The sequence below is a fragment of the Zingiber officinale genome, chromosome 1A (assembly GCF_018446385.1).
Source record: "Zingiber officinale cultivar Zhangliang chromosome 1A, Zo_v1.1, whole genome shotgun sequence".
NCBI lineage: Eukaryota > Viridiplantae > Streptophyta > Magnoliopsida > Zingiberales > Zingiberaceae > Zingiber > Zingiber officinale.
In genome coordinates this window covers 56550603-56622691 of record NC_055987.1, presented here as the reverse complement: position 1 = coordinate 56622691, position 72089 = coordinate 56550603, and the positions used below count along the sequence as shown (strand labels likewise).

The window sequence follows — 72089 nt, the reverse complement described above, 5'->3', positions numbered from 1 at the left end:
TAAATTTATAAAATTATGAAAAATATTTCTCTTCTTTTCTACTAAATATTTGGTAAAATTATTATTTTAGTGTCAACCGAAATGATTTGAATAGATTAAAATCAAAAAGAAGCAATCGTATCCATAGTTTGAAGTTTAGTTTATTGGTATAAATAGGGGTTCACTGGAAACAATATATATATTGCATGCTTGGCACATTTATTGGAGACAAAATGCTATTAGGATACCTCTAATGGAATAATATATTATGTAAATTCGAATAAGAATTTTATGGATCTATTGACTACAGATTTGTTGGAAAAAGGAAATGGAAAATTAGCTCTAATATGATAGTCCCACATTGAAAGAGAATAATGAATGAAATTAACTCCATGATTGGAAGAATAATCCCATATTGAAAGGAAAATTGATAAATTTGGTTTCAATATTAATGAGAGAATAGTCTCACATTGGGAGTCTTATGACAACATAACGAATTTATATTGAATCACAAATTGTAAAGGGGTTATAAATCTATGGTTTGGATTGTATGAAACTTAATTGACTCGTGTGCGAATACAATTTATTCTTATTATATGTTAGACCAATTGAGACTGCTTGTAACAAACGCACAAGTTAAGATTAATGGCTGCCATGACTTTGAGTCCATAAATAGAGGCTCTTCCCGAGCAAACAATAATCCATAAGCAAGCAACTTCTCATCCATGATCTTTCTCTGTCCACCTCTGTTCTTTCTATGCTTTCTGATGATAATATTTGAATATAATGTTTGATTCAACATGGAGAATTAGTGCTTGGTTGCTCACATAATCAAACGTCCACTTAACCTCAAAGCACTATCGGAAATAGGATGTTTTAAAGAAACTGTGTATCACAAGCCTCGATTGTCCTTAGTAGTCCACTTAACCTCAAAGCACTATCAGAAATAGGATGTTTTAAAGAAACTGTGTATCACAAGCCTCGATTGTCCTTAGTAGAGCGCCTGTGTAACATAATCCCTATGTTAAAGTCATGTTCTTAGAGATAAATATAATTACTACTGATCGCACTAGTAGTAACCACAGGAGGATTGTCATCACATTCCTCAAAAGATATTTCTCTAATTTTATCACTCCCACTGTCTGTCACGCCCCCAAAGGAGCACCTACCGAAAAATTTCGACAACGCCTCCCCTGTACCGGTGACAATCTGAAGCATAAATACATACAAAATACATCAGCCACATGCGGCTGGAATATATACACAACCACGCAGTTATAAAATCAGCCCACTCGGCTGAAACAAGAATAAAACACAACCACACAGTTATATATATACAATAGAAAGCCCACTCGGCTGTATAAACCAACACAGCGAAAAAACGATAACGAAAGCCCAATACAATACAAATCAACATACTGCTAGCCAGCTAGGCTTTATACAACAACAAATACAACAACAACACCAAATACACCAAATACACCGAATGCACCAAATAACGAATACAAGTAAAACATAAGTGGAAACCCGAAACGCTCTTCGGATGTGACGTAGGGCCCGGCAGACAGGATACTCCGAGCGACACTCTAACCATCTACCTGAAAATATAAAGATATACATGCGGTGGTGAGTATAGGTAACTCAGCGGGTAATAGAAAAGATAGTGCATGGACTATAAATAAACGTGGAGATCAAAAGTATACAGTCTCAGTAGGGAAATAAAGAACATAATCATACTAACATATCCAATAAACACAACTACCAGTATCAGTCTATCTCACATGGTATAATGCTCAAAACTGACATACAAAACTGCACAAACCACAACTGATAAGATGATAAACACATACCCAATCTGGAGACGACACATGGTACAATGATCAGTAAACTCACCGGATCTGCAACAAACCTACTCGTGACACCTGTGCAATATAAATACGATTGCAAATACATGTAAAATAAATGACATGTATGCAGCATGACAACCATATGCAACAATCATATCGCAAACAAATGCAATATACCACAAACACATGCAACTAGTATCTACTAGGCATGTATGCAAATATATCTCCAACGATGCACCGCGCATCAAATGCAAATGTGCATGCATGCTCCATGGTCACCCCCGCCACCTCTCTAGACACCACGACCCCTGTATGGCCGAGAGGCTTGGGTCCGTGACAAACCGTACTAGCCTCCAGTACAAGCACTGCTATAGGCGGTCGAGGCAGATGGTCAGCTAAGTAATTATATAACTACATAGCTAAGGGTCCCTGACCACTCACATCTCTAACCCTCTGACTACTGTACCCTCAAGACTCACTACTTCAGAGTAGTCGAGGCTGACAGAACACTGAGCAGCTGAGTAAGCGTGACAGGACTAGCTCCACTCCTAGCTACCACTCTCCATCAGTGGTCGAAAGGATAGCTATAAACGACTAACGACTCTCTCCACCACAAGGAAGACAATAGTCGTCAGCAATGCAATGAATGATGAACATGATATATATATATAATCATGATACGAACACCGTCATCATCCATGCAACTCTAAATCCACCTAAGTACACCACAACATGAGTATGATCATCAAGATACCTCCACATATCACACCAAACACATATACACAACTACATATGTATAATCAACTAAGAATCTCCGATAATCCCCCTAACACATGTACACCGAACATAGGTACAATCAACATATATCCTCCAGTAAAAACACATCAAACACATGTATATACAACAAATATACAATCAACACAACTCCTCCAATCATCACACCGGACAAATGTATACACGACATACAAATGGGCAATCATCATATGAACACTGCCAACGAACCATACACTACCATACACACTCTACATGTGCACAAATACCACAGAGTATAGATAATCCAAAGTGTAGACTGTATCAGAATTAAATAGATCATCACAAGAGTCAAGCATCAGTATCAAGCAGGAAAGCAACATACGAACACGATATAAGGTAAAACAACCTAATCCATCAAATAAAACCATGCACTAAGCTTAATAAAAATCTACATAGAGCCAAGGAAGAAGTACCCGCCTTAAAGTGTAGATCGTGCCAAGTAATCCCGTGTCGAGACGCTCGTCCCGAATCCAAGTCCTGCAATCAATATATATATATTTTATTTAGCTAAATTCACAAGAATTAAAATAGCTAAATAAAATCCCTGTCTAATTAGGATAACTCCACTCAAATATGATCTCTGGTTATTCCTCCAAATAATTCTTAATTCATCTCCTTTTAGATCCAACATAATCTACAATCTATTAATCAATCCAATGCACCTTAAATCCTTCAATCTTCTAAACATAATTTCCCCATTAACGATCAAACCAAATCCATAATCAATTCAACCTACATTACCCTAATCATCATATCACAACCGAATTCCATCATATATTCTAATCCATCCCTACACAACACAATATCAATCCAATGAACTCAATTAACGATCATGAAATCATCTCTAAAGCTCCCCAAATCAATAATCCAATTCTATCCAACATCATCACAATACTTTCTAATTCGATAATCATCCAATCATTTAATCTATTAAACCAACTACTAAACATCATGAATCCAACTTATATAATTCTTCCACATAATAAATCTCTAACCACTACATCTGATAATCTAACCAAACAATAAATCCAATGATCCTAAGAATGATCACATAACCATCTATATCAACCAACCAACATCAATAACTAATTAACCAAAATGATACAGGAGATAATTTCCAATTCCATAGAAACACATTCCAACTCCTAACACATCTTTTCTTCAACATTTAAAACAACCTACTACAGAAATAACATCCACATAATTCAATTAATCTTAACTATAACTCCTCATACTACTCACCAAGATATGTAGTGGTCACTAGTGGCTCACAGCTAGATACGGTGCACAATCGAAGAAGATGGTCGGAGCCCTGGATCCCCGGCGAACAGTACCATTGAAGTTGCAGTGACAATTCAAAGAACAACTTACCATCTAGCACTAAAAATAAAGCCCAAGGGAGACACAACAAACCCTCAACTCATCTCTAGCACTCACCCAAATCCAAGGTGGCAGCTGGGGAAACACGACCAGAGAGGTTCACTGCTGCTATTGGATCATCGGAACCGTGGATCGCTGGAAATCAGTACTGCCCGAAGCAACAATGTCTATCCAAGAATCAAATCTCTACATTCCAATCCAAAAATAGAAATTAGATTGCTATAAACTAACAAGAACCATACCTTACTCTATTTCTATGTCGGAAATCCGTCACACTCTAGGGATCAACAGGTGATCTATGCCGCCAAAGAAGAGGAATCGGAATCCAGTGGAGTTGGACCTCCCTGATCCAAGCTCCGATGACGAGAAGGCACTGGACACCCACAATAGGAAACTAGGGCTCGAATCTCCCCTCCCTCACCGAGCCCTAGCCTAGCCGTGCCCTAGCCTCGCCGTGCCCTAGTCGCTAAGGAACAACCGATCGCGAGCAAGAAACCGCTGAGGACGTAATCGCTCCGCCGGAGATGACGGGTACCGTCGAGTTCCGGCGACACCTTCCCTCCGACGACGCGTGATGACTAGATCACGGTGGAAGAAGCCTCTCTGTCGTCGTCGAGTTGTCTGCTCGCGAGGAAGAAAGAGGAAAATGAGGGGAAGAAGAATCGGTAGCCGGTAGCCTGCCTCCTCAATGCTCCGGTGGCTGCCCTATGCCGGCGACGCCGAGAGGGGAGGAGAGGAGAATCGTTAGTGGTGAGGCTCGGGACGAAGAAGCTTCGCGCGAAGAGGGGAGAAGTCAGAAATTTAGGGCTAGAGTTATATACTTAGGGTTAACTTTAATCAAACTATAAGTTAATTTCTCTATCAACTCTCATCAAAGGGTGTTCCAAACAGACCTTCACTGTAACCCGAATCCATCCCCTCAAAACAGGACATACGGACTCCGTTTAAATGCCAAAAAAAATTTAAAAATTCCTGAAAAATCCAATAAGATTTTTCGTCCAATAATATTTATTTTAAATTTTTCGATATCTTACACTGTCCTTAATGAACTTGGCATTTTCTGTTTCGAAGAAGGATCTATTAGAGGGATCATAAAATTTATATTCTCTTGACTTTTCAGAGTATCCTACAAAATTACAGTTAACCATTCTTGAGTCCAGTTTCCTTTCATTAGGCTTGTAAGGTCTAGCTTCAGCTGGACAACCCCAGACGTGTAAGTGCCTAATGCTAGGCTTCTTACCCGTCCACATCTCGAATGGGGTTTTAGTTACTGCTTTACTAGGTACTCTATTGAGTAGGTAAACTCCAGTCTTGAGTGCTTCACCCCACAAGGACTCTAGTAGAGAAGTGAAAGTCATCATACTTCTTACCATATCTTTTAGGGTTCGATTGCGATGCTCAGCTACAACATTCTGACTGGGTGTACCAAACATGGTATACTGAGGTACAATTCCACACTCAGTAAGGTAGTTTGCAAAAGGTCCTGGACGTTGTTCACTTGATCCATCATATCGACCGTAATATTCACCTCCATGGTCGGATCAGACAGCTTTAATTTTCTTACCTAGTTGAAGTTTAACTTCGACTTTGAAAATTTTGAACATGTCCAAAGATTGCGATTTCTCATGAATAAGTTACAGATATCCCAATCTAGAATAGTCATCTATGAAGCTAATAAAATATGTGTGTCCATTCCAAGATGCCTTAGGGAATGACCCACAAATATCCGTATGTATTAGCTCCAAAACATCACTACAATGGCTAGCTCCCTTATTCCTTTTGTTAGTGAGCTTCCCCTTGATATGTAGACATCAAAGTCTGACATATCAAGGGAATCAAGAATTCCATGTGGCATTAACCTTCCTAGGCGTTGTTTGGATATATGTCCTAAACGCCTATACTATAATATGGAAGAATTCTCGTTAGTCAATTTACATTTTGTACCTATACTATGTATTATCACGTTGTCAACTGTAGGACTAAAAGTGTTCAATTTATAAAGCTTATCAACCAAGGAACCATTGCCAACCAACACTGAGTTAAAGAAAATACTAAAAATTCCATTTCTAAATGAACAAGAATAACCTGATTTTTCCAAACAAGAAATTAAATTCCGTCGAAAAGACGGTACAATAAATATATTTTCTAAATTCAGAAAGACATTGGTTCCTAAACAAAGTCTAAAAACACCAATCGACTCGACTTTAACCTTCTTTCCATTTCCTGTATAGATGTATCTTTCACAATCAAGCGGAAGTCGGCTCCTGAGACAACCCTACATAGTGACACTTATGTGAGTAGTAGCATCAGTATCTATCCACCAAGTGTTAGTGGGTACAATAGCTAGATTGACTTCCGAACTAACAAAGTTGAGAAGTTTACCTTTCTTTACATGCCAGTTAGCGTACTTGAGGCAGTCTTTCTTCATATGACCTTTCTTCTTGCAAAAGAAACAAGTGGATTCCTTATTCTGCTTCTTGTGCTCCTTATGACTATTGCCTCCAAAATCTGCAGTTTGTTTTCCTTTTCCTTTCTTATTGATTGTTCGCTCTCCGCAAGTGTATGGAAATGTCGCAAGTAATATAAAAGATTATCGTATCCACAGGGACTGGAATAAGCACTAGAAATGTCTCAATGCGAATTAGCTAAACAACTACCCAATCGTTTCAAAAGCAAAGTAAAGGTAAACAAATCTAATCTTAAAGATCAACAAACAAGAGTTTAGTGTTTTGGGTTATGATAAAGGGAGATTCTAGGAGTTTCGGTTTCTTTGTAAGATTTCTTGAATGTAAATGGTTCACCCAATTCTTATCCCTTCAATTGCCAAACATGTAGAAAGTTGCCGGTTCTCTCTTGCAATAGACAACCGGCTAGGGACTGAGAAATGTATCTAAATAGGATTAATTAGACATGAACCTACGTTGTCCTTACACAGAAGCGCACCTATTACTATGCCTTCCTCGGATATCAACATAAAAGCCCACAACTTATTAATCTATCAAGATACAAGAAACTAATCACAAGATCCATCCTACTCTCTTGAATATTCCCATTTCCTCTTCAAGATTATCTCTCAAACGTCCTTACACGGGCTTGCACCTGTCACGTGGATCCCTCGGATGATCGAGTGAGAGTTTATCTTTACAAAGTCCACAAGAAATTCAAACAATCAATCAAGAATGAGAATTAAGCACAAATCACCATTAATCATTCAAGATCTAATTGATACAAGCAAGACAATGTCATTGAAACAAGAAAATGGCAAATCCATAAGAGATTACATCAATCCACCATACAAATACTCCCTTAATCCTAGAATACAAGATCTACTCCATGAATCGAGGAAGAAAACCCGAAGAAATAGAAATTACAAGCATTTCTTAAGTCCCCAATCCAAGAAATCAAGAAGAGGGGGAAAGAGAAAACTTATCTACGAAGAAGCCTCGTCTTCGGATCCAATCCTTGCTCCGGAGTCGAAATCGTCGAGATCTCCCCTTGGATCGCCCAGAAATCCTCCCAAGATTGGGAGGAAACCACCAAATCTTGCTTTCTCCCAAAGGGGGAGAGATCCCCTTTCAATTCATGAAGAAGGGTTTAAATAGAGGAGGGAATCGGGCGCCACACGGTCCCGTGACACGGCCATGTGAGATTCACACGGCCATGTCCAGTTCCCTCTCTGCCAAAGCTGCACGGCCGTGTGACTCCATACGGCCATAACCCTTCTGCTCTCTGGAAATGCTACACGGCTGTGTGGTGCACACGGCCACAGCCTGCTTGGTCTCTGGAAACCTCACACGGCCGTGTAGATCCACACGGCCATGTAAGGCTTCTGCTCTGGTTGGCTTCAAATCTTGACACGGCCGTGCGAGGTTCACACGGCCATGTCATCTTCCTCTTCTGTTGGTGCCAAACTCCACACGGCCCGAGCTCCATACCAGTGCAGGGCCGTGTGAGGTACACGGCCCGGTGCTTTCTCCCTTTGTTTCCTCCAATGCATGCCCAAAGATGTAGATTCTTCACCAAATCGACTCCTGTGTACAGAAAATGCACAAAAAGCAGATCTCCGAACCAAAAGAGTAAATATGCTAAAAGGAAAGCTGGAAGTATAAAAATGCATAGATCAAGCATGCTTAAAATATGTAAATGTGCGTAAAAACATGCATAAAAGAGTATATAATCTACGCACATCATTGATCCTCTTTCATTTCTTGTTCGTACTTTGAGAACCAGATGCTAAGTGAGCACTCTCAGATGTCTCAATCTTTAGTCTCTCCTCCTCTTGCACACATTGAGCAATAAGCTCATTCAATGTCCTCTTTTTCTTTTGAGTATTGTATGATATCTTAAAAGGAGTAAACCGTGCGGGCAGAGACATCAAGACGAAATGCACTAACATACCCTCAGACATATCGAGTTTTAGTGCTTTCAGACTTGTTGCTATATTGGACATCTTCATACTGTACTCCCTTATGTTTCCTTTACCATTATACCGCATGGTTACCAACTTCGTAAGAAGTGTGGTAGTCTCGACCTTTTCATTTGAGGTGAATCAGTCTGCTAATTGGTCCAGGAAACTCTTAGCATCTTCTCCCTCTGTTATTGAGCTCTTTATTGGTGCCGGTATGGAAAGCTTTATGATACTTAGACACATACGATTTGATTTCTTCCACAGTTGAAATTCAGCCCTTTACTCTATAGTGCTAGCACTGGTCAAAGGTGTGAGGCAATCATTCCTTAATGCATAGTCTAAGTCCATGCAGCTTAAGACTACGGTCACATATTCTTTCCATTTAGCAAAATTCGAACTAGTTAGTGTTGGGATGTTATTAATGTTGGCAGTTACAAATTGCACTGAAATTAAAGAGAGAAATTTATTTAAGCTCACGATTTTACTAAAGCCAAGAACATATTAAGTAATATAAAATTATGCAAATAAAATAAAATTTTAAATGCATATAAATGAGCTCTTTATGAGATACCAAGTACAACATAATGTGTCTTCCTTTGGGCCGACACATTGTCCCCAGGGCGTAGCACAGCTGGGGGTGCATGGTTTCGTGGCCGAAAGGTTCAGGGTTCGATCCTCTGGCTGTCATTCCCTGGGGTTAGCGTCCCGGTTATGCGCTTTCAGCTGTGTACCTACATTTACCTCCCTTCATATCCGTGGGACCGGCTCTAGGGGGGCCGCTGATGTGGCGGTTCCACATTTTCTTTGGGCCGACACATTATTTGTTAGCGATACTCTCTAATATAACTCAAACTTTAATTGGCCACACAATGTGCCTTCCTTTGGGCTGACCCATTGTGCGCATAGTATGATACTTTATATGAGTTATATTTTGGTACATAGCTTATAACGACCTTAATCGGCCACATAATATGCCTTCCTTTGGGCCGACATATTGTGTACATGATCTGAGCAAAATAATATTTTGTTCTATAGTTGTAAGCTACCTTTGCATATATCTGGCATAAAATTTAACCTTCCTTTGGGCCGATTATTTTTAGCATAGATATACGTCTACTAACACAAAATGCACTAAACCTACCTAAGATATCTTCCTTTGGACCGACACATTAGTTCAACTTAGTAACACATTGTGTAGATAGACCTAAGAAAATACTAGAAACTTAATTCGAACAGAAATTATTTAATCAGCCTTAACAATATAAAATTAGGTTTATTAATCGATTGATATCTTATGGTAGTCGATTGGTAGAACCAATCGATTATCCCAATCGATTTGAAAACCTACTATATGCAACTACGTGATTATACATAGAACTTTTCTTTAAGAAGCTAAAGCTTCGAGTTCTATAATTAAATAGTATTATTTAATACTATTTAATCCTTTAATTATTCATTCATTAAGCTCTATTTAATGTATTTTTTGTTAATGAACAGTACATATATGTTAAAAAAACTTTTAATACCATGTAACTAAAAATTATATATATATATATATATATATATATATATATATATATATATATATATATATATATATATTTTCGTTTACTGTTTCAAAATGAGACCGTTAATATTAATATATATATATATATTAGTTTTATTATTCTTATGCGGTTTCAACGTGAAAACAAAATGTTGAAACAAAATTTATAAAAGGTTGTTTCACGTTGAAACAGTGATTGTTTTTCGTGAAACATTAAACGATTAACACGAAACAATAATTTCAATTGATTAAAAAATAAATCTAATCAATTAATAATTGTCATAATCACGAGTTTAAGACGGGAAATTATTTAAGAAAAATTTTTAATCAATTTTTATAAATTCTGTTCGATGTTTTAGATTTGGTAATATATTGGTCGACCAAACCAATCTATCAAACCATTACTACATGGAAGATCAAGTCTTTTTCTAGATTTTCTATACAAAAGATTTCGACGATCAAATAATTGTATTATACTAGGAAAACTTAATCTAGCATACAAACAATAAATCGATGAAAAATATCAAATAATTGTATTATATTAGGAAAATTTAATCTAGTATATAAACAATAAATCGACGAAAAATTCAAACTTTATAGCCAATAAAAATGATGAAACAAAAACTTAGCTCTGATACCAATTGATGGTTTTCGTAAAACCTAAGCCGCATGAATTCTAGACAATCAAAGTAAGAATTCGAATAGGAAAAATAAGAACATATGAGCATGAATCTTCGTTTCATCGAGAACACGACATAAGGAAATAAATACTGTAATTACAAAGAACCTGAATGCAGTAGAATTGTCATGGTTCTTCGTGCAGAGTTCGTTGATCCAACAATCCTGTGGAAGAAGAAGGAGGAGAAGAAGGTTGGCCTTCCGGAGGAGTTAGGGTTGACGGCGCCGGATTCTCTTCGTCAATGGAGAACGAAGAGACGTCGCAAGATTACCCTAATCCTCTGGGGACCAACCCATTATATAGTGCACATCTATTATCAGCTCATCGATGATAATAGATGTGGGACTATAAATCCATATATACTAAACATCTATTATCAACAAATAGATGATAACAGATGCGGGACTATAGGTTCTACACATATGAGGTCCACATCCAATTACCTGAAACCCGATAGACATAAGTTAGATCACTTTAAAGGGTTCGAATCGTATTCACGTGTGTAACTTACAAATAAACCCACCAAATAGGGATAATTATATACAACACTAAGCACTATTGGAAATAGGATGTTTTAAAGAAACTATGTGTATCACAAGCCTCGATTGTCCTTAGTAGAGCGCCTGTTTAACTTTCTAACTTGGCATCTCTAGTTGTTCAATGGTCTAGCCTGCTGGCCTTCTGACTTAGCCTCTTGAGTCACTCAACAGCTCAACTTCTAGACCATCCGACTCAGTTTCCCATTTCATTCTTCTTATTGTCTCCCAAGATCTCTAACTCAACTACCTTCCTAATACTCTAGCTTAGCTCTATCTCCAAATCTAAACTACTCAGTTCTATCTCCTAAGAACTATTGGTGCAATCGACCTTTGACCAAGATTGATCAGATTGACTCGATTTGAGTTTTGATATTTGATCAATATATTTGTTAATGAAGCGAGTGTTGGAGCCCAATGTGGATATGTGCTAAAACATGTTTCATAAGCATCCATAGTGGAAAATAAAAAATTAATAATAAATTATTCTATTATATTACACACACCATACACATATGAGAATACATCCATGAGACATGATCATAAAATAAAATCTTATGAAAAATAAATTTACTCTAGTTATACCTAATGGATAACATGGAGTGGAAAAGACATCAACCAAGTGACCCTCTAGAACCTCGCCTCTATCCATATTCATGCCAAGTGGTTGTCAAGATGGCTTCACAAAGCCATGAGTCATGTCTCCGTCTTCGGTATTAGTCGAACGATAGAAAACAAAGTGATCTGAGAGAGGGATCAAAGTTCCATTCGTGTCCAATAGCCGAAGCAACCTGACAATAAGAATTAAGTTAGAGGAAGAGCCGAAAGGGGCAACTATTTGATGTGCATAGATTATATATATTTTTATGCATTGTTTGACGCATATTTACTTGTACTTTAAGAGCATGATTTATATTACTGCACCCTATTTTTCTATTATATCAGCATAGTTACTCATTTTATTTGGAGATCTTCTCTTTATGTATTTTCATCGATAGGATGTATTTTAGAGTGAAAATGGAGTAGAAATGAATATTAGAATAGCTTTAGAGGAAAAATATCAAAACACGGTCGTGCCCCTTAACATGACCATGTTTTATTAGCTTACATGGCCATGTCTCATGAGACACGATTGTCTCTCCCAAGAGCCAACCAGAGTTGTGCAAGAAAGATACATGGCACGACCATACCTAAAGGCACAGCTGTGTCTCACTCAAGCATGACCAACACCAAGGTTGTGTCTCAAGGACATGACTGTGCTTCAGTCTAGACTCTCCCATGGCTTGACCATGCTTGAGAGGCATGGCCAAGGTTCCTTTTTAGAACTTCCCAAAGGCACACCACACCTATGCCTCCATTTCTAGAGATTTCCATAAGCCAGTAGTTCAACCTTCCTATCACTACAAAAAATAAGGCATTTTGGGACGAATTTTGGGACGAATTTTACAAAAAAATTCGTTGCAAAATTTTTTGGGACGAAATCAGGGACGAAAATTTTTTCGTCCCAAAATGTTTGATGCCAACTTTTGGAACGAATTATGATTTGTTGCAAATTCAGCAACGAATTTGGGGACAAAATTGGCAACGAATAAATTTTTCGTCCCCAAATTTGTCGCAAAAAAGGAACGAATAACTTTTTTGTTGCAAACTTAGCAACGAATTTGGGGATGAATTCAGTTCGGAGGAAATAATTTTTTGTTGCCAAATTTGTCCCTATTTTTGCAACAAAATTGGGGACGAATTCAGTGACAAATTATTTTTTGTTGCTAAGTTTGTCCCTAATATTGCAACGAATTTGGGAACGAATTCGGTGACAAATTTTTTTTGTTGCCAAATTTGTCCCTAATTTTGCAACGAATAATAAATTTGTTGCAAAATTTTAAGCATTTGCGACAAATTTGGGGACAAAAATACTAATTTAATTAATAAATAAATTTTCGTCCCAAAATTCGTCCCAGAATCTGGGACGAATTTTGGGACGAATTTGTGGATTCGTCCCAGAATTCGTCCCAAATTCTGGGACGAATCCACATATTCGTCCCAAATGCTGGATTCGATACAATTACGATGGAGTGGGAACAAATCGTTTTCGTCGCCAAATTCATCCCTAATACTAAATTTTTTTTCCAAATTAAATTTCTTTTTGCAATTCAATCCATAGATACATAAACACCAAATTCAAATAACATTTATATACATTCAACACATCTTAATTTCATATACAAGAGTAATAATTGAACTCGATCAACTCATAATTCAACAAATATAAAGATCTCAACAAATTTTACAAGATCTATCTTGTTCAAGCTTCTAGAAAATATTATAAAGTTCAACAATCAAATGTTATATAAGTCCATCATCCATCCAAGGAGGTAAATAAACTAAAAATACATCAAGTCATCTTCGTCTGCCCAAAAGCTTTGCACCCCTTCAAATCTCCTTTGCCTACATAACAACAAACAAATAAACCAGATAATGTGTAACAAGAAAGATTATAAATATAATACGAAATGCCCATGTAACAAGAAAGATTGGAAACAAGACATAACTGTGAAATTCCTTAAACATTCAAATAAATGTCCTATTTACCAACGATATGAATCATCCATGTCATAAAATTATAAGAAGTATCTTGAAGCTAAGTAAAAACATCGTAAATATGATACAACCTAATATAAATGGCACATCAAATTGTTATAATAATACCTATTTCACCATATCAATCAATAGCTACAAATATTCTATGTCCATGTGATCACATGGAGAGCATGAAAGATATTCTTAAAATTTCCTAACATATGAAAATAGCTCAAATGAAGAAAACACAAACTAATTAAACTTAATTTTTTTGTGATACAAGTGTTTTAGTAATCATGGTTACTTGGTTGTTAGGTAAACTCTAATCATAATTTGCAATTTGAACTAATAAAGCAGTAGTAATAAATTTCAATAAATTAAAAGCAATTAGAAAATAAATAAATAAATAAATAAAATTAAAAGTTTAACATGTTACTTAATACTTAATTTTTTTCCTCAGACCTTTAGTTCTCCTCACCAACCCTGTTAAAAACAAATTGACAATATTAATTAAAATAAAAATTAGAAAAGTTAACAAGCCATTGATTAATGTGTAAAACAGTAAACATGAGACAAATAATCATCATACATAATTATGGGAAATTTCTTTAAATAAGCTAACAAAACTTACCCATCGTCAAAAATTAAAGTCATCATTATGATTATCATCCTCCTCCTCCTCCTCCTCCTCCTCTTCCTCATTCTGCATTATACTTGAATTCTTGTTATACATCCAACTTCGCTCATTCTGCATTTTACCTGAATTCAGCTATTTAGTTAAACATTATTAACAGAAATAAATCTTATCATTGAAGACAAAACAACAAAGAAAAGCTTATCAAAAAGAAGAAATACAATTAATCAACTATAAAATAATTATTTAAAGCTAACTTTATATACAGATCATTAAATGCATATTAATGAACTTAGAAATACCGAAAAGACGTGAACAAATACAGTTGTCTTCAACTACACTGAGATCATGCCAAATTGAAACCTGCACAAGCAACATTATCAATTATTATAGTATTATTCTAACAATTTTAATAGAGTTGAAGCAATTGTAATTAAATTGAAATAATAATATTTTAATGGAACAAAATTTGGAAAAAAACAAAATTACTCTCTATATTAGAGCAATTGTGGATCAGAATTGACATTTTTTAGATGAAAAATAAAATATTTTGATAAGGATATTTTTGAGATAAAAAATAGAATAGGGTCGCTTCTATTTTTTTCTTTAAAAGAAAATCTTTTTAACAATAATAATAATAATGAGCACCCTTTGAATTTTGTATCAAAGAAAAAAAAACATGTCAACTCTATTGTAATTTGTCCCTCCATTAATTAATTCCAATCTAAAAACTATCCTACAAGTATTTGTAATGATAAAGAGGATCAGTACACAGAAAATCAAAGGTAAATTTATACCTATGGTATACTGGAGCTCCCCATACATTTAGGATTCGAAACCCTAGTATCAAAATTTTGCCCTAGTGTAGTTGAGATTTTATTACTTCCACACCCCTAAACTGTACATCTATATACAAGAAGAACTACAAATCTTTATCCAAAAATAGCCCTAAACCCTATTTCACAGATCATTGGTCATTGACATCTAAGTGATCAAGAGTTGCAGTGCTTTTCTTTGTTAACAAACAAGAATGAAGCCCTAAATTTCACAGATCAGTACTCCACCATTCCAAATCTTGCGACATCAGTGCTAGCAGCGGCGACTCGCGGCCAACTGCCGCCAGCCACGGCCAGGCGCTGACAGCCGCGGCCAGCCGCGGCCACGCGCGGCCAGCCGCGGCCACGCGCGGCCAGCCGCGGCCACGCGCGGCCAGCCGCGGCCACGCGAGAAGAAGTGGGCAGATGTGAGAGAAAGGAGAGGGAAGAGGGGAGAGGGTTACCTGTGCCGCAGCCGATCGGGAAGGAATCAGCCGCAGGGATGAGTGAAGGGGCAGATGGGTGGGAGGAGATTTAGGGTTAACTTATAAATTAAAATATTTCTTTCCATTGCTTATTTTTTGGGACGAATCTAGGAATTCGTCCCCAAATCTGGGACGAATTCCAGAATTCGACCCTAAATCTGGGACGAATTCCAAAATTCGTCCCAGAATATAAAAAATTTTAAAAAAAATAAAAAAATGATTTGGAAACACTAAATATGAACTTAGAGATATCGGATTTCCATGAAATAAGTTTCTATGGATTTCTAATTTTCTCGTGATCTTAAAAATATCTTCATCCATAATTTTAACATACTATATTAAATGCGGCAATTTTTTTTTATTATGAATTAGGTCAAATTCGGGTTAAAAAATCACCATACTAAATATATGAGGTTAAAATTACGGATGAGGATATTTTTAAGATAATGAGAAAATTAGGAACCCATAGAAACTTGTTTCATGAAATTCCGATATCGTTAGGTCCATAGTTAGGCCTTCCAAATAAATTTTCTTTTATTTTTTATTTTTTAAAATTTGGGACAAATCTAAGAATTCGTCCCAAATTTAAGAAAAATAAAAATTAAAAGAAAAAATCATTCGGAAGGCCTAAATATGGACCTAACGATCTCGGAATTTCATGAAACAAGTTTCTTTGGGTTCCTAATTTTCTTATGATCTTAAAAATACCCTCATCCGTAATTTTAATCTCATATATTTAATGTGGTGATTTTTTAACCCGAATTTGACCTAATTCAGGTAAAAAACACGAAACACAATATATTATTTTAAAATTAAGGAAGAGGATATATTTATGAATAAGGGAAAATAAGAAACTTATAGACTCTTGTTTCATGAAATTCTGACATTTGTAGATCTATATTTTTAGTTTTAAACACATATTCAAACATGTGTTACACCTAACATACTTAATTAATACTAAACTATCTATGTTTCACTAAATATGGACCTAACGATCTCGGAATTTCATGAAATAAGTTTCTATAGGTTCCTAATTTTCTTATAATCTTAAAAATATATTCATCCATAATTTTAACATATTATATTGAGTGCGGTGAATTTTTTATTACAAATTAGGTCATATTCATGTTAAAAAATCACCACACTTAATTTATTAGGTTAAAATTAAGATTTAGGATATTTTTATGATCATGAGAAAATTAGGAATCCATAGAAACTTGTTTCATGAAATTCCGAGATCATTAGGTACATATTTAGGCCTTCAGAATGATTTTTCTATTATTTTTTATTTTTTTTAAATCTGGGACGAATCCTGGATTCGTCCCAAAAATCTGGGACGAATCCAGGAGTCGTCCCAAATTTAAGAAAAATAAAATATAAAAGAAAATTTATTTGGAAGGCCTAAATATGGACCTAACGATCTCGGAATTTCATGAAACAAGTTTCTATGGATTTCTAATTTTCTCGTGATCTTAAAAATATCTTTATCCATAATTTTAACATAATATATTAAATGCGGTGAATTTTTTATTATGAATTTGGTCAAATTCGGGTTAAAAAATCACCATACTAAATATATGAGGTTAAAATTTTGGATGAGGATATTTTTAAGATCATGAGAAAATTAGGAACCCATAGAAACTTGTTTCATGAAATTCGGAGATCGTTAGGTCCATATATAGGCCTTCCAAATAAAATTTCTTTTATTTTTTATTTTTTTAAATTTGGGATGAATTCCAGATTCGTCCCAAAATCTGGGACGAATCCATAAATTCGTCCCAAATTTTGGGATGAATTCCTGGATTCGTCCCAAATTTAAGAAAAATAAAAATTAAAAGAAAAATCATTCGGAAGGCCTAAATATGGACCTAACGATCTCGGAATTTCATGAAACAAGTTTCTTTGGGTTTCTAATTTTCTTATGATCTTAAAAATACCCGCATCCGTAATTTTAATCTCACATATTTAGTGTGGTGATTTTTTAACCCGAATTTGACCTAATTCAGGTAAAAAAACATGAAACACAATATATAATTTTAAAATTAAGGAAGAGGATATATTTATGAATAAGGGAAAATAAGAAACTTATAGAGTCTTGTTTCATGATATTCTGACATTTGTAGATCTATATTTTTAGTTTTAAACACATATTCAAACATGCGTTACACGCTAACATACTTAATTAATACTAAACTATCTATGTTTCACTAAATATGGACCTAACGATCTCGGAATTTCATGAAATAAGTTTCTATAGGTTCCTAATTTTCTTATAATCTTAAAAATATATTCATCCATAATTTTAACATATTATATTGAGTGCGGTGAATTTTTTATTACAAATTAGGTCATATTCATGTTAAAAAATCACCACACTTAATTTATTAGGTTAAAATTAAGATTTAGGATATTTTTATGATCATGAGAAAATTAGGAATCCATAGAAACTTGTTTCATGAAATTCCAAGATCATTAGGTACATATTTAGGCCTTCAGAATGATTTTTCTATTATTTTTTATTTTTTTTAAATCTGGGACGAATCCAGAAATTTGTCCCAGATTTTGGGACGAATTTATGGATTCGTCCCAGATTTTGGGATGAATCCAGGATTCATCCCAGATTTTGGGACGAATCCAGGATTCGTCCCAAATTTAAGAAAAATAAAATATAAAAGAAAATTTATTTGGAAGGCCTAAATATGGACCTAACGATCTCGGAATTTCATGAAACAAGTTTCTATGGATTTCTAATTTTCTCGTGATCTTAAAAATATCTTTATCCATAATTTTAACATAATATATTAAATGCAGTGAATTTTTTATTATGAATTTGGTCAAATTCGGGTTAAAAAATCACCATACTAAATATATGAGGTTAAAATTTTGGATGAGGATATTTTTAAGATCATGCGAAAATTAGGAACCCATAGAAACTTGTTTCATGAAATTCGGAGATCGTTAGGTCCATATATAGGCCTTCCAAATAAATTTTCTTTTATTTTTTATTTTTTTTAATTTGGGACGAATTCTAGATTCGTCCCAAAATCTGGGACGAATCCAGAAATTCGTCCCAAATTTTGGGACGAATTCCTGGATTCGTCCCAAATTTTGGGACGAATTCCTGGATTCGTCCCAAATTTAAGAAAAATAAAAATTAAAAGAAAAATCATTCGGAAGGCCTAAATATGGACCTAACGATCTCGGAATTTCATGAAATAAGTTTCTTTGGGTTTCTAATTTTCTTATGATCTTAAAAATACCCTCATCCGTAATTTTAATCTCATATATTTAGTGTGGTGATTTTTTAACCCGAATTTGACCTAATTCAGGTAAAAAAACACGAAACACAATATATAATTTTAAAATTAAGGAAGAGGATATATTTATGAATAAGGGAAAATAAGAAACTTATAGACTCTTGTTTCATGAAATTCTGACATTTGTAGATCTATATTTTTAGTTTTAAACATATATTCAAACATGCGTTACACGCTAACATACTTAATTAATACTAAACTATCTATGTTTCACTAAATATGGACCTAACGATCTCGGAATTTCATGAAATAAGTTTCTATAGGTTCCTAATTTTCTTATAATCTTAAAAATATATTCATCCATAATTTTAACATATTATATTGAGTGCGGTGAATTTTTTATTACAAATTAGGTCATATTCATGTTAAAAAATCACCACACTTAATTTATTAGGTTAAAATTAAGATTTAGGATATTTTTATGATCATGAGAAAATTAGGAATCCATAGAAACTTGTTTCATGAAATTCCGAGATCATTAGGTACATATTTAGGCCTTCAGAATGATTTTTCTATTATTTTTTATTTTTTTTAAATCTGGGACGAATCCAGAAATTTGTCCCAGATTTTGGGACGAATTTCTGGATTTGTCCCAGATTTTGGGACGAATCCAGGATTCGTCCCAGATTTTGGGACGAATCCAGGATTCGTCCCAAATTTAAGAAAAATAAAATATAAAAGAAAATTTATTTGGAAGGCCTAAATATGGACCTAACGATCTTGGAATTTCATGAAACAAGTTTCTATGGATTTCTAATTTTCTCGTGATCTTAAAAATATCTTTATCCATAATTTTAACATAATATATTAAATGCGGTGAATTTTTTATTATGAATTTGGTCAAATTCGGGTTAAAAAATCACCATACTAAATATATGAGGTTAAAATTTTGGATGAGGATATTTTTAAGATCATGCGAAAATTAAGAACCCATAGAAACTTGTTTCATGAAATTCCGAGATCGTTAGGTCCATATATAGGCCTTCCAAATAAATTTTCTTTTATTTTTTATTTTTTTAAATTTGGGACGAATTCCAGATTCGTCCCAAAATCTGGGACGAATCCAGAAATTCGTCCCAAATTTTGGGACGAATCCAGGATTCGTCCCAAATTTAAGAAAAATAAAAATTAAAAGAAAAATCATTCGGAAGGCCTATATATGGACCTAACGATCTCGGAATTTCATGAAACAAGTTTCTTTGGGTTCCTAATTTTCTCATGATCTTAAAAATACCCTCATCCGTACTTTTAATCTCATATATTTAGCGTGGTGATTTTTTAACTCGAATTTGACCTAATTCAGGTAAAAAAATACGAAACACAATATATTATTTTAAAATTAAGGAAGAGGATATATTTATGAATAAGGGAAAATAAGAAACTTATAGACTCTTGTTTCATGAAATTCTGACATTTGTAGATCTATATTTTTAGTTTTAAACACATATTCAAGCATGTGTTAAACGCTAACATACTTAATTAATACTAAACTATCTATGTTTCACTAAATATGGACCTAACGATCTCGGAATTTCATGAAATAAGTTTCTATAGGTTCCTAATTTTCTTACAATCTTAAAAATATCTTCATCCATAATTTTAACATATTATATTGAGTGCGGTGAATTTTTTATTACAAATTAGGTCATATTCATGTTAAAAAATCACCACACTTAATTTATTAGATTAAATTTCAAATTTAGGATATTTTATGATCATGAGAAAATTAGGAATCCATAGAAACTTGTTTCATGAAATTCCGAGATCATTAGGTTCATATTTATGCCTTCCGAATGATTTTTCTATTATTTTTTAATTTTTTTAAATCTGGGACGAATCCTGGATTCGTCCCAAAATCTGGGACGAATCCAAGATTCGTCCCAGATTTTGACCCATTTTTTCCATTTTTTCTGAAATATATTTCGATTCTGGAACGAACCCTGGATTCGTCCCAAAATCTGGGACGAATTCTAGATTCGTTCCAGAATTTGGGACGAATCCTGAATTTGTCCCAGAATCTGGGACGAATTTTGCAACGAAAATAATGTTCGTTGGGAATTTGCGACGAAAATATTTTGTTGCAGATTTCGTTTCTAATTTGGATCAAATTTTGTGTTTGTCGCCAAAATTGTTGCGATTTTGGGACGAAAATTTTTCGTCCCAAACTTTCGTCCCTAAATTATTGTTTTTTTGTAGTGTATGGTATACACACCATGGTCATACCTCTTAGGCACAACCGTGTGGCATGGAGTCAGGTGCGTGTCTTCCAGCTATAAAAGGGGATTTTATCCCTTTTTTGAGATATCTTGGGTTTAGGGCTCCGCCCCGCTCCTTGGGGGAAGGGTTCTCCCATTAGGGGAAACCCTTAGAATCTCATCCAAGAGCCATTGAATCTATCCGTCCAGACTACAACAAAATCGCTCATAGACATCGGTTTTCCACCGGTGTCTATTTGATTTTCGACCGATGTCTATGAAGCCGATGTTAAAAGTCTGCCATTTTAGACATCGGGTTAAAACCGGTGTAGTATCACTTAACGACACCGGTCTTCGAATCGATTATTAACCGGTGTAGTATCACTTAACGACACCGTTTCATCAACGGTGTAAAACCGATGTAATATTGTATGTTAATAACACCAGTTTTGGCAGCGGTAAATGACCGATGTAATATTACTTTATAACACCGGTTTTACATCGATGGAAAACCGATGTAATATGTATATTTTTTAACAGCACAGATTTGATTTTAAAACCGACAATAACAAAAAAAATACACAAATATTCATAAATTGTACAAATATTCATCATTCAATAATATCCATAAAATACACAAATATTCACAAATTATATAAATAATCTTCTTACAACAATATCCATAAAATACCCAAACATTCTTTTTACATCAAAAGCTAGCTAATAGATATCAAAATCAAAGTATAACATTCTGTTAACACATCAATGTACAACTGTCTCAAATGTAATCTAGCATGCATTCAGCTCACTCGAACCGCACTTCATCAATTTCAACTCTGGAGTACTTGAGATTTGTAAACTGTAAAAACACATAAATCCACCATATGTCAAATAACTAAAACAAATGTGTGCATGTATCAAATAAAATAGAATACTGAGTTTTTAAAGGCTGCTGTGGAAGATAACGAATATAACAGTGAAGGAAGCATAGAAGAACAAAGAAAATGTTCATAGTTAACAAGCAAATGAAGAGATATACTATTTATTGTACTACCTCTGATGCCATCTTCCAAATCTCATAAGCAAGAATGCAACTGTGCCCTTTGTATACACATGGCTAATAGACATAATATAATAAGGAGCAAAAGCTATAAAATTCACCATCACCACGCAATCAATGAAGTAGGCAAACACAAGGTGGGTTGATATGCCGTGAATCAAAAGGCAACTGTGCCCTTTTTTTGTGGCTTTCATCTTTCCCAGATAATTCCTTCAGTGATTTTTGCTGCTAACTTGGTTTCTGTTTTTTCACATCTTTGTATTAGCGGAATGGATTAAGATTATAAAACCCTCTTACATTTCTTTTGCAGTTGGTTGATTTTGAGAGCTGGAAAATTATTTTCTCAGAATCTAAGAAAAGTGCTGGTTACTTCAGCAGAGTCTCTCTTCCAGAATATAATGTTCCTCGAGAGCAACAAGAAATGGAAATTCAAGCTAACATCTTTGCTTTTGGAGTAGTTTTACTAGAAATAATCAGTGGAAGACCTCCATATTGCAAGGAAAGAGGGTGTCTGATAAATTGGGTAAGATGCATATTTGAAAATATTTGATACTCAAAAACAGCATAAGCTTCTTGTAACAGATACTGAGGGCATAAACCCAAATTTGTTCTTATTTCCTACAAACTTCCGATAATCATTTGTTCCATGTAGTTTAGAAGCTTAATTCTCAACAAGCTCTCTAATCAGTTCATACAATAGTCAGGGTAAGTTAAAGGTTGTATTACCTCTATTTAGCTACCTTATCACATCCCAACTGAGGAAACCATAGCCTCGCTGCAAATCACAAGTTTCTTTCAACATTATCTTCCCTTTGGAGATTCATTAGTTGGAAAAGACATAACATTGTTTGCCCTTTGGGTTCGCTAGTCTCAAGATATATCCTTCTTGATCCAACAGTTTGTGATTCATATTAGTAGATTCATGCTATATATCCACGGCTCATTGTTCTTCTATGTTATACAGGCCACAAAGTATCTTCAAAACCCACAAGAGATAAGTAAACTAGTAGACCCTGAACTGAAAAACACAAAGTCAGAAGACCTCGCGGGTTACAGTTAGCCATGTGCATGAAGATGGGGGTCTAAAAGTGTATATCTGGTTAAGTAGGGTCATACTTGATGGTAGATGTACAAAAAAAAATTGGTTCTCAAAATTCAGAAAATACACTTAAACAATAAAAAAAAAAACTTAGTTTAGAGTCACAAAATGAACCTTTTGCTATGAAACAGGAGCCCAACATTTAAACAATCAAAATAAGGATTAGTATTGATTACCCATTTATCTTAATAGGTTAGGTTAAATTCGAGTATCAATCCTTTAATCCTAAGGTTACCATTTAAGATAGCTTATCCAGCCACTCTACTCACTGCATCTCCTAATCTCTATTTCCTTTCTTCTTAGGCAATCATTTAGTCTCCAACTAGTATATGGTTTGTAACAAAAGCATAGCATTCGGTTTGTATAAAAAAAATCATTGTAACAAAAGCATAGCATCCGGTTTGTATCAAAAAATCATAGCAAGCACGAGTTTGTAAATCACGAATAAGTATTGGCAACATAATAGGCAATGAATGAGCCATATTGGAATTCAAGCAGGACAAATTGAACTTGAGATTAAGTATTGCATAAAGAAAGAATTGGATTTACCATATCCTTCCATAGAGATAATTTGTAAATCACCACCAAAATAGCGAGCATAGAGACGACTAATTGGAAGCCCATAACCATAACCAGCCATAATTACTCCATCTGAGCTTCCTTCATCGTTTTCCTCGAGTGGATTTTTAGCAGTGCTATAGAGATATGTGAAAATCTTTGGAAGACCACTTCTTGGTATGCCACCCCCTTCATCTGATATCTGAAATAATTGATAGCATATCAAGATCAGTATTCCAAAGCTAGAAAAACTAGATGATTGATATGTAACAAGAAATTCCTCGAACCATGAGTATTAACAAACAGAGAAATGCCATAAGATATAATTTAATGATATTAAGAAGAAGATAAATTACAAAAATTAGAAAATTTTTGCATTTATCCGGGTGTTATACTTGTATCAACAGCAGATGCTGATATACATGTTGGCAGTAAAAGATTTTCAACAGGCTCTGACGTATTCTTGTATGCATATAGTCAGATATAGACAAAGTGGAAGACTCTTGGATTTCACATAATCATTGTCTGGTTTAAAAATAACCAGTAGCAATGAGCCCCAAATTCATGAAATATTTGAGAATTTCCCTAACTTTCATTTGTAATAGTTTTCTGATAAATCTGATTAACCACTTTAAAGAGTGAGGAGTTAGTCCAATTATGTTCTTCAATGTATAATTGTTCTCTGTCTTGCAAATCTACATCTGGTGGTTCTGCAGTATCAACACTTTTCAAGAAATAAAAAATGCCTGCAAGACATCAGTAACTGTCAAGAATTCCCAAAGAAAATATAATTTAAATTCATATTTTTCATCTTCACTACATCTAGTTTCTATTTTCTAGAGTACCTAGTATTCTGTGTTAAATTCAAATTCTGCAACTTGCCAAGACAGCATGAATTTTTAACTAATCCTTTCTTATTCTTGAAGTATTGCAATCTTGCTTACCAAGCAGAATAACAGTAATTGAAGATTAAGTATTTATTGGTATCGTACCTTTATTGTAACATCTTCAATCCCATCAGCGACAATAATTCTAACAGGAGGGGCATTCTTATCAGAATTCATAAAACATTCTTGAACCGCACGCAGAGAGTTTTTTACCAACTCAAAGACCATAAGGTGCAAATGAGAAGGAACATACCTGGTCCACAGTAGCAAGTTGAAAGAAATAATCAGATAAGTCATAAATATACAATATCATCAAAAAATTATTTATACAGTAAGGATGTGAACCTCAAACAAAAAGAAAGTTATAATCATATTACTCTGAAACGAGAGGATTGGTTATACTAATTCCTCCTCCTCGCGCTCTCCCCTGCCTTGTGTCTCTTGGGGAAGCACGAGTTTGGGATGAGGATCATGGCCTTCGTGACCTTCTGCGGGCTGAGGACGGGGGACCTGAGGCTGATCGCTAGGACTGTGCTGCCGAAAATTTTCTTGGAGAACCTCCATCTGCATGCATGCGAGGTGCTGAAAGGGAGGCGAGCTGTTGTGCTCACCACCTTGCCGAGGCTCATGGTGGAGGGATTCTTGAAGGAGTACTTAGAGGTGGGGGAGGTGGTGGGGGCGGAGCTGCAGGTGGTGAAGGGCTGCTACTTCACGGGGGTCATCTCTTGGCCTGACAAACAGAGAGCTCTCAGGGACATGGTCAAGGCCGGTGCGGCCATTGTGAACCTCTCCAATGTCCACCACCACCAACTCTCGGCCAAGGTTGGACCTGCATTTCTTTCGATTCCACGTTAGTCGATCAAAGATATGAGTTAAAAGTGATTGTTTTATTTTTCAGGAAATTTATGTCGTGAGAGAGGAGGAATCAAGGAGTGAGAGCAGCAAAATGCCGAGAAACAAGTACCCGAAGCCACTTGTGTTCCATGACGGAAGACTGGCTTTTCTCCCGACGCCATGCGAGATGATGGCGTTCTTCATGTGGATACCCGTGGCAATCCCTTTGGCCGTGTTTAGGATCATGATGGGGATCGTTTTCCCTTATAAAATATCCATCTTCATCGCCGCCGTCATCGGAATCCGATTCCGGAGGGCCGGAGATGGGAAAGCGAACGGGGAGAAGAAGGGGGTGGTGTACGTGTGCACGCACCGGACGCTGTTGGACCCGGTGATGCTGTGCTCGGCGCTAGAGAGGACGGTGCCGGCCGTGACGTACAGCCTGAGCCGGGTGTCGGAGGCGTTGGCGCCGATGCGGACTGTGCGGCTGACCCGGGACAGGGGACGAGACGCGGCGACGATGCGGCGGCTGCTGGCGGTGGAGGGGGGCCTGGCGGTGTGCCCGGAGGGGACGACATGCCGGGAGCCGTACCTGCTGCGGTTCAGCCCGCTGTTCGTGGAGGTGGCGGAGGAGGTGGTACCGGTGGCTCTGGACGCGCGGGTGGGAATGCTGTACGCTACCAAGGCCTTCTCTTCTCAACCAAATGGAGGAGTTGGAGGAGATGCGGTGTGGTTGGACGGAGAAGCAAGTTCGTCGTGTCTTGATCCTGATCGGGAGAGGATCTAGGAAGGGGGGAAGAGGGAGATGAGGTTGAGAGAGATGGTCGGAGGTTTAGGTTTAGGCTGAGAGAGATGGTCGGATGGTCGGAGGTTTAGGTTATCGCGAGAGAGATGTCGTGCGGAGGAATGGCGGGATAAAGATTTAGGTTTGGAGGGAATTCACAGTGTGCAAATTTTGGCTTGTGGGAAAAAATTAAAATATTATTTGGGTTCATTAACATCGGATTTTAAAAACCGATGTTAAAATCGGTGTCTATTAACCAACAAAAGGGCGCTCATAGACATCGCCTAAAAAATCGATGTCTATGAGCTAAAATCTGCGCTCATAGACACCGGTTTTTAGAAAAAACCGGTGTAAAATACTCAAAGACATCGGTTTTAGCCTAAAACTGTTGTTGTTCCACTGATGTCTATGAGCGATTTTGTTGTAGTGCCACCTCTAGAGTAAGGAAATTATTGGTGCAGGAAGTACCAGATGATCAAACTCAAGTTTTGATAATAACAAAGGGTTCAATTTAAGGGTTATTGTGGTTCTAATATATATGATTGAGTGTGCAGTGAAGTCCTAAGTGAGCTTAGGCAAGGTAAAAGTCCTAGTGATACTAGGCAGGTGAAAAGCTCTAGTTGTGGCTAGGCAAGGAAGTCTTGGTCTGAGAAACTGAGTAGAAGTATTAGCAAGTTAAGGACATCAAGAAAAAAATCCTATGGGTAGAGGATGTTGGTCCCCAGTTGGCCGGCTAGAAGGGGGGTTGAATATCCCAACACAAAATAAAATAGAAAATACCCTTCTCAGACTTAAATGAACAATTGCATAAATAAAATTAGAATAAACAAAAAACAGAGGCTCAAGATATTTACTTGGTTACAACCGGGGAGGTTGTTAATCCAAGGAAGTGAAGTGCTCTAAATACTCCTTCAGGCAGAGAAACCTCTTATAGCAGTGAAAGCATAGAAAGATGAAGCTAAACTAACAAAGGGAAGTGTATAAGTGTTGTAAATGAAATTGCTTGTTGTACTTATCTTCTTGGACCAAGGTTATATTTACAACCTTGGTTGGGGCGCCTAGAAGGGTTCTAGGCGCCTGGAAGGGTTCCAGGCGCCTGGAGGGGGATAAAACATTATCCCCTCTGCAACGGATAGCGGTCAAACGTGATTTGGATAGAATCGGGTTTCGGGCGCCCGAAATCGCTTCGGGCGCCCAGAATCGCTCCGAGCGCCCGGATTGGTCCGGGCGCCTGGATTGGTCCGGGCGCCAGGATTGGGTCCGGGCGCTCGAAGCCTTAAAGTCAACATGGTTGACTTTTTCCAATCCGGGCCCTCTGTTCCAGTTTTGCTCGCCTTGGTCCAGATCTTCCGCTCTGTCTCCACTTGCTTGGGTGATCTCGGCCATCCGGAATAGGACTCATCCGAATCTAATTTCTGGCCTTCTCGAGCAACCTTCCGCTCCGACATCTCATCCCTCAAAAACGTCGCGCGCTTCCTTCTCGCCCGCTCGCGTACTCTTCCGCAGCACCCCGTCCCTCAGACGCACCAAGCTCGTCGGCTCTCTCCCGTGCCATCCTTCTTGCTAGCTGCGTCTTTTGCTCGACTTCTTGTGCTCCTAAGCTCCTACACACTTAGACACAAGGTTAAAACACCACAGGACCTAACTTAACTTGTTTAATCACATCAAAATAACCTTGGGGTTCCAACAATCTCCCCCTTTTTGATGTGAGCAGCCCAAGTTAAGCTAGGGTAAACAGACATAAAGTTAAAACAATAATTATGTAATAAATTACAAAAATTTTAAAAATTATTTAATTTGAAATCTACCTCCCCCTAGACTTAATCTTTTCCTTCTCCCCCTTTGATCACATAAAACTGGGGCACAAAGAAAAATCTAAGGGTAATAATTTTGGAGAACTTTAGAAAAATTTTTGAAAATTATTTTGATATATATAAAAAGTTTTGGCACTAATTTTTAGACATTTTTAAGTGTTAAAGAAAAAATTTCTAAGTAAGAAAATTTCAAGCAGAAAGAATTTTTAAAAAAATGTGCATCGTAAAAATAAAGTTTGGTAAAGCAAAGTTTATAGAATGGCCCTAGAGCTCGGTTTTCCTCATAGTCCGGCTCGCTCGCTCAGTCACCAAAAAATCTTCAGCGTCTTTGAGATTGCTAGCGAGATCTCGGGCCTCCTTGTTCTTCAGTTCTAGGTCCTCAATGGTCCGGTTCTTCCTAGCGGTGGCTAACTCAATCTTCTTGTCAAACATGCTGACTTGCTTCTTGAGTCGGCCCAGCATCTCCTCGTGGCCAGAAGATTTAGCTCATTCAGCCTCAAGAAGCTTGGTCATCTTCTCCAGGTCGGCCTTCAGCTTGGCCATCTCCTTCGGATCGACGGCAGGTTGGTTGCTGGAGACTTGGAGCTTTTGAAACTCATCCTCCAGATGAGCTAGCTTATGGAAAATGGCCAGGCTCTCCACCTAATACTGCAGCAATGAACGGGGTTATAACCGATTGGAAGAAAAATAATGACAACAAAGAGCTTACCTAGTTGACATTTGGGTATGGTTGTTGGCGAGCACGCCTGAAGGCATCACTGCGGCTCGGGCTCGGGCTTCTTCCCAATCTTGGCCGAGCAGACCCCGTATGATGACCTGATACTCAGGAGTGCTCGACCAGGTGCTCAGCTCGCTGTACTCCTCCGTTGGCAGATGGGGGATCGCCGTAATTGATCGTCGGCCGCCCGGGCTCGAGTGGGCTGCGCTGGAGCAGCCGACCGAGACGTAGAGGCCAGGAGGATGGCTGATCGCCGAACTCTCGATGGCTGCAATGATGGCATGGAAGCCAGGGGCTCTGCGGTAATAGGCCCCTCCGACAGCTCGACCACTGAAGGAGTCCGGTTGAAGGATATCTCGAGTGTAGTCGCAGGAATCGTGGAGGGATTCGAGGTGCCGACCTCGACCCTTTCAGCAAATGCCTCAGCCGAGGTTGCGGAGCACGAAGACTCAGTGCGGCACCTTAACAACGGCTCGTCGGAGGAATCTGAGCGGACGAGGGTCACTTGCTCGAATGGTTGCTTCGAGCTGCCGGCAATCTCGACACTAGGGGCTTGACTAGCTGCCCCCCCCCCCCACTCGCCAGGACGGGAGTCGTTGCGCTCTCATCTTGAGAGTCGACCAGCTGTAGGACACGGTTCGCCAATTCCTCGATGGCAACCGCCTCTATCTCAGTGTTCTCAAGCTTCGCAAGGTCGGACATCCAAGCATGACTTCGGCTGCAAAAGCAGCAGAAGAATCGGTTAGAATCAAAAGAGAAATGTACATGGAATCTCTTACCTAAGTCGGTCAGGAGTCCAATGCAGATCGGACTCAGGCCAAACATGTACAACACACCCTCGAGCAGTAGCTTGTGGATGTCATACTTCTGGCCGGATAGCATGGCAACAACATGAAGGTAGTCCGAGCGGCTCTTGTATTTCTTCAGATCGGGTTCAGGCGGTAAGCTGACTTGCCATCGGGTCCAGAAGCTCGGCCGTTCGGGGAGGTGTACAAAAAAGAAATATTCCTTCCAATGTTTATTGGAGATCGATATTTTGTCAAAAAACACCAGCCCGATCCAAGACTGAAACAGAAAGGTACCCAGTTCGGACTGTTTGGGGTAATAGAAGTAGTAGAAGGCTCTGGGAGTCAAAGAGATGTTGTGCAGCTAGAACAACACAATGATGCCACATAGAAGGCGAAAGGAATTCGGTACGAGTTGTGGAAGGGGAATACGAAAATAATTACAAACTTCAATGATGAAGGGATGGATGGGGAAGTGGAGATTGACCACAAATTGGTCTCAGAATAGACAGATAGTGACGGCTGACGGTTCATTTGGCCAATCGGGCGCGAAGGCTAAAATGATCTTGTGATCAGGGTGAGAAGAATCTGGCGCTACAGATTTATAAACTTTAGGCTCGGCCTACTAGAACTGTCCGATCTAGGTCACGGAAACCAAAGCACAGATCCCGCTATTGAATTCAAATCACCAAACGTCACATCAACGCTTGTCGCTTCGGACGTGTGGTGACAGCGCGCACGACACGTGGTTCACTCCCATGGGTCAGCATTTAATAGGCACCATTACCAGGCATGGGCGCGTGCTCGGCCTTAATGGTGGCGATTTGCATGAATTCGAAGAGATCCCGGTGACGTCATCGTAGACTGCACTCATCCAAAGATACCAAAGGAAAGAAACTCCCAAGGGCAATCATTCATAGCGCCGAGCGGCTCCAGGGATCGGTCTCATGGTCGATCGACGTCTTTCAGCAACCCGATCAGAGCTCAACAAGTATCATGGCTGATCAGGCGATCTATCTTCAAAGACTATTTTGTCTAGTCTGTCGAACATGCAGCCTCCTTCGACTAGACTTGAGAGGGAGACATGTGATGCGGTGATAAAGAAGGGCCAACTCCGCGGAAGGTCAGTGCCATGGTGGGGGTCAAAGCCAAGGTCCACTCCCCTATATCACCGGTCGATCGTGCAACCCACTTGCTTGACCGGGATAAAAAATGTCCGATCCAATATCATTATAGCTTGGCCAAGCGCCAAGCTTCTGACGCTCATAAGAGCCAAATATCGGGAAGGCATATGCTGAGCGGCCAGCTCGCTCGGACTTACATCAAACTCGAAACCGGCGAAGTGGAGTCACGACCGAGCAGATTATACTCTAACCAGGCTTCCCGCTCAGTATGGCAGCGTAGCTCGGACAGTGGAAGGTTGGCCGAGCAGCTCTCCCACTCAGCCCAGTAACAGACAAAGGGAGGAGTCGGCGATATCCTTTTGGGAACTAGAGCCACCGACAAGCGCCATGGTGGGCGGCATGATCAGGCAGAGGATCGTACGACGGAAATTTCCACTATCACGTCAAATATGTGCTCAACTCATTGAGGTATTGTGTCAAAGACATTTTACTGATACATCTTTTCAGGGAGAGCCTCGAGACACGTGCATGCCTTGAAAAGCGTTCACATGCACTACAGGAACTCTATATAAAGAGGTCTAAGCTTCGTCGGAGGTACGCGCACATTACTGTTGCTACTGTTCTTCTACTTATTCGTTCTACTTCTTCCACATCGTCGATGACTGACTTGAGTGTCGGAGGCCAACGCCGAGAAACCCTTCCTTGGCTCAACACTGATGTGGTTGTGGTTGCAGGTCCATTTCGTTCGAAGTCTTCGCACAGTCAATAGGAGTGTCACATCCCCAACATCCGTCGACTCGACTTTCGAACAGGATCACCCTCCAAATCATCCTTCAACTGAGACTCTGAATTTGGACTTAACACATCATCTTGCTGTAGGGATCGGAGAAACAAGATCCCCTCTTGCATCAAGAGTTCTTCTAATTCTTGAATTTGGTCATCTTTTGACTGGGAGCAGGAATATCTGAGTCTTGGGAGTCCTCCCAGGTAGTTGGCTCTTCTGATTGCAAAGTATGCTCAACACTTCGAATACAATTATTGCCCAAATTTTAATGGTTCACCAAATCTTGATTGTAGTGTTGAGGTAAATTTTGGATATGCTACTATAGAATTAACTGCTCATTCTCCTTAAAAGTGTGTTGGGGTTGAAAGTTATGAATTTGATGATCTCCCTGGTCATAGCTAGAAATACTAGGAACTGAATCATATTAATGTATGGGTTGGAATAGATTTTGAAGTTCCGGAAGAGAGGAAACCGTCATATGGAAGAAGTGCCATATAGCAGCTAGATGGGATGAGCTGCCATAAACTGTACAAATATCATCAATTGGTTCTGTGGAAGGGCTAACTTCATTTTGGAAGAGGTGGCATATGGTAGAAGGGTGGGATGAGCTACCACATACTCTACAGATGTTCGACATTTGCTCATCAACAGAATTATACTTTGCACCTCCAGGCTGCCAAGAATACCAATCCATGGCTAAAGAAAAATTTTAGGTCTCATCTAAAATAATAGTACTAAACTTATAAGACACGGTGAGAGATCATTAAATAGCACATGGATATAAGAGATATAAAATAATCAGGGCACTCAACCAATATTTTTGTATTCGTTAAAAAAATAAATGTGGAATTTAAAGGCAAGAAGGAAAGTGCATAATGAAAAGAAAGTGCAAAAAGTAAAAGAAAAAGAAAAAATATCTAGAGTGACTCATATGCTAATCAACTAATTTTAATCGAAAACAGTCTCTAGTAACGACACCAAAAATTTGTTACGTCACCACAAGTTCACGGTTACATCATCAGTAATATAAAAGATTATCGATCCCACAGGGACTGTTGATTAAGCATTAGCTAACTTCACACAGCGAATTATCTAGATAATCGAAAGTTAATTGGAAAAGAGAGAGTGAAGAAAAGAGAGAATGTAAAGAGTAGAAAAAGAGGGAGAGTTGGATTTGGGGATGGATAGATACAAGGGTTTCAGTTTCGTTGTGATGCTAGTTAATGTCCCTATGCATTGTTCATCTCCGTAACTCCATGCTTACACTCGTGTATGAGTTCTAACTAGAGTTCGGTACAATCCCGCGAAGATTACACCAAAGAGTTTACCCAAGTTCTACTATCATTAAGTAGAAGAGGTAATTTACGAAGTCTGATTATAGGAAACATCCTTCTGTCACAAGGGCCCGCGGTCCACGTTCTTAGATTACTTAGATCACTTCCTAATGGTAGATTAATGCAATTAAGTAGAAGAAGTAATTTAGGAAGTCCGATTATAGGAGCATCCTTCTCACACAAGGGCCCACGGTCCACCTTCCTAGATTACACAAGTTACTTCCTAACATTAATTTGGGAGAACCCTCTAAACTCTAATTAATCTTCCTAACAAGAATTTATCCCCATTTCAAGGAACTACCGTAGAAAGTAAGGGATATCTTCTGTCACAAGGTCCCGTGATCTTATATTCCAAGGCTCTTCCTCTACATGGTGATCTAACCCTACATCTACATGGATTTACTTCACACGCATTTCGTCAAACGCATACAAGGCACAACACACATAGATGATGATATAAACACTTCATTGCATAGGAAAATATCCAAATACATAGTTCATACATTCACAGTTACATCACAGCTACTTCCTATATCCTAGATCTAGAGATCTACTACATAGCAAAGGAAATACAACCAAAGATGAAGAAAGAAGCAAACTATAACCCAATACAAAGAAGTAAAGAGAGGAGAGTGCTTATCCTTGAAGCGTAGCATCCTTGGAAGCACTTCCTTGCTCCGAAGGTGGATGGATCGACGAAGATGTGGGTTCTAGGGTTCCCCCAAGGGGGGATAACCGTCCTCCAAGGAATGGGGGTGAGCCCCAAGCCAAAGATTAGTGAAAAGAGAGAAAAACCCCCCTTTTATAGAGCAGGACATGGGCACCACACGACCTCATACATTTTGCTCTTGGCTAGAGTGACACGGCCGTGTGACTCACACAGTCATGTTCTGCTTTAGTTCTGGATGGATTCACACGACCGTGTGACTCACACGGCCATGTTCTTCTTTAGTTCTGGATGGATTCACACAACTGTGTGGTTCACACGGCCTGACATTGCTTGGCCTCTGTAAATGTTGCACGGTCGTGTGGCTCACACGACCAACCACTGCTTACTCTCTAGAAATATTGCACAACTGTGTGGCTCACACAGCTATGTGGCTTACACGGCCATGTCGCTCTCACATAGCCATGTGGCTCACACGACCATGTGGCTCACACGGCCATCTGGCTCACACGACCACGTGGCTCACACGGCCTAGCTCTTTTTGGTCGTGTGTCAAGGATGTGTAGACTTGTAGGCCATTTTAGCACCTCTTATCTTGGTATTATTGAGTTGTGGTCTTCATCAAAGTTGTCAAGCATGAAGTTATATATGATTTGGTATAAAGAACAGATGGAAACTCTAAATGAGCACAAAGTTATGGCCATTTTACTCTTTGTGTGCAGTGCAGGATTTGACACAGCCCTGTGTCAAGGCCATGTCTCATTGCAACGTCTTTTACACCATTAAGATGAAGTTTTCTTTAGTTGAAGTCTTCATCAAAGTTGTAGATATTGAAGATATCTACATTTTGATATAATGAACAACCCATAACTCCAACCAAGCACAAAGTTATGTTCATTTTAGTTCAGTCTGCACGGCCTCCACCCCACACGGACGTGTGATGTCCACACAGCCATAACATGGAAGAAACTTAGTTTTTACATGCTCGTGTGAGTTCCACATGGCCTAGACACTCTGGAAGCTCTAGACCTTATTTAAGCTCTGTTTTTACTCCAAATCATGCCATATCAATCAAAACAAGCAAGGAGTAGATCTCTGAACAGAATATAATGGAAGTATGATATTATAATGAAATAGGGTGCAATAAACATAGATTATGCTCATGAAATATAAGTAGATGTTCATCAAAATATGCATAAACGTGTATATAATCTATGCAGATCATAAATCTCTTAATATAAGCCCTAATAGACTTTTTAGGGACTTGCTTGATAGAAAAGAGACTCCATGGAGTTTTGTGATACCATTGATTGCTGGAAAAATGATGCAAGAATACCTTGTGAAAATCCTTGAAGCGACAAATAGAATTCTTCGGCAGTCGCTTAAACCATCTCTGAGCCGCTCCTCCAAAAGTAGTAAGAAACATACGATATTTGACTCCATCAGTGAACTGTTGGAGAAGCACTACATGTTCAAACTTGAGAATATGTTATAACGCTTAGGATTCCCCTAACGTGAACTACCTTTAGGTAAATAGTTAAACCATTGGATTAATTTAATTAGGTGGATTATTCATTTTAATAAAAAAAATGAACGAATTTAAAATATATATATATAATAAATACTAAAGGTTACGTAATTGGAAATACATCAGAATGGGTGAGCTTTATCTAATGGGTAATTAAAACTAAAGCCGATTTATATATATATATATATTTATATATTTATATATGAGGAGGGGGATTAGGTTAAAAAAAAGGGGAGAGAAGAGGGAGGGGGAAAGGAGACAGAAAGGCAAGAAACGGCAGCCGCCGTGGTCGTGCTGGACAAAACATAGCAAGAGAACAAAGGCGTGAAGTTTTTGGGAGAAGGGAGTTCCAACCAAAGGTTTCTCACTCGTGCCCCTTGTCTCCCTACAAAGGCACTTCTTTAACCCTTATTTTGTTCTTTTTTATTTGCACCACACAACTTATACTAAGCTTGTTTATAATGTGATGCATATGGAAGCCCGTAGCTCATGTATGTACCTATGTCATCTTCTCGAATTTTGTTTCTTCTTCTATGACCCACCCAAGCTCTTCCAATTTTTAGTAGGGGGTTTGTTAGAAAGGATTGTTTTTTTTACGACCATGAAATTTTAGGAATTTTCTTCTTATGATATATCATGCACAGGTTTGAAGAAAAGGGCATGGTATTAGTTGCTCCAAGGAAGTTATATTATGCAGGTTCACATTGTTATGCATGGTTAATCAGTAGCTTGGGTACTTTCTCACGTTTTTATGAATTTATATATGATTTAACTGAGTCTACCATATTCTTGAAGTGCTCATGATAAAAGGATTATTTTCAGTGATTATGGAATTTATGAAATTAGGATGATCTATCTTAAAGATGAAGTTATTTAAATCAGATCATACCAGGTTGGAAGGTAACAGGTGGCAAATTCTCTCCTTTGGTATGACATCTCTTTTCATGTTGGTTGCTTTTTAAAAAAAAAACTTATGATGATGATGATGAGCTAATGGGAATGTTGTGAGGGAAAAGACCCCAGAGGGAGCCTGTTTGCGGGAAAAGGCCCGTAGGGAGTCTGTTTACAGGAAAAGGCCCCGGAGGGAGCCCGTTTATGGGAAAAGGCCCCAGAAGGAGCCCGTTTACAGAAAAAGGCCCCAGAGGGAGCTCGTTTACAGGAAAAGGCCTCAGAGGGAGCCCAATATCAGATTTCCCATAATAGGCCCCGGCCCAGCGACGAGGGTTGTTGACCCCTACCGCTAGGTACCATGGTTCCACAGCTGAGATTGGTCACTCGACCAAATAAAGATAGCTAGCTACTTCTAACGATTACGCCTCACTTTAAAGGGATTTTTTTTATATAAATATAGGATATAGGATGATGATTAATGCTATGCAATGATATGGTGAATAGGGAGGAGAGGAGCTCACGAAATCTTTCCCTTAATATCTTATTCAAACTATCAAATTTCTAAATATATTTTCCTACTCTACACTCTGCAAAGTTTATTTCTCTCCTATTACATGCTAGCTTATTGTTACATATACATTTATCTCATTTAATATATGGAGTAGGTATTATATATTTGCATGAATAGCTGCTACTCTTATTTTAAATGCCTATTGTTAAATGTGACATTTTCTTTAGCAAGGCAGGTAATGGAATTAGTGCATAGATAATTGTTGACACCTACAGATATCTCTCATCCTTCTTTTAAACTTAGGGTCGTTAACCTATTCATGTTGTATATGTAATATTGATCATCTCTAGTTAGGAAATGCTGAGCCTTAGTCTCACTCAGTTGTGTGGGTGCAGGTAATAACAGTCTTGAGGTGGAAGGCTCTGACACTTGACTGATTCGGGCCACTGCAGTTCACACCCGAGGACCTTGCTGCTTATCGCGTTAGGATGAAACATTATTTCTTTTACCATTTATGAGTAATTTGAAGAAATAATAATAAATATAAAAAAAACTGATGCTTAAGTAATGTTGCTGAGCTCTAAGATGCCTCTGCTATCTTATCAGCTAAAATCACCTTTAATTTTCCTTTTGGCAATTCATGATCTGGGTATTTTGTTAATAAGAATCTGAAGCTAAATATTTATACTAATCAAGTGAAACTTTTAAGTGATGCTGCTAGAAGATTGTGTTTATCATGTACAGTTTGTTGATTGTGTTTATCATGTACAGTTTGTTGGGGATAAATTCACATTCAAATTGTTTGTTAGTGCCGCATGTATTCCTTGGAATTTAATTAGGTTGGTATATTTTTTTAAAAAAATTATGATAGAAGTTAAGGTCGTTTCAGTTGGTATCAGAGCAAAGATCTTGAAAGGGTGTGATTACTATTGGTCCCGGAAAGCTCAAGAAGTCAAGCCTCAAGTCTGTGAGTTTTACTATTTTAAATTTTATGTGTAATTTTTTTTTTACTATTTTAATGCTTTCATGATATAAAAGAATTTGGAGGATAGATGCTATTAAATTTAAGTGCATGATGCTTACGTACTGCATGAGACGTTGGGTGCAGATATGGCTCAGAGACGTGCAGTTAACGGAGATAGGGAGGAAGAGGGACGGGAGGAGGTGCAACCCCCTTCAGATGCTGCTACACGTTTACTTTAAGGAATGGCTCAATTATTTGAGCAGTATGCAAGTAATGCTAATAGGGGAGGGTAGCAGGACATCTACGTGCAGTTTAGGAGAACGGATCCTAAAGATTTCTCGGGTACTACTGATCCATTCGTGGCGGAGGGATGGATCCGATCATTAGAGGTGATCTTCCGATATATGAATATGGTAGATGCTGATAGGGTTCGTTGTGCCATATATCTACTGAAAGATGACGCTTCCTTATGGTGGGAGGGAGTCGAAAGAGGAGTTGATCTGAAAACCTTGACTTGGGAAGATTTCAAGAGAATTTTCTATGATAAATATTTTACAGCTAATGTTCGAGGATGACTGAAGAGGGAGTTTATGAGTCTTCATCAGGGGGATTTATCTGTTGCTGAGTTTGTTAAGAAGTTCGATAGGGGGTGCCATTTTGTACCCCTTATTGCCAACGACGTTGCTGAGAAACTCAGACACTTCTTGGACGGTCTCAGGCCTACTATCCGCCGAGATGTTCTCCTCACAAACCCAGCTGCGTATAATGATGCTGTTAATGGAGCTTACAGGGCAGAGCAGTCTTTGAATGACATAGAATGGGAGATGCAGAGAAAGAGGCCATAACCACAACAGCAACAACAGCAGAATAAGAAGCCTTACACGGGGCCATAGAAAGGACAGCAAAAGCCTCTGGGGAACCCCAAGCAACAACTGAGAGCAACTGCCCCAAAGACCGAGGAGAAGCCACTGTGCAAGGAGTGTAACCGCTAGCATCATGGCAAATGCATGTGGGGTACCTACAAGTGCTTCAACTGTGGAGAAGAGGGACATAAAGCTCTGGATTGCCCAAAGAAGAAACAACCTATGATTGGTCGAGCTTTTGTGATGCATGCCAAGGAGGCAGAGCCAGACACTACGCTTATCACAGGTATATGAGCTATTTTAAACATTCTTTTGCTATAATGCAGGAAATGTTAGGCAGAAAAGACAGGATTACTTCCAGGTTTATTGAACTTAGTGATTTAGGCTTGTACGTTTAGAATCGGGCATGATCTAGGGTGTGGTATTTTTTTAAAAAAAAAAATAACATGCTTGAATTGCTCCATGGCATTGTGGTCGCAGGCAAAATATTCATCGCAGGCATAGGTACCTATGCTTTGCTAGATTCTGGGGCTATACACTCATTTATATCTGAGACATTCTTAAAGTGACTAGGAATCTTACCAGAAGACATGGATGTGGGATTTAGAGTCATAGTTCCTTCGGGCGAACAAATGTTATCTACCAAGATGGTAAAGGATATTGAGCTTAGACTTCAGAGGAAGGTGGTTCGGGCAGATTTTATTGTGTTGTCGATGCCTGAATTCGACATTATTTTGGGGATGGACTAGCTATCACGGAATGGAGCTTCGATTGATTTTCGACAGAGGACAATATCTATTAGACTGCCTAGCGGGGAAATGTTTACTTTTGAGGCAGTTCAAAACAAGCAGTTGCCGCCTATTATTTCTTGTATAGGTGCAAGGAAGCTTTTGCGTAGAGGTTGCCGAGGATTTCTGGCTAGTATTATTTCAGTACCTAATGTCATTCGTCAAAAGATTGACAATGTTGAGGTTGTCAGAAACTTCCCTAGCGTATTCCCTAAGGACATTTTAGGCATTCCACCTGAGAGAGAGGTGGAGTTCTCTATTGAGCTGATGCAAGGGACGGTGCTAATCTCTAAGGCACCATATCGACTGGCACCTATAGAAATGAAAGAGCTAAAAGATCAAATTCAAGAGCTACTGGATAAAGGATTCATTCGTCCGAGTTTTTCTCCATGGGGCGCGCCAATATTATTTGTGAAGAAAAAGGATGGAAGCATGAGGCTCTGTATCGATTATCGAGTACTGAACAGAGTCACAATAAAGAATAAGTATCCCTTGCCTAGAATTGAGGACTTATTCGATCAACTGCAAGGAGCTTCAGTATTCTCGAAGATAGACCTTCGTTCAGGATATCATCAGTTGAAAGTAAAGGAAGCAGATGTCTACAAGACGGCCTTCAGAACTCGGTATGGACACTATGAATTTATGGTAATGCCATTCGGGATGACAAATGCCCCAGCGATCTTCATGGATCTCATGAATCGCGTATTTCGACCATATCTTGATCAGTTCATCATTGTGTTCATAGATGATATTCTGGTCTACTTGAAGGACAGAGAGGAGCATAGGCAACACTTGAAGATAGCCTTACAGATATTGCAGGATCAAAAGTTGTTTGTCAAATTCAGCAAGTGCGAGTTTTGGCTAGAGAAAGTGGCATTCTTAGGACATATTATCTCGAGAGATGGAGTTGAAGTTGATCCTTCTAAAGTTGAGGTAGTCAGAGAATGGCCGGAGCCTAAAAGTGTAACTGAGATACGCAGTTTCTTAGGCTTAGCTGGCTACTATCGCAAGTTCATCAAGGGTTTCTCTGCCATTGCGGTACCCTTGACAGCTCTCATGAAGAAGAATGCCAAATTTGTTTGAGGATCGGATTGTCAACACAGTTTCGAGAAGTTGAAGCAAGCCCTCACTACAACACCAGTTTTAGCTATGCCATCTGGCAAAGGAGAGTATGTGTTGTACACCGATGCATCGAGAGTAGGTTTGGGCGCAGTTCTTATGCAGTGTGATCGAGTGATCGCGTATGCGTCTAGACAACTAAAGGCACATGAGAAGAATTATCCGACACATGACCTTGAGCTTGCCACAGTCGTTTTTGCACTAAAAATTTGGAGACATTACTTGTACGGGGAGAAATGCAAAATTTTCACCGACCACAAAAGTCTCAAATACTTCTTCACCCAAAAAGAGTTGAATATGAGACAACGAAGATGGCTAGAACTGGTGAAGGATTATGATTGTGATATTAGCTACCATCCCGGGAAAGCTAATGTAGCTGCGGATGCGTTGAGCCAGAAAATGACAGTTGATCCGGTAGTAAGGACGGGGGACCCCCTTTGTGGGGAGCCAATGACACGTGAAGGTCAGAAGTCAAAAGGGACAGCATGAGGTCCATCCGATCGGAGAAGGGTCGGGTCAACCGGCCGAATGGGTCTGGGTGGAATCAAAGACAACCCAACGGGGAGTCGGGTTTCCGACGCTCATGGTAAACAGGGTCGTCGGGCCGAGCGGGTAGCCCGCTCGGCCGAGGCGTAAAACGGTAATGCTGTGAAGGAACAGTCTCAGCCGAGCACGCGACCGGGAATCTTCCCGGTCGGACCGATACCTATGCCCGGTCGGAAGTAATGTGCCTGTCGAGCGGCTGGACGCTCGGCGCGGGGAGAGAAGAGACAAAAGGACAAGGGGATATTGGGGAACATCTTCTGACAACAAGCATGTTCGACGACCAAGTCATACGCAGAATCTTACGACGGAAGATTCTGCTGTCCCATCAGAGAGGTGCTCGGACTATAGCAGTATGGTGTCAGGCATGCTTCTCTGGTAAGCCCATACTAAGGTATGGTAAAGGACACGTGTACGCCTCGGTAGGTGTGCATAAGCCTCCCTACAGCTCTATATAAGAGCCCTCAGACTTCGCCGGAGGTACGGGTTCTCTCATCTTTGGAGCCACTTCATCGTTTTCCTCTTTCCTGACTTGAGTGTCGGAGGGTCGTCGCCGGGAACCCCTTCTCGGCTCGACTTCCTTGCAGATTCGCCGGAGATCCATATGGCCGATCAGAGATCCACATCATCAGTTGGGAGAGCGCCACGTACCCAGTGTCCATCGACTCAACATTCGGACAGGATCAACATTCATAGCCCAACTGTCAGTGCAGAAACCCCTTCAAATAGAAATTCAGAGGTTCAATTTGGAGATATATTCAAGAGGCAGGGCTCCTAATCTATCCACTCTGATAGTGCAGTCTACTCTGAGAGATAGAATTCGAATTGGGCAGGCTACTGATGGGCAGTTACAAAAATGGAAACAAAGAGATGAGACTAAGGGCCGAATGTTATATACAGTCGAGGATGACATTGTTAAATATCGAGGTCGACTTTGGGTTCCTAATGTAGATTCTCTTAGAGTTGAAATCAAGACAGAAGCCCACAATACCCCTTATTCTATCCACCCGAGGAGTACAAAGATGTACAAGGACTTGCAATTACTTTACTGGTGGCCGGGTATGAAACGAGACATCCTACGTTTTGTATCTGAATGTTTAAATTGTCAGCAAGTCAAAGCAGAACATCAGAGACCAGCGGGGATGCTTAGGCCACTTCCTATTCCTGAGTGGAAATGGGAAAACATTGCAATGGATTTTGTTGTAGGCTTGCCGAGGACAGTAAAGGGTTTTAATGCAATTTGGGTGATAGTAGATCGTCTTACCAAGTCAGCACATTTTCTACCAGTGAAGACAACTTTCTCCATGACTCAGTATGCAGAGCTGTATATCCGAGAAATAGTCTCATTGCATGGAATTCCAGTTTCAATTGTGTCTGACAAAGACACAAGATTTATGTCTTCATTTTGGAAGAGTCTACATTCTGCTATGGGGACTAAACTAATGTTTAGCACGGAATTTCATCCCTAAATAGATGGGCAGTCGGAGAGGGTGATACAAATTTTGGAGGATTTACTCCGAGCATGTGTGATCGACTTCCAATAAAGTTGGGAGTCGAAGCTACCTCTAGTGGAGTTCACCTATAACAACAGTTATCAGTCATTTATAGACATGGCCCCTTACGAGGCACTTTATGGAAGAAAATGTAGATCGCCCATCCATTGGGATGAAGTTGGAGAGAGATCTGAATTGGGACCAGAAATCATGAAGCATACAGCAGATTTAGTAGTCAAAATTCGGGACAGGATGAAGACTGCTCAGAGCTGGCAGAAGAGTTATGCTGAAAAACGAAGAAGGGATCTCGAATTTATCGTCGGGGACCACGTGTTCGTCAAAATAGCACCTATGAAGGGTGTTATGAGATTTGGCAAGAAAGGCAAGCTCAGTCCGAGATTCATAGGACCATTTGAGATCCTAGAAAGAGTGGGAGCATTGACTTATCGAGTGGCTTTGCCACCTAAACTTGCAAGGGTGCATAACGTGTTCCACATCTCGATGCTTCGCAAGTACATGGCGAATCCGTCACATGTACTGAACTTTGAACCACTGCAACTTACACCAAATTTGTCCTATGAGGAGAGGCCCATTCAAATATTGGGCAGGCAAGAGAGAAGGTTGCGGAGCAAGGTAATAAAGATGGTCAAGGTCAGGTGGAGGGATCACTCGGAGGAGGAAGCTACATAGGAGACCGAGGCCACTGATAACCATGATTTTACTGCATTATTTTGATTCATTTATGCATGGTTTTGATGTTGGTTTCATAGTTTAAATCATGGTTACATTACATTTTTGTGCATTGCATAGATTTTGGACTTAATTGAAAATTATATTATTTTTGGTGTTATTTGATGCTAATATTTGATTCTTATTTTGTAGGCATCAAAGGATCTTAGATTTGGATCTATTTGGACCGGAATTGAGCTCGAATCGGAGTTCAAAAGACAAGATCAAGCTTTGGGTCGATTTGGGCCGTTTATCAAGAATAGGACAGATCTGGACCATCCGTTGAAGATCTGGCCGATCCAACCTAATGAGGAGCAGATCTAAGCCATTGATGAAGATCCAGAAGTTTTGATCCAGATCTGAGTTCATCTAGCCATTGATCCAGCCGGATTAATCTAGGCCGTTCATTGAAGATCGGCAGATCTGGGCTATCCAGTGATGATCTGATCGATCCGACCTACGGGAGGGTAGATCCAGACTCTATATCAACATCAGTACCTTCGGATCGGATTTTGGATGACATTTCACCGTTGATTTAGCCCAGAATCAATCTCAACCGTCGGTTCAAATCTGAGATCGGTTCAAATCTGAGATCTGTTTAAATGAGAAGCTACAGTGCTTCGTGTTCTTTGTCGATCTCCTCCGCTGTTCTTGGCGTCGCGCGTTCTTCTTCCGGTGGATTTCGATCCCAATTCCTTCTCCAATCAACCTCTCGAGCTTCAACTTCATTGTAGAGCTTCACGGCAGCACATCCCTATCATCTGGAGCCATCAGAGGGTGTTCCCTCCGGCGCAATCTCTACTTCTGCGATTCTCTGTTCCAGCGCCGATTTGGAGGTGGTCTTCCAATCGGCGACTCCGATTCCCATCAGCAGCATTTGGAGGTGGTCTTCCGGTGTTCCTGAGCTCCATCCGACATCAAACTATCATCCGCAACTCCATCCAGATCCAGAGGACCAGATTTGTAGATTTCCAGCATTTTCGGCCATTTTTGGGTTCTGGGTTGTTCTTAGCTCGCCGGGGGTGGTTCGTCGGCAACTTTGAAACTTCCTGGAACTGATACGCTGTAGAGAGTCTTCATTGAGGTCCAGAGTCGGGTGGTTTCGACTTAGGCACTCTTGTGTGACGGCAAGAGTGTGAAACTTGTTAGATTGGTTGTGAGTTGGATCGGTTAGGGTTTATTTCGTTTTGTTATTGTTTTTACAGCTTAGAACAGATTTCTTTTATGTTTGTTAAGTTCTTATCATTGCAATTTAGCATTTCTTTGTTTTGTTGAAGTTTAATTCATGTTTGGTAGTTGTAATTTCATTGATACAATTTAGTTTAATTCTTGTTTGATGCTTAGTTAATTGTTTAGTGTTTAAGTTCTAAGTTAGGGTTTAAATTCTACTTAGATTAAATTTTATTTCTGTCTTGTTATTTCATATTTAGTTTAAGTGTGTTGATGGATTTATCACAACGTAGTGTGACAATGCGTAATGATTTGTTCATTGGCACATAGTTAGGTTTCACTCTTGCATTAGATTAGTTTCTTATTTGCTGTGCTTTTCATTTGTTAGATTTAGATTTAAAGCTTTTAAACCCCCAACTTCATTTTTATATCAAAAACCCAAAAAAAAAAAAGGAATAAAAGACAATCCTAAATTACATTCTACCGTTGGTTCCTCGGATCGATCCTGGGCTCGTTACTACAACGTCATTGCAAAATTAAGGGGTTCAGTGAAATATTACATTATTAATTTGATAAGCCCTTTCGTGACACATCAGTATTTTGTGCTTATCAGCCACCATGACGAGTCGCTATCCAGAGTTATTCGGTGAGTTTTAATTTTGAGGATGAAATTTTATATAAGGGAGGTAGGAATTATAACACTTAGGATTCCCCCTAATGTGAACTACCTTTAGGTAAATAGTTAAACCACTGAATTAATTTAATTAGGTGGATTATTCATTTTAATAAAAAAATATGAACGAATTTAAAAAATATATATATAATAAATACTAAAGGTTACGTAATTGGAAATACATCAGAATGGATGAGCTTTATCTAATGGGTAATTAAAACTACAGCCGATATATATATATATATATATGAGGAGGGGGATTAGGTTAAAACAAAAGGGGAGAGAATAGGGAGGGGGGAAGGAGACAGAAAGGCAAGAAACGGCAGCCGCCGTGGTCATGCTGGACAAAACATAGCAAGAGAACAAAGGCGTGAAGTTTTTGGAAGAAGAGAGTTCCAACCAAAGGTTTCTCACTCATGCCCCTTGTCTCCCTACAAAGGCATTTCTTTAACCCTTATTTTGTTCTTTTTTATTTGCACCACACAAATTATACTAAGCTTGTTTATAATGTGATGCATATGGAAGCCCGTAGCTCATGTATGTACCTATGTCATCTTCTCGAATTTTGTTTCTTCTTCTATGACCCACCCAAGCTCTTCCAGTTTTTAGCAGGGGGTTTGTTAGAAAGGATTGTTTTTTTTACGACCATGAAATTTTAGGAATTTTCTTCTTATGATATATCATGCACAGGTTTGAAGAAAAGGGCATGGTATTAGTTGCTCCAAGGAAGTTATATTATGCAGGTTCACATTGTTATGCATGGTTAATCAGTAGCTTGGGTACTTTCTCACGTTTTTATGAATTTATATATGATTTAACTGAGTCTATCAGATTCTTGAAGCGCTCATGATAAAAGGATTATTTTCAGTGATTATGGAATTTATGAAATTAGGATGATCTATCTTAAAGACGAAGTTATTTAATCAGATCATACCATGTTGGAAGGTAACAGGTGGCAAATTCTCTCCTTTGGTATGACATCTCTTTTCATGTTGGTTGCTTTTAAAAAAAAAAAACTTATGATGATGATGATGAGCTAATGGGAATGTTGTGAGGGAAAAGGCTCTAGAGGGAGTCTGTTTGCGGGAAAAGGCCCCGGAGGGAGCCCGTATATGGGAAAAGGCCCCAGAGGGAGCCCGTTTACAGAAAAAGGTCCCAGAGGGAGCTCGTTTATAGGAAAAGGCCTCAGAGGGAGTCCAATATCAGATTTCCCATAATAGGCCCCGGCCCAGCGACGAGGGTTGTTGACCCCTACTACTAGATACCATGGTTCCACAGCTGAGATTGGTCACTCGACCAAATAAAGATAGCTAGCTACTTCTAACGATTACGCCTCACTTTAAAGGGATTTTTTTTATATAAATATAGGATATAGGATGATGATTAATGCTATGCAATGATATGGTGAATAGGGAAGAGAGGAGCTCACGAAATCTTTCCCTTAATATCTTATTCAAACTATCAAATTTCTAAATATATTTTCCTACTCTACGCTCTGCAAAGTTTATTTCTCTCCTATTACATGCTAGCTTATTGTTACATATACACTTATCTCATTTAATATATCGTGTAGGTATTATATATTTGCATGAATAGCTGCTACTCTTATTTTAAATGCCTATTGTTAAATGTGAAATTTTCTCTCCTATTATAAAGTTTATTTCTCTCCTATTACATGCTAGCTTATTGTTACATATACACTTATCTCATTTAATATATGGAGTAGGTATTATATATTTGCATGAATAGCTGCTACTCTTATTTTAAATGCCTATTGTTAAATGTGAAATTTTCTTTAGCAAGGCAGGTAATGGAATTAGTGCATAGATAATTGTTGACACCTATAGATATCTCTCATCCTTCTTTTGAACTTAGGGTCGTTAACCTATTCATGTTGTATATGTAATATTGATCATCTCTAGTTAGGAAATGTTGAGCCTTAGTCTCACTCAGTTGTGTGGGTGCAGGTAATAACAATCTTGAGGTGGAAGGCTCTAACACTTGACTGATTCGGGCCACTGCAGTTCACACCCGAGGACCTTGTTGCTTATCGCGTTAGGATGAAACATTATTTCTTTTACCATTTATGAGTAATTTGAGGAAATAATAATAAATAAAAAAAACTGATGCTTAAGTAATGTTGCTGAGCTCTAAGATGCCTCTGCTATCTTATCAGCTAAAATCACCTTTAGTTTTCCTTTTGGCAATTCATGATCTGGGTATTTTGTTAATAAGAATCTGAAGCTAAATATTTATACTAATCAAGTGAAACTTTTAAGTGATGCTGCTAGAAGATTGTGTTTATCGTGTACAGTTTGTTGATTGTGTTTATCATGTACAGTTTATTGGGGATAAATTCACATTCAAAATGTTTGTTAGTGCCGCATGTATTCCTTGGAATTTAATTAGGTTGGTATATTTTTTTAAAAAAATTATGATAGAAGTTAGGGTCGTTTCATATGTTCTTCGAGATCGGTTGTTCGCAAATACTCTCCAACACTTACATTCTGATAATGCATTGACAACGGATCATCCAGCACCCGTTGTGAGAATTGAGTAATAATTCTTTCTAGAGAGCTATCACTAGCTACCAGCTTCCCCTTTTGTTTTTCCCTCACAGGGGTTTCCCCAGAGGATTCTTGAAGGGTTGCTCTTCTCCCCCCTTGTTCTAGAGGTGTTCGAATAGGCTTTAGGACGTCAAGTTGGAGAGAGAGGAGCAGAGAATAGATGAATCAGGTCTCCTCCTTTGATATCCTTCTCTCGGTGATGAGAGGTTACAAGCATCGCCAGAGGTGGCACTACTGGCAACGTACCACAAGTATTGACTTGTTGTTGCTGTTGTTGTAGTATCTTCTGTACTCTGGTGCTGATGAGCAACTCCAGATCATCTTGTGAGATAGTGATGGTATTAGGTTTTCCAACTTCCTCCATCCTCGTAGTCTCAAATCCAGGTGAATAATTCCCATAGATAGCGCCAAATTTGATCCTGTCTAAAATCTGCAAAGATGAGCACTGATTAAGATGAATGATGATGACCTCCGATGAAGACGAACTTTGCAAATCTGAAGAAACTCCTCAACACTCCTACGCACAGTGAGACGAGCCAACAAACCGTTAGTAACCTAAGACTCGGGAGGGGATCCCTGGCTATACCCTCCAATGCTCAAATCAGTTCCTCTCACAGATGGAAGAAGAAGAACATTAACTGAAGTGAAAACAGAGCTTAGATGCTAGAACTTGCCTACCTTGCCAACGGAGAAGATCCCCCTTTTTATACCACCTCACGTGACCTCCGTAGTCGTGAGGTGGTTCCCGGTTCATTAGGGGTTGTTAGGAGATGAAGTCATCTCCTATACTTCGTGCAATAATCCCTTAAGGAATCTTTTCTGTACCCAGATGTACCTGTTTTGTCGTTTATAACACGTTATCATAATTGAAGAAGCTTCTAGAAGATGATTCCCGTTAAATATTCTTTTAAGCATGTTTCAACTGGTCGTTTAAGCCGGTCATGTATACTGTTCAGAATACCCCTGTTAAATATGTCTCGACCAGTCGCTCAGGACGGTCGCATATACTATTTAGAATACCTCCTGTTAAATATATTTCGGCCAGTCGTTTAAGCCGGTCGCATATACTATTAAGAGTGCTTCCTGCTAAATATTTCTCAGTCGGTCGTTCAAGCCGGTCATATATACTGTTAAGAGTGTTTTCTGCTGAATATATCTTAGCCGATTGTTCAAGCCGGTCATATATACTGTTAAGAGTGTTTCCTACTGAATATATCTCGGTCAGTCATTTAAGCCAGTCATATATACTGTTAAGACTACCTTCTGTTAAATATATTTTTACGCTCGGACAGGCTCTGCCTGGTCAAGCATATATGAGCATGTGGGTACTCGCTCAGCCTGCGGTCGATCGATTATGTGCTGAGAATCTTATATAAGGCTAAATGTCTTTATGCTTGGGTATGTGCATATATGAGCACATGAGCACTCTCTCGGCCTACGGTCGACCGGTGATATATTGAGAATTTTATATAAGGCTAAATGCCTTTATGCTCGGCCAGACTTCACCCGACCAAGCATATATGAGCACGTGGTGCTCTCTCAGCCTGCGGTGGGCCGGTTATATGCTGAGAATTATTCATAAGGTTAAATATGTTTTTACGCTCGGGTGGGCTTCACCCGGTCGAGTATATATGAGTGCTGGGGTGCTCACTCGATCTGCGATCGATCGATTATATGCTAAGAATTATATATAAGGCTAAATATCTTTATGCTCGAGCGTGCTTCACCCGGTCGAGCATATATGAGCGCTGGGGTGCTCACTCGGCCTACGATCGACCGATTATATGCTGAGAATTATATATAAGGCTAAATGTCTTTATGCTCGGGTTATATGCTGAAAGTTATATGCTGAAAGTTATACGTGGGCTTTGCCCAGCTGAGTATATGAGCACGTGGGCACTCTCTCAGCCTACGGCCGGCCGGTTATATGCTGAAAGTTATACATAAAGCCCTATGTCTTTATGCTCAAGCGGGCTTTGCCCGGCTGAGTCTATATGAGCATGTGGATACTCGCTTGGCCTGCGGTCGGCCGGTTATGTACTGAGAATCTTATATACAGCTAAATGTCTTTATGTTTGGGCGGACTTTGCCCGGCCAAGCATATATGAGAATGTGAGCATTCTCTCGGTTTGCGGTCGGTCGGTGATATGTTGAGAATTATATGTAGTGCTAAATGTCTTTATGTCGGGCGGACTTCACCCGGCGGAGCATAAATGAGCATGTGGGCGCTCTCTCGGCTTGCGGTCGGCTGGTTATATATTGAAGGTTACATATAAGGCTAAATGTCTTTATGCTTAGGCGGGCTTTGCCCGGCCGAGCATACATGGACATAGTGATGTTCAGTCGACCTTTATTCGACTGGCGATATACCTGTCTTATCTTTCTGGACTTAAATTCCTCCTTCACTTGCTCGACCCATCTAACGTAACTCGTATCAGCGTATTTGTAGGAATTTTTTCTCCAAATGGGGAGCGCAATCAAAGGAGATTGAGCTTCTAAGTTGATCTCCGTGTGCGCTTTCCGATTTATCCTAGTGGCCGGTCGGAACCTTCTGTAGGGTCGGGTCGATCACTTCAGATATAATCAATGAGGTTAATTGAGATTATCATTTTTTTTCATAGAGATGTAAGAAACTATATAATTTTATTCAATTTTTATTATTCGTACCAAAAAGTGCTCGATGATTTTAGACGTTTTGGTTTTATGTCAAAGGTAACAAGTTGATTAGAATTACATTCCGTTACTTAGAGTCATTCTTCATTTAACTAATATTTCTTTTAATCGATTAATTTCGTACGATGATTTGAGTGAAACAAACCTAATGATACGAGTTGGTTAAAGGGGATATATAAATTCAAAATACGATGTGCCCTTTGAAATTTTGGAAATAGCAATGATATGTATTAGAAAAAAATTTCAAGAAAAAAATTTAATGATAAATATATAAATTTATGGTCCATTATTGTACATTTTTGTAAGTCTCATTATTTTATACGTTTATCCTTGAATTTTTTTCTTGAGCAATTTTTTTTTTTTTTTTTTTTGAAATGTAGGTGTGCCTTTCATTTCCAAATCTCACCATGCAGGTTGAATTCTAGTCTCGAGAGAGAAAGCTGGGTCAGTTCGCTCCATTGCTAGACGCCAATTTGGAGTCAACAAAAGTCCGACGCCAACAAACAAACCGACCAAAGGCGAGAAACAGCGAACATGCGACTCTGCTCACGGTCTTCCTTTCCTACGCACGGATCACTCCCCCAGTCCCACAATTATCCACCCACAGTTTTACAGCATCTCTTGTCGCATCCCAATATTAATTGCTTCCCCTCCTACCCATTCCCATCCATCGTCCTTTCCTCAATCTCTCCTCCCTCACTAAAATACTACTAAACGCAATGCCATCTTCAGGGCTCGGGGGCTAACGCCCAGGTGAAGAAACCAGTCACACACTGCACGGCCACCGCATGCTCCCTTTTGACCCGCACTAATCCATGCATTAACTCACAACTCTTACAGGCCCTCTAATTATTACTCCTCCATTTACTTTTTTTTTTATTCATTTGTGAAATTCATTTAAAGAATTGACTGTAGCAACAGCCGTCGATGACCATAAGCTAGCCGTCACGTATTTAATTATATTCCCACTGTAAATGGCAAAATTTGGCAACTACCATTTTATTTATTTCTAATCTCACACCCAACAACCCGCTGTACGCGCTAAGCGCCCCTATTAACTGCGGTGGGCCGCCACGTTGGATGCCAATGCCACCGTAATTCCACGTCAATCTCCTATTTTTAAAATATAATTAAAATTAAATGTTTCAAAAGAAAATAAATTAATATATAGTTATATTAAGGAATGAAAGCACGGAATTTAGTAGCGGAATTAATATAAAATTACTACTTGGGCTGACTGAACTTGTCAAGAAGGAAAGGGACTCGCGCGTATCCGCATCGCGTGCCACGCGTCAGCTTGGCGCTTCCGCCCCAAATTTGATCGGGCAGCTGTGCCAGAATTACCCACATGTAAACCCAGCCAATCATCAACAGCTCATCCTCCAATTTTACATATATATTAGCAAAAAGCGAAGCGTACTGGAACAGCCGGGTAGACGAGAAGAGGTGGAATTAATGGTGATGGATGCTACTGGCGCCGATTCCGCCCGTTGCTCCGCGATCGACGATGTCGTCGTCGTTGCAGACCCCTCCGACGATGCTCCGCCGCCGTCCCCGGCCACGTCGCCCGGCACTGGGAGCCGCGTCAAGCTAATGGTTAGCTACGGCGGCCGCATCCAGCCCCGCCCCCACGACAACACCCGCCTCGCCTACGTTAGCGGAGAAACCAAGATCCTGGCTCTCGATCGGTCCGCCCGCCTCTCCGTCCTCCTTGCCAAGCTGGCCGTCGTGGCTCCCGCAGCTCCCAACCCCGTTTGCATCAAGTACCAGCTCCCCGGCGAGGACCTCGACGCCCTCGTGTCCGTTACCGACGACGATGACCTTGAGCACATGATGATCGAGTACGATCGCCTCCTCCGCGATGCATCTTCCACCTTGCCTAGGGTTTCTGCCCGTCTTCGCCTCTTCCTGTTCCCTGTCGGGCCCCCTCCTCCGCTCCCTTCTGCCGCCTTGCTAGACGCCTTCCCTGCCGTCCCCGTTCGTCCTCCCTCGACGCAGCCCTCGCCTAGCCCCGACTTTCTCTTTGGCTTCGATGAAGACTTCGTCCCTCCCCCCGCCGTGAAGGTCGCCGTAGATCCACAACAGCCTAGTATCGTGCTCGAAGACCATCCCACCGAGGCGCCGGCCATGTCAGATCTGATTAAGGACGAACCAAGCCTCCAGATCAAGGTAAGCGCTGAACCAGTTGCCACCGCGCAAGCAGTGGTCACGGCGGCGGACATTGAACGCCTCGTGTACCCCAACAACCTCCCCCCTCTCAACCTGCTCAACAAAAACCAAGACAGTGTGCCTTTGGTTCATCCCTCCGACTTCCAACTCCCATTGCCGTCGCAGTGGCCAGAGACGACCGGGAGATTTCCATCGTTGTCCCCCGGCATGGATCCAACGAGGTACCTACTGCAGTGCACGCCGGGGATGTACCCAGGGTTCTACCCCGCTCCAGCTAGGATGACGGTGAACGCCGCCGGAGGAGGGGCGACGACGGGGATGGAGGCGTACGTCGCATGTGGAAATCTGGCGTACGATAGCGCAGGGCAGTTGGTTTACTGCACGCTAATGTTGCCACCGTATCAAGCGGTCACGGGCCTGGCGCTTAACCCGGCCGAGTCCACCGTAACGGCTGCAAGACCCCCACAAACCGCCTGACCCAATAACGGATAGAGTGCGAGTTATTTTCTTCATTATTTCTATTTTATTTTATTTTTGTGTGTTTATGGCTAAAACATGTCGTTTTTCGTGGTAAATATGCATGATGGTGGTAGTTAATGTGATAGGTAAGGGTGTAGTGTATTTGTCATTTAAAAAAAAAAATCTACATTTTCCGATAAAATAGTATGCATAATATTATTATATGTGCATAAAATTTTCGATAGAGATACTTGAGTTTTTATAAGTGAGGAAATATGTACTTATTTTTAAAAGAGAGAAAAAATTGTACTTTTAAACGTGTATCAATTAGGATTAATAATGATTTTAAGGATAAAATAAGTATTACATAACTAGCTTTTTAGTTTTTTAAATCTTATAAAACGCCCACATTTCATATTTCCTAATTTTACAAAAACATTTTACTTTTTTTTTAATGTTTTTGAATACCTAAATTCTGCTGATTTACAAAGGGAAAAAGACTAATTTGGGAAACAAGAAATATTTAGTGCGTAATTTGAGTATATATATACACACACGAAATTGATATGATGTCGGACGTCTCCTACGTGATCATGAGCGAAATCCGACATGAGCTATCTGACGCGGTCAAAATCTATTTTTTTTTAATTCCTCTATTATTTGAGTAACAACTTTTCTCTCTTTTCTCTTAAATAAAAATAAATAATTTTCCTCTCTTTCTTCTTTAATTAAAATTAAATTCTCATATCTCTCTCCCATGATTACATGAAACAATTATTATGGTGTTGATTTTTAAAGGTGTTATAATTATTATAATGTTATAGTAACTAATATACAATAACTGCTACATGTTGTAGCAGTTACTACATGATTGTACCAGGTACTATACCATTGTAACAGCTACTATACCATTATAGCAGCTATTGTAAAATTATAACAGCTACTGCATAATAATTACTACAATATTATAACAGCTATTATATATTAACTGTTATAATGTTGTAGCATTAGTACTACAGTGATTATTACATGTAATAATAGGAGAGAAGAGAGAATTTTATTTTAATTTAAAAGTAAAAAAGAGAAAAGTTATTGCATGTAGATGAGAGAAATTAAAAAAATTGAGTTTTGATCATATCAGATCGCCCACGTCGCATGTCACACATTGTCATATAAGAAGTGTCAGACAACATATCATTTTTCTATATATATATATATATATATATATTTTGTCTGATAGAAGGTAGTCTTTCGAGAGGAGATTTTCTAGACTACTTTTTGCAGTCCAAAGGATGCTCCCTTTCCATGTATTGGTGGGGATATATTGTCCCCACCTATTTTACAAGTAGAGACTATGCATCCCTATCAATACATGCATAGGGAACATCCTCTGGATCGCAAAAGCGATCCAGAGGATCCGGCCTGTAATCTTTCTCCATACTTTACAAGCATGTATACATATGCTTGAATTTATAATATAGGGATATAATTTTAACTCTCCAAAATACTAATTAAAAAAGAATATAGTAAGAAAATAATAATTTAAAAATCATAATATACCCGTATAGATATCTTTTGTTTTTTTAAAAAAATGATAATATTTTTTACAAATAGCTTTTATAGCATTTTAGTATTATAAAAAAATCATTGAAATTTCAAAACTTTATTATAGCCCATCTCCTTCCGTGAGTGGCATATTTCATTCAAACTCGGAAAAGCCACTTTATATTCATCTAGCATATCCCAATCGAACTCAGGAAATTTCTTAAGACTTGTGCTCCCGAACACTCGGCTCTCAGCGACCCATTAGGACTCGGGATCTGTGCTCCCGAACATTCGATGTTTCTCGAGTACTCGACGACCTATTCGGACTCAAGATCTACACTTTCGAGCACGTGGCGTCTCTTGAGCACTCGGCGTCCAATGACCCTCGGAAGACCCAGACCGGATCCTCTGTGCCCGTCTCCCGTGCGCCCTCTGCGCCCGTCGCTACGCGACAAAAAATCCACGCGCTAAGCACGTCCGATCAGCAGGCGATCAGCATTCCAAGCAAACTTTTTAAAATTTTTTTTTTTTAAAAATAAAATAATAATAAAAACGTTTCTAATACATATAATAATTATACAAATCCAATATACTTCGATCCATATTAATCCTAATAAAAAAGAGTAAATACTTTTTTTTAAAAAAAAAAAATTAAAAAAAATTTGCTTGGAATGCTGATCGGTCAGCCTGCTGATCGGTCTTGCTGACCGATCAGCATTCTTGCTGATCGGAGAAATGCACGTGCTTAGCGCGTGGGTTTTTTGTCGCGTAGCGACGGGCGCAGAGGATGCACGGGAGGCGGGCGCAGAGGATCCGGACTCCGGAAGACCCATCCTGAATCAACCCCTCATGCGAATAATTGATTGATACGTAGCATCCTACATGGACACTCTCAAAGGTATGACTCAACAATTGTCGTCCATTAATGTCCTAATTGCCTCTCAGGCAAACAGCTGGTACACATGTGTCATCCTACTAGGAGAATCTCCCAATTGTTATCGCCCTTTAGTGCTCTAAACTGCCTTTCAAATGAACAGTTGGTGGACACGTGTCATCCTATGTGGAGAATCTCCCAATGACTGTCTCCAATTGGTGCCCTAACCGCTTCTTAGATGGACAACTGAGGCCACATGACATCCTACGTAGAGATTCATTTCCATCGATTATATAATTATGATTGATTGAGGTAAGTAAAGGTATGATTTTCTTCTTACACGCAAAGACAGCTCTTTTCCACTATTCACAACTCTCTCTCTGTCTCTCTCTCATCCTTACGGAGCTCCCTTTTTTAGTCTAGTGTTTTTTTATGAAAGGTAATATATATCATCAAAATGCACAAACCATATAATAACCAAGGCTCTCTACTCATGTCTTGTTTGACGAAATGCCTAATTTAGGAAGATATCCGATGTTATGGAGCTCGACATGTTGCGTACATTGACACATTTTTGCCAACGTTCACAACGAAAAACATATAATAATTTCACTAATTATTATAACACATGCAACACACACATATAGGATATAATACGTGCAAGATACAACCACATAATAAATTTTATGAAATAACTTTTATGCTAATTATACCTAGCGGACGACGTGGAGTGGGAAATGTTGGATCGTGAAATTCGATAGAGGGGGGGGGGTGAATATCGATTTTAAAAAACATCATAAAGAAAATCGAGTATGCAACAAAAAAGATAAAATTAAAGCAACGCTAACACAAGTAATTTTTTACTTGGTTCGGAGTCTTGGTTGACTCCTATCCCAAGGTCTGCACTCGTTGAGTGCTTTCGTTAGACAATCCACTAGCAATTTGAAATATTACAAGTTAAATTACAATTGCTTTAAAGGAAGAATACCGACAACAATAATGAATGAGAAAGAAGCGCATCGTCGAAGGAGCTTCGCAGCGTCGCAAGAGCACAACACGACAAAGCAAGTGTTGGAAGATCTTGTTGTTCGTTGTTCTTTTCTCCAAGGTGCATCCTCTTTATATAGGAGGCTTCGGGCGCCTGGATCCCTTCCGGGCGCCTGGAGTGTGACGTAGCTCGTCTAAACATGAAGCTTCACGTGGCGATGCGGCGAGGAGATAAAGTTTGCATCCCGGGTGCCCGGATCCATTCCGGGTGCCCCGACCTTTGTTTTTTCAGCAACCTGCAAAAAACATTAGTCTGAGACAAAATGCAAAACTACCCTGCAAAACAAAGTGTTAGCACAGTTAAGTTATAAGAGTAATAAAAGTAGCAATTAGATTCCGTCTCCTCGAGACCGGAATCTAGTCATGATCTCAATTTATATTTCCAAAATGGATCTAAGTTGGATCGATACCTAATGGTCCCTTCCTGGGAACGCGGCCTCACAGTCATTATCCTCCAGTGACTTACCTTAACTTACCTGCCAGACATCCGGTCAGCCGTTCAACCCGTCTGGAATTCGTGCTAGACGTCCGATCAACCCTTCAACCCGTCTGGACTTTGTGCCAGCTATCAGGTCATCCCGTTGACCTAGCTAGACTTCGTGCTAGATATCAAGTTAGTCTGTCGACCTATCTGGACTTCGTGCCAGACATCCGGTCACCCCATCGACCAGTTTGGGCTTCTTGCCAGCTATCAGGTCGACCCGTTGACCTAGCTGGACTTCTCTGTTGGTGCAACCTTAGGTCAAGGTTGACCTGGTTGACCCGACTCGAGGTGACTTGACTCGAGTTGTATTTTGATGTTTGACTTGGGAAGATTGTCGGTGCAACCTTAGGTCAAGGTTGACCTAGTTGAGTTGCATGTTTGACACTCGTGAGAGAGTTCTATTCTTGATATGGGACAAGAATAGATGTTTGGGAGATTATTGGTTCAACTGTAAGTCAAGGTTGACTTGGTTGACCTGATTCGGGAAAAGTCCAAGCAGGGAGCTTGGCACGCGAAAAGTCCAAGTATGGAGACTTGGCACTGGAAAAGTCCAAGTACGGAGACTTGGCACGGGGAAAAGTCCAAGCAGGAGCTTGGTACGCGGAAAGTCCAAACAGGGAGTTTGGCACGGGGAAAAGTCCTGGTGAGTGAAGCCAGGCAGTCGGGAAAATCCTGGTGAGTGAATCCAGGTGAAAATCCTAGTGAGTGAAGCTAGGTGAAGGTGAAAGTCCTGGTGAGTGAAGCCAGGCATTCGGGAAAATCCTGGTGAGTGAAGCCAGGTGAAAATCCTAGTGAGTGAAGCTAGGTGAATGAGAAAGTCCTAACTGGGATGTTAGGCAGTTGGAAAGTCCTGGTAAGTGAAGCCAGGCAGTGAGAAAGTCCTAACTGGGATGTTAGGCAGTGTGGAAATCTTGGTGAGTGAAGCCAGGTGGAAAGTCCTGGTGAGTGAAGCCGGGCAAGGGAAAATCCAGATAGATCAAGGGTGATCAGACATCTGGTGTTGAGAAGTCCAAGTGAGTGAAGCTTGGCATATGGAGTCGGAGAGGGCTCGGTAGCTCGTTCTCCGAACTTGGTTAGAGAGGGCACTCTAAACCTAGGAGTTGGATCGGTCTGCAGACCGATCCAGTGATACTCAGTGTTTCCTGATCGGTCTGGTGACCGATCAGATTCCACTCAGTAGCATACTGTGGAGTTCCTGATCGGTCCACAGACCGATCAGGCAACGATCAGAAGCGAAGAAAGAAGCTCCTGATCGGTCCAGGGACCGATCAGGTGTATGCCTGATCGGTCTCCACGACCGATCAGGAGACGAGTGCGATCAGGTCTCTCACAGAGAGCTGGGAGAGCTGGGATCGGTCTGGGGACCGATCAGGACAGAACCTGATTGGTCCACAGACCGATCAGTGACGATCCACCTCTTCCCTGATCGGTCTGCAGACCGATCAGGGTTCTAGCCGTTGCGACGCAACGGCTAGTTTCTTCGCTGTCTTCTTCGCAGGTATAAAGGGGTCGAGGGCTGCTGCTGCATTGCTACAATTTTCCTCTTCTTTTCTGCGATAGAGCTGCTGTTCTGGTGCTTGAGTTTTGTTGAGCTCTTCTTCGCAAGCTTCGCGTGAGCTTCCGGCTGGGTTCCTGCTGTTGTAGGCGTCGCTTGAAGTTGCTGCTTCATCCAGCCGACAAGAAGGCAAGCTAGGGCTATTACATTCTGGTATTCTACTTAGTTTCTTGCTGTATTCTTGTACTCCTGTTTATCTTGCTGTTGCAAGACATTGTGGCGAGGTTTCTCCACCCAGAAGGAGTTTGATTTAGCCGGTTTTCCGGGGACTCATCCACCGACGGATTGATTGGGTTCGTCCACCTTACGGACACGCCGAGGAGTAGGAGCATCATCTCCGAACCTCGTACATCGCTGTGTTAAGGTTTGATATTCTTCCTTTCGTTTCTATTTTATTTTTCCGCTGCGCTAACGAATCGTAGGAAGAAACGAGCGATTTGGGGCGGCTATTCACACCCCCCCTCTCTAGCCGATTACGAAGAGATCCCAACATTCTCCTGCACACTTCGTCAAAGTGTTTAGATCAATATGAAACTAATTTAACGTACTTTGTCATTCATCAAAACTTGAGTTAGACGTTAATGCTAATCGCACCAACAATCTGTCCCTTTTTGATGTAATGACAACCTGGGTTAAGTTAGTGAAAAATATCTAAGTTAAAACAAGGTTTTTAAGTTAGTTGTTTTCTATTTGGTATTTCGTTGTTTTGTTTTAACTAACTTAAACCACCTAACCTTCCCCCTTTAACATTCATCAAAAAGTAACACAGAACATCTAAAAATAAGCGATCTAAGGAAGTAGAAGACAGTGCATTAGAAGATTTGAATTAAGGTCAGATTGACTTGGGGGAGTTTTATCATAGAGAGATTTTGAAACTTTTGTTTAAAAAAATTCTTTTTTCAAAATAGCTAAGTTTAGAAAGATAAACATTGTAAAATTAACCTAATTTTCAAAGTAAGCTTTGCATCTTTTAAACACTATTTTTACAAAGGTGGGCCCAATTTTTAAATCAAAATTTCAAAACTAAGTGAAAATTTTCAAAACTAATTTTGTAACATCCAATTTTCAAAACTGAGTAAAATTTATTTTTCAGAACTAAAGTTGTACAATCCAAATTTCAACTTAGTAAATAAAGTTAATTTCCAAAATTAAGTTTATAAAATTTTATTTTCAAAACTAGGTAAATATCTGTTTTTTAAAATTGAGGTTTGGACAATCCAAATTTCAACTTAGTGAATAAAGTTAATTTCCAAAATTAAGTTTATAAAATTTAATTTTCAAAACTAGGTAAATATCTATTTTTTAAAATTGAGGTTTGGACAATCCAAATTTCAACTTAGTGAATAAAGTTAATTTCCAAAATTAAGTGTAACGCCCGAAAATAATCAAAGTAATCTTAGAAATATCCTATGATTTTTCTGACATTTTAGAATATATTTATGGAATTTTTGGAGCAGCGGAAGTAGCAAAAATAAATAAGGACGTAAAATGGCCTAAGCGGGAATTGAAACCGAGACCTATGAAACCCTATGTTTTATAGACAACTCTAGTAACCAGGAGGCCCCAGCAGGGGTGTGCTGATAGAAGAGGGAAACAGTTATATTTAAGGTTTAGTTGGTCGAATAAACCACTTAAGATAAATAGGAAAAATTAAGTGAGGAGTTATTAGTTTTCATCGGAAGCTTTTCCTCTCCTCACCCTAATTCCGCCAAACCTCTCTTCTTCCAAACCTCACGGCACCTCAACCTACAAGGAACCTAGGGTTTCATCCCAAGGGCTATAGGAGCACCTTTCGGCGACAACTCCGGCATGAGAACGCTCCTCTCCGAGAGAAGAGCACGTAGACGCGAGGAGATCGACGAAGGGATCTTCTCCACCGGAAATCTAGCGATCAGATCGTAAGGAAATCTAGCACAGGATGTAAGAAACCCCTCACCTGCAGTATAAGTAGCTCTTTTCACGATTTTATGCCTTAGTTTAGTTGTATACAGATTTTCAGCACATAGGGCGTGAATTAGTGCACACCAAATGTTTGATAAAATGTTTAGCTCAGTTAAATGCAACATAGGCATTTTTACTAGCTTAGATGAATGAAATAGGAGCATTTTATATCACACCTAGCCTTGCTACAACTTATATGGGACTACGATCCAATGGGTGGGCTCCCACAGTCGCCTCTAGGTTCAGATAACCTAGAAATAGCAAGATAAGATAATTCAGTTATAAAACAGTATTTTACTTTTATTAGTGGCACTGTACTGGACTTCAGTTGTCCTTGGGTTGGGCTCCCATAGCCGTCCCTAGGTTTAGACAACCTAGTAAACCCTACTAGATTCGAGATTTGCTACCTCGGGTCTAGTTAGGGATGCGCGCATAGCAAGTACAGTTGCCGGGCCCATCAGCAGCATGATTAGTATTTTCATCTATTTATGATAAATAGTTTTTCAAAGCTTCACAACTTAGTTGTGTGATTACAGTTCAGAATTTGTATCAGCTTAGCATTAGTTTAGTTAACCATTGTATCAGTTTAGTTCTATTTTGTTGATACTAGAAGATATTGCCATGATCAGCTTTTGATTTCCATGTTTTGTATGATAGTATGTCATGCCATGCTCTAACATGTTCAGTGTATATTTCAAATAACATGTTTTAAAAGCATAAACTGCATCGTATGCATGTTTTGTGAGGTAGATGGTTTCTTACTAAGCTCCCAAGCTTACAGATACTTCTTTTCCTTATACTGCAGATAAAGGTAAAGGAAAGATGGATTAGCGGAGGCTGGAGGACAATACAATGAAGATGTGTGTGGAGAGGAACTTGGAATAAAGATCTTTGGAGAAACTAGTAACTTAAGAACTTAGTATTTCTTGTAGTGTTACTTTTCTGCACTTTTAGTTAATTAAGTGTCTTGAATTGCGATAGTTATGCTTAGTTTACTAATTGTCATGATCTTAGTTAGCTAGCCATGAGTAATGATAGGTCTAGTAGCTTTGTTTTTCTTATAGAGTTGATATATGTGATTTGAGCATGAAACAATGCTGAAATCAGACTTCTGATACAAAATCAAAAACCCCAATCGATCAGCCGATCGATTGGAGGCTCCTCAATCGATCAGATGATCGATTGGGCAGCTTGTTCCACAAACAGTAAGCTCCTGGATCGATCAACCGATCGATCCGGTAGCGTTCTGTCGCGAACAGGGAGCTCCGGAATCAATCACTGGATCGATTGGCCAGACTGGATCGATCAGTCGATCGATCTAGACGGGACCTCCGTGCACAGTAGCAAGCTGAATCGATCAGTGGATCGATCCAATAGCTCCAATCGATTGAGTGATAAGCTCGATCGATCAGGAAGCTGGATTTTGACTAGGAACCTTTAGTTGTAGCTCCCTGATCATGGGGGATGAAAGGTATGTCATGTATACCTTAGATCCCATCCCTTAGCACATGTAGAACAAATAAATTGCATTAGCATAAAGAAATTTAAATTAGATCAGTTTTTCGCACATTAAGAATAGTTTAGCAATAGGATAATGTAACCCCCGGCCTTACAGCTTAGCCAGTAGAAGGCGGGGCGTTACAAAGTGATATCAGAGCAAGTTCCATACTTCCTCACACACATATCAGTATTGAACTTGCAGCTTCCAAGTAAGAACATCTCTCACCTTATTATGTTTTGTTTGTTTTCATGTTCCTAGATAACTAAAGCATGCTTATATATGTATGATAGTACCTAACATGATAACAATGGTTATGCAATATGATCCTATTAGTAATGTATGTCCTCTATTTCTTTAGAGAATGGTACGAGGACGCCCGGCTAGAAAGACACCAGCTACTGAGCCTCAGCATAAGGCAGGCAGCTCAGTGCCTCCTCCAAACATTGCAGAGGTAGTGGCTTAGTTACAGAAGCAATTAGCTGAACAACAACAGGAGATAGCCACTTTAAGGGCTAATCAGCAGAATACTCCCACTGTCACTCCAGAACCTAACTTAGCAACACCAGTAGTGACAGAGGTTCCACCAGTCCAACCTACAGCACCAGCAGCCCCAGCAGCAGGGGCAAGGAGAGAAGCCTATCTGATCCAGTGGCAGAAGATCAAGCCGGAGACCTTCTCAGGAACCAGTGAACCATGGGATGCTCAAGCCTGGTTCAAAACACTAGAGAGTATGATGGAGCTTCTGGACTGGCCAGAACATGAGAAGGTGAAATGTGCCTCTTTCTGCCTGACAGGAGACGCACGTATGTGGTGGGAGAAAATAAAAACGAAGCACCCAGTGAATCAGATGACATGGGTCGACTTCGAAAGAGAATTCTTCGAGGAGTTCTTCCACATGCAGGTCACAAACCGCCACTACGACGAGTTCACTGAATTCCGTCAGGGCAACCTTTCAGTTGAGGAGGCCGTGAGGAAATTCAACAGACTGGCTCGTCTATGTCCCGAACTGGTTAGCACTGAAAGAGAACAAGTCCGGTTGATGCTCAAGATGTTAAGGCCAGAAATAGTAATGAATGTGGCCAGCGGTGTCCGTAGGCCGTAAACTACAGAAGAACTAGTGAGCAATGCTCTGACTACTGAACATTACCAGAACAGCATCAAGCAGCAGAAGCAAGTCCTCTCAGAGTCGAAAGGCCAGGGAGGCTCAAGTACTCAGAAACACCAGGGCCACAGTTCTAACTGGAAAGGGAACTCCAGTAACAAATGTAAGCCAGGGAGTTACCCAAAAGGAGGATCAGCTAGTAAACAGCCTAGCTACCCCAAGTGCTTTACTTATGGGAAATTCCATCCCGGAATTTGTCGCAAGGGCACACGAGGATGCTTCGAATGTGGCCAAGAAGGGCATATGGCTAAGCAATGCCCGAACAAGACCAGTCTTCCTCCACCACAGCCGATACAGTACGGAGACAAACCAACTCAGTTACATCAGATGCAGGCTGCAATAGAGGGACCACACATAAGTCAAGGCAGACTAGAAGCCCCCTCAGCCATGACGAATGTGAGGATCTACTCACTCACCAGAGAGGACATAGCGAACGCCTCGACAGTTGTTATAGGTCAGATTAGTATTTTACAGCAAAGTGCAACTGTCTTATTCGATACTGGGGCAACCCATTCTTATGTATCCAGGGCATTCGCTGAAAAGCTAGCAATACACCCAGAGGTACTCAGTGGTCAGTTTTTGACGACGCTACCTTCGGGAGAGATTATGGCATCCACACACTGGCTCCGAGTAGTGTCGGTCATTATAGCAGACAGAGAGCTTTTTGGTGATCTGATAGTATTAGAGATGACCGACTACGACGTCATTTTTGGAATGGACTTCCTGATCAGATACGGTGCCTCTATCGAGTGCCGTAAACAGAAAGTCATATTCTAACCTGAAGAAGGAGTACAATTTGAGTACAGCGGAGAACCAAAGAGAAAGGCCAAGAAGTTTCTCTCAGCTCTGAAGGCACAGAAACTACTAGATTCGGGATGTACGGGATTCCTAGCACATGTAGTCAGTACCAACCAAGACAAGGACCAAAAGCTAGAGGAGGTCCGAGTCATACGTGACTATCCAGCAGTCTTCCCTGAGTAGTTACCAGGCCTAGCACCAGACAGGGAGATCGAATTTGAGATAGAACTTGTTCCCGGTACGAATCCCATCTCCAAAGCACCCTACCGCATGGCTCCAGCAGAACTGAAGGAACTTCAGGAGCAACTACAGGAGCTGCTTGACAAGGGCTTCATACGCTCTAGTCACTCACCATGGGGAGCGCCTGTATTGTTCGTGAAGAAGAAGGACGGGAGCATGCGCCTGTGTATAGACTACCGAGCATTGAACCAAGTCACGATTAAGAACAGGTTTCCTCTTCTCAGGATAGATGACCTGTTTGATCAGCTAAAGGGAGCAACAGTGTTCTCTAAAATAGATCTCAGATCGGGATATCACCAAGTGAGAGTTAGAGCAGGTGATATACCCAAGACAACTTTCAGGACCAGATACAGACATTATGAGTTCGTAGTCATGCCCTTTGGCGTGACAAATGCTCCAGCTACCTTTATGGACCTTATGAACAAAGTATTCAGAGAATACTTAGACAAGTTTGTTATTGTGTTCATCGATGACATTCTTATCTATTCAGGAACTCAGGAAGAACACGCAGAGCACCTGAAAATAGTACTGCAGATCCTCCAGCAAAACCAGCTATACGCCAAGTTTACGAAATATGAATTTTGGCTCGATCAGGTATCCTTTCTGGGTCACATCATCTCTAAAGACGGTATCATGATAGACCCCAATAAGATAGAAGCTGTGAGTAACTGGAAGAGAGCTAAGAACGCAGTGAAATCAAAAGCTTTTTGGGACTAGCAAGTTATTATAGAAAGTTCGTAGAGGATTTCTCCAGGATAGCCTCCCCACTGACAGCTCTCACCAGGAAAAACAGAAAATTTCAGTGGACAGAGGACTGTGAGAACAGTTTCATGGAGCTAAAAAGAAGATTGACCAGTGCTCCTATTCTGACTCTGCCAGAAAACACACACAACTTTGATATTTATAGTGATGCCTCTAAGTTGGGACTAGGAGCGGTACTGATGTAAAATTGCAAGGTGATCGCCTATGCCTCCAGACAACTCAAGGAATATGATAAGAATTACCCTACTCATGACCTTGAGCTTGCAGCAGTTGTCTTCGCTTTCAAAATTTGGAGACATTACTTGTATGGAGCTCAGTGTAGAGTGTATACAGATCATCAGAGTTTGAAGTATTTCTTCACTCAGAAGGATCTGAATATGTGACAGCGCAGATGGCTCAAACTGGTCAAAGATTATGACGTAGACATCCTCTACCATCCAGGAAAAGCCAATAAGGTGGTAGACGTACTTAGCAGGAAGTCCAGTGCTACCTTACTATCCCTAGCATCCATGTCACCGCCCCTATAGAAGGAGATCACAGATTTCAGTCTCGAACTTATAGTTGGCCAGCTCTCTACTATGACATTAGAATCCACCTTGCTTGGTGACATCCAGACAGCTCAGGGACAGGATCCTGAAATTCAGAAAATCAAGCAAGGGCTAGCAGGATCAGAAAGTGGAGAGTTCAGAATAGCTGATAGTGGGACATTATATTTTGGTGACAGACTATGCGTTCCGAAACAAGAGGAATTAAAGAGAAAGATTTTAGACGAGGCTCACAGGACTCCCTATGCGATGCATCCGGATTCCACCAAGATGTACCAAGACCTAAAGAGACGTTTTTGGTTGCCTGGGATGAAAAGAGACATCGCTAGATATGTTAGTACCTGTCTGACCTGCCAAAGGGTCAAGGCAGAACACCAGAGACCAGGAGGAGTTTTGCAGCCTATTCAGATTCCAGAATGGAATTGGGAATATATTTCTATGGACTTCATAGTGGGACTACCCAGAACCACGAATGGTTTTGATGCCATCTGGGTAATAGTCGACAGATTGACTAAATCAGCCTACTTCTTAGCTATCATGATATACTACTCCATGGAGCAGTTAGCTCAGTTGTACCTCAAGGAGATCGTTAGACTACATGGAGTCCCACGGACCATTATATCAAACAGAGACAGTAGGTTCACATCACACTTCTGGGAGTGTGTACAGTCAGCATTGGGCACTAAGTTAAGATTCAGCACAGCTTTCCATCCTCAGACAGATGGTCAGACGGAGCGAGTAAATCAGGTACTCGAAGATATGCTCCGAGCATGTGCACTAGACTTCAAGGGAAGTTGGTGCAAATATCTGAGTTTAGCAGAATTTGCATACAACAATAGCTATCAGGCCACTATCGGTATGGCACCCTACGAGGCTCTCTATGGGAGGTGTAGATCTCCAATTTGCTGGTATGAAAGTGGAGAACAGAAAGAACTAGAACTTCAGACAAATCTAGTAGCAGATACCACAGCAGCTATACAGCAGATCCGCCAGAGGATAGAGACATCTCAGAGCCGCCAGAAAAGCTATGCTGATACACGGCGTCGACCCTTAGAGTTTTCAGTTGGAGATACAGTATTCCTCAGAGTAGCTCCCATGAAGGGAGTGATGCGTTTTGGGAAGAAGGGCAAATTAAGTCCCAGATATGTGGGACTATACCTTACCACTAGAAGAGTTGGCAAGATAGCATATGAACTAGAGCTACCCCAGGAGATGTCAGCTATCCATAACGTGTTTCATGTCTCTATGCTGAAGAAGCATATCCCAGATGCCACCCAGGTGATTGAGCCCCAGTCGGTACAAGTCCGCGAAGACCTCAGCTATGACAGTCGGCCTATTCAGATAATAGACTGAGCAGTTAAGAAATTACGGAATAAGGAGGTACCATTAGTAAAAGTCATTTGGCAAAATCACACAACAGAAGAGGCAACTTGGGAAAAAGAAGCTAGTATGGGGCAGAAATACCCAGAGTTATTCTAAGTTCGAGGACAAACTTTTTATAAGGTATGGGGGATTGTAACGCCCAAAAATTCTCAAAGTAATCTTAGAAATATCCTATGATTTTTCTGGCATTTTAGAATATTTTTATGGAATTTTTGGAATAGCGGAAGTAGCAAAAATAAATAAGAACGTAAAATGGCCTAAGCGGGAATTGAACCCGAGACCTATGAAACCCTATGTCTTATAGACAACTCTAGTAACCAGGAGGCCCCAGCAGGGGTGTGCTGATAGAAGAGGGAAACAGTTATATTTAAGGTTTAGTTGGCCAAATAAACCACTTAAGATAAATAGGAAAAATTAAATGAGGAGTTATTAGTTTTCATCGGAAGCTTTTCCTCTCCTCACCCTAATTCCGCCGAACCTCTCTTCTTCCAAACGTCACGGCACCTCAACGTACAAGGAACCTAGGGTTTCATCCCAAGGGCTATAGGAGCACCTTCCGGCGACAACTCCGGCACGAGAACGCTCCTCTCCGAGAGAAGAGCACGTAGACGCGAGGAGATCGACGAAGGGATCTTCTCCACCGGAAATCTAGCGATCAGATCGTAAGGAAATCTAGCGCAGGATGTAAGAAACCCCTCACCTGCAGTATAAGTAGCTCTTTTCACGATTTTATGCCTTAGTTTAGTTGTATACAGATTTTCAGCACAAAGGGTGTGAATTAGTGCACACCAAATGTTTGATGTTTATCTCAGTTAAATGCAACATAGGAATTTTTAATAGCTTAGATGAATGCAATAGGAGCATTTTATAGCACACCTAGCCTTGCTACAACTTATATGGGACGACGGTCCAATGGGTGGGCTCCCACAGTCGCCTCTAGGTTCAGATAACCTAGCTCTAGGTTCAGATAATCTAGAAATAGCAAGATAAGATAATTCAGTTATAAAACAGTATTTTACTTTTATCAGTGGCACTGTACTGTACTTCAGTTGTCCTTGGGTTGGGCTCCCATAGCCGTCCCTAGGTTTAGACAACCTAGTAAACCCTACTAGATTCGGGATTTGCTACCTCGGGTCTATTTAGGGATGCACGCATAGCAAGTACAGTTGCCGGGCCCATCAGCAGCATGATTAGTATTTTCATCTATTTATGATAAATAGTTTTTCAAAGCTTCACAACTTAGTTGTGTGATTACAGTTCAGAATTTGTATCAGCTTAGCATTAGTTTAGTTAACCATTGTATCAGTTTAGTTCTATTTTGTTGATACTAGAAGATATTGCCATGATCAGCTTTTGATTTCCATGTTTTGTATGATAGTATGCCATGCCATGCTCTAACATGTTCAGTGTATATTTCAAATAGCATGTTTTAAAAGCATAAACTGCATCGTATGCATGTTTTGTGAGGTAGATGGTTTCTTATTAAGCTCCCAAGCTTACAGATACTTCTTTTCCTTATACTGCAGATAAAGGTAAAGGAAAGATGGATTAGCGGAGGCTGGAGGACAATGCAATGAAGATGTGCGTGGAGAGGAACTTGGAATAAAGATCTTTGGAGAAACTAGCAACTTAAGAACTTAGTATTTCTTGTAGTGTTACTTTTCTGCACTTTTAGTTAATTAAGTGTCTTGAATTGCGATAGTTATGCTTAATTTACTGATTGTCATGATCTTAGTTAGCTAGCCATGAGTAATGATAGGTCTAGTAGCTTTGTTTTGCTTATAGAGTTGATATATGTGATTTGAGCACGAAACAGTGCTGAAATCAGACTTCTGATACGAAATCAGAAACCCCAATCGATCAGCCGATCGATTGGAGGCTCCTCAATCGATCAGATGATCGATTGGGCAGCTTGTTCCATGAACAGTAAGCTCCTGGATCGATCAGCCGATCGATCCGGTAGCGTTCTGTCGCGAACAGAGAGCTCCGGAATCGATCACTGGATCGATTGGCCAGACTGGATCGATCAGTCGATTGATCCAGATGGGACCTCCGTGCACAGTAACAAGCTGAATCGATTAGTGGATCGATCCAATAGCTCCAATCGATTGAGTGATAAGCTCGATCGATCGGGAAGCTAGATTTTGACTAGGAACCTTTAGTTGTAGCTCCCTGACCATGGGGGATGAAAGGTATGTCATGTATACCTTAGATCCCATCCCTTAGCACATGTAGAACAAAGAAATTGCATTAGCATAAAGAAATTTAAATTAGATCAGTTTTCGGCACATTAAGAATAGTTTAGCAACAGCATAATGTAACCCCCGGTCTTACAGCTTAGCCAGTAGAAGGCGGGGCGTTACATTAAGTTTATAAAATTTAATTTTCAAAACTAAGTAAAAATCTATTTTTCAAAATTGAGGTTGTACAATCCAAAATTTAACTTTGTGAATAAAATTAATTTTCAAAATTAAGTTTATAAAATTTACTTTTCAAAACTAAGTAAAAATCTATTTTTTAAAACTAAGTTTGTAAACCTAATTTTCAAGAAAAAAATTAGATTTAAAATATTTTTCAAAATAAGTATGAAAATAGGTAATCCTTCCCTAAATCTCACATAATTTTAAAATAAATTTTTTGAAAAATATTTACAAGAAAAAAAAAATATATATATATATAGAAAGAATTTTTAAAAAATCTATGACATTTTTAAATAAAAAAACTTAAGGAAATAATATTTTAAGTAAATTTGATCCTCCCCCTAAATTTGATACTACCTTAATTTATTACTCTCCCTTAATTTATCTCTCCCTCTTAAGTTAACATTAAGGTTTGGGTATATTAACATTCAAGACCTTAACACATTTTTCTAACTAAGTGTTTAGGGGATTTATGATTAGTAACACTTATGTTTATAAAGTATATTTTTTACATAAGTATTTCTATATACTTGGTATAATTGTTTGATTAAAATAAGATTATCAATGATTAATTATTCTAAGTAAGTAATTTGTTACTAACTCAATAATAGTTAATTTTTTTTCAATGGTTTATTGATTAACTTTTATTTTATTTGACTTATTTGATTAAATTTAGTTTTAATTTATTTTATATTAATTGATTCAAAATATTAGTTACAATTTATTTTTTTATTTATTTAAGTTACATTGAATTAGGATTAGCTAAGTTTAGAATTAATATTAATTTATTAAAGTTATTAAACAAAGTTAAATAATGTTAAGGTTCAATTTAAGTCAATCCTTAATTATGATTTCATTAGAGTAAAGTTAAGATTTTGATAAATGTTAAAATTAAGATTGATTGAGTTAAATTTAGTATTAATAAGCTTTTTATTTTAAGTTAATTTAAGTCTTAAGTTTCATTTTTAAGTTAATTTAAGTTTTAAGTTAATTTAAGTTTTAAATTTTAAATTAATTTTTAAAGTTTTTTAACATAGTTTTCAAGAGAGTTTTTTTAAAAATAAAATTTTAAAGTCTTTTAAAAGAATTTTTATAAGATTTTTTTTAATTTTTAAAATAATTTTTAAAGTATTAAAATAATTTTTTAAAAAAAATTAAATTTTTTTTAAAAGTTATTAAAATAATTTTTAAATATTTTTTTTAAAATTTTTTTTTAAAATAATTTTTAAATGAACTTTTAAAATAATTTTTAAAATAATTTTTAAAGTTTTAAAGATAATTTTTAAAGTTTTCAAGATAATTTTTAAAAGAATTTTTTTAAGTTTTTAGAATAATTTTTAAAAGTATTTCTAAAATAATTTTTAAAATAATTTTTATAGTTCCAAAATATTTTTTAAAAAAAGTTTTAAAATAACTTTTTAAAGATTTTTAAAATAATTTTTTAAAGTTTATAAAATAAATTTTAAAATAATTTTTTAAAGTTTTTAGAATAATTTTTAAAATGATTTTTAAAAGAAAAAAATAATTTTTAAGGTTTTTAAAATAATTTTTAAAAGTGTTTTTAAAATGATTTTTAAAATAAAAAATAATTTTACAAGTTTTTAAAATAGTTTTAAAAAGATTTTTTAAACTGATCTTTAAAATAATTTTTAAAGTTTTTAAAATAATTTTTAAAAGAGTTTTTAAACTGATTTTTAAAATAATTTTTAAAGTTTTTAAAATAATTTTTAAAGTTTTTAAAATAAATTCTAAAATAATTTTTAAACTTTTAAAAATAAATTTTAAAATAATTTTCAAAATAATTTCTAAAGGTTTTAAAATATTTTTTAAAATAATTTTTAAAGTTTTTAAAATATTTTTAAAAGAATTTCTAAAATAAATTTTAAAAGTTTTTCAAAATAATTTTTAAAATAATTTTTTAAAGTTTTTTAAAATATGTTTTAAATGAGTTTTTAAAATGATTTTTAAAATAATAATAATTTTTAAAGTTTTTTAAAATAATTTTTAAAAGAATTTTTAATATGATTTTTAAAATATTTTTAAATAATTTTCAAATGGATTTATAAAATATTTAAAAATATTTTTTAAAAGAATTTTTTAAAAGGATTTAAAAAATATTTTTAAATAATTTTTTAAAAAAATTTAAAAACTAGATTTAGATAATTTTTAAAATAATTTTTAAAAGGTTTTTAAAAATATTTTTAGATAATTTTTAAATTTTTTTTTAAAAGGATTTTTAAAAGAATTTTTTAAAATAATTTTTAAAATATTTTTAAAAGATTTTTTTAAAAGGATTTTAAAAATTTTTTTAAATAATTTTTTTTATAAGGACTATTAAAATATTTTTAGATAATTTTTAAAATAATTTTTAAATGGATTTTTCAAATATTTTTAGATAATTTTTAAAAGAATTTTAAAAATATTTTTAAAGAATTTTTAAAAGAATTTTTATAAATATTTTGAAATAATTTTAAAAAGGATTTTTAAAATATTTTTTAATAATTTTTAATGTCTTTTTTAAATGAGATTTTTATAATATTTTTAAATAATTTTTATAAGAATTTTTAAAAGGATTTTTAAATATTTTTATATAATTTTTTAAAAGGATTTTTTGAGAGGATTTTAAAAATATTTTTAGATACTTTTAAATAGATTTTTAAATAATTTTTAAAAAGATTTTAAAAATATTTTTTATACTTTTTAAAAGAATTTTTAAAAGGATTTTAAAAATATTTTAAAATAATTTTTAAAACAATTTTTAAAAGGATTTTTAAAATAATTTTTAAACGAATTTTTTAAATTAGAAGATTTTTAATTTAATTTTAATTTTAATTTAATATTGTATTTTATTTTTAATTTTTTAAATTTATTCTGGATTTAATTTTTTTAATTTAATCTTTAATTTAATTTTTAATTGGATTTTTTAATTTAATTTTTAATTTTTAATTTTTAATATAATATAATTTTAATTTTAGTTTTTAATTTAATTTTCAATATAATTTTTTATTTTAAAATTTAATTTTTAATTTAATC

At 38.6% G+C, this 72089-nt stretch overlaps 3 protein-coding genes and 1 long non-coding RNA gene across 4 annotated transcripts; 2 read left to right on the top strand and 2 right to left on the bottom strand.

Moving 5' to 3' along the window:
• Nucleotides 1-14220: 14220 nt before the first annotated feature.
• LOC122004078 lies at nt 14221-15712 on the bottom strand. Its single transcript, XR_006118210.1, has 4 exons — nt 15679-15712; nt 14702-14762; nt 14397-14524; nt 14221-14248 (listed from the first exon to the last, which is right to left on the bottom strand). It is a non-coding gene; the product is annotated as an uncharacterized LOC122004078 (long non-coding RNA).
• Nucleotides 15713-23684: 7972 nt separating this feature from the next.
• On the bottom strand, nt 23685-25086 carry LOC122004067 (pyruvate dehydrogenase (acetyl-transferring) kinase, mitochondrial-like). The gene is made up of 2 exons (XM_042559008.1): nt 24921-25086; nt 23685-24130 (listed from the first exon to the last, which is right to left on the bottom strand). The coding sequence occupies exons 1-2, from the start codon at nt 25041-25043 to the stop codon at nt 23861-23863; spliced, it is 393 nt and encodes a 130-aa protein (XP_042414942.1). The 5' UTR covers nt 25044-25086; the 3' UTR covers nt 23685-23860.
• A 191-nt stretch (nt 25087-25277) lies between these two features.
• LOC121998021 (glycerol-3-phosphate acyltransferase 1-like) lies at nt 25278-26872 on the top strand. The gene is made up of 3 exons (XM_042552738.1): nt 25278-25637; nt 25714-26361; nt 26861-26872. Exons 1-3 carry the CDS (start codon nt 25278-25280, stop codon nt 26870-26872), a joined length of 1020 nt encoding a protein of 339 aa, XP_042408672.1.
• Nucleotides 26873-51571: 24699 nt separating this feature from the next.
• On the top strand, nt 51572-52988 carry LOC122004056. Its single transcript, XM_042559001.1, has one exon. The coding sequence runs from the start codon at nt 51627-51629 to the stop codon at nt 52815-52817; it is 1191 nt and encodes a 396-aa protein (XP_042414935.1). The 5' UTR covers nt 51572-51626; the 3' UTR covers nt 52818-52988.
• The last annotated feature ends 19101 nt before the right edge of the window (nt 52989-72089 follow it).

Bases quoted from the DNA above. Each gene is read 5' to 3' on its own strand.
- LOC121998021 (XM_042552738.1), top strand. From the start codon at position 25,278: ATGAGGATCATGGCCTTCGTGACCTTCTGCGGGCTGAGGACGGGGGAC. The intron at 25,638-25,713 runs GTTGGACCTGCA...TTTATTTTTCAG, and splicing joins ACCACCAACTCTCGGCCAAG to GAAATTTATGTCGTGAGAGA.
- LOC122004056 (XM_042559001.1), top strand. From the start codon at position 51,627: ATGGTGATGGATGCTACTGGCGCCGATTCCGCCCGTTGCTCCGCGATC.
- LOC122004067 (XM_042559008.1), bottom strand. From the start codon at position 25,043: ATGGTCTTTGAGTTGGTAAAAAACTCTCTGCGTGCGGTTCAAGAATGT. The intron at 24,131-24,920 runs GTACGATACCAA...CAATTATTTCAG, and splicing joins TTGAAGATGTTACAATAAAG to ATATCAGATGAAGGGGGTGG.